Source organism: Rhineura floridana, chromosome 2 (genome assembly GCF_030035675.1).
Source record: "Rhineura floridana isolate rRhiFlo1 chromosome 2, rRhiFlo1.hap2, whole genome shotgun sequence".
Taxonomy (NCBI): Eukaryota; Metazoa; Chordata; class Lepidosauria; order Squamata; family Rhineuridae; genus Rhineura; species Rhineura floridana.
In genome coordinates, this window is record NC_084481.1 from 141,453,678 (window position 1) to 141,525,766 (window position 72,089).

The 72,089-nt window shown below is 41.5% G+C and overlaps 1 protein-coding gene across 1 annotated transcript; it reads left to right on the forward strand.

Annotated features, from left to right (window-relative positions):
* The first annotated feature begins 33,776 nt into the window (after positions 1 to 33,776).
* CCND1 (cyclin D1) lies at positions 33,777 to 59,864 on the forward strand. Its single transcript, XM_061610682.1, has 5 exons — positions 33,777 to 34,287; positions 35,838 to 36,053; positions 37,066 to 37,225; positions 43,278 to 43,426; positions 56,455 to 59,864. Exons 1-5 carry the CDS (start codon positions 34,090 to 34,092, stop codon positions 56,608 to 56,610), a joined length of 879 nt encoding a protein of 292 aa, XP_061466666.1. The 5' UTR covers positions 33,777 to 34,089; the 3' UTR covers positions 56,611 to 59,864.
* Positions 59,865 to 72,089: the final 12,225 nt, after the last annotated feature.

The window sequence follows — 72,089 nt, forward strand, 5'->3', positions numbered from 1 at the left end:
AAAAGGTGCTCCTACATGCTGTCATTGTGATGCTGGGCTTCAGGCAGCTATATGGTTCTGACAAACACACAGTGAGCAGTTGAGCCACTGTAGAAGCAGACCCACTGTGATGTATTCGGACGTACAAATTCCCCGTCCCCAGAATTCAGGTAAACCAGTTCACTATAGCATCCATGTTAAATACATTAGAATACTCTAAAAGGAAGTCACCAAAGCATGGAAGATAGTGGCAAGGCCACAACTACGGAGTGCCACAGTTGACAAATATGATGAAGTTGGTAGAAAAGAGCTCCTGGACACTACTGCCAATTCCTTAGAATCTAGCAATACAGTGGACAAGCCTGCTCTTTTTAGAAAAGCATGTGATCCTATCCAGGGCAGGCAGTCCCAATATATCCCATCCCACAATTATCATTCATCCATCCTCAGCTGCCCTAAGTCTTCCTGCTTTCTTAAATTACTCTGCCCATTCATTGTTGTTGTCCCCTGCCTGGATCTCATGGTGCCACATCTTTTTCTCTTTTCAAATCAGTCCTAAAAACCTATTTAATCCATGAAGCCAGTGCTTAATCCTCCAGTCTGCTTCCCCAACCATAACAAAGTCTAAGTATCTAAGCATTCGCTCAGATTTATTGTCTCTTCTACTCCTCCCCTTCCACAGTTCTCTCCTGACAATAACGTGTCATGTATATTGATGCTACTGTATGTATATACATAATAATGCCCAATGAATTCAGGTTTGGGGTATTAGGTGCTTTACAAAAGGAAATGAACTAGTGTAAGCACTGACCTAGGGCAGGATCTGGAAATAAACATTATGGGCACTTGCTGTTCAAAGTAAAGCAGTAGAGGCCAAAGTTTAATGGCAGAGAATATGCTTTACGTCATGTGTGCGGAATCTTTGGCCCTCTAGATGTTGCTGAACTACAACTCCCATCGTCCTTGGCCATTAGCCATGCTTGCTACGGTTGAAGGGAGTTGCAGTTCAGCAACATGTGGAGGGTCAAAGGTTCCCCACACCTGTGTTACATGCAGAAGGTCATAGGTTCAATCCTGGGCATTTCCTTTTTTTTAATTTATTTGAAATATTTGTAATGGCTCAGGGAGCAGGTGATCAGTGAAAATCTAACTGAGATTCAAGAGAACTGCTGTCAGTCAGTGTACAGAGTACTGGACTAGATGAACCAGTGGTCTGACTCGATATGACACAGATTATTGTTTACTTACATAAAATTATATATACTTTTATATACTGCATTTTAACTTAGAACATTGAAGCATGGGGCTCCCAGGCAAGTCTCCCATCCAGACCCAAACTTGCTTAGCTTCAGCAAGGTAGCTGTATCATGTGCCTAGTTTAAAATCCCATTGATTTCAATGGGAGAGATTTAAATGCAGTGGCGGCTAGTGGCTCAATGTCAGTGGGACAGTAGAATCCGCTCTGGATTTTAATCTGTACTTTCAAGGAGCTGTCCAAGGTGAAAGCAATATGAAAGCACCTTGGACAGCTGCTTGAAAGTTCAGACTAAAACCTGTAGTGGATTCCACTGCCCCACTGACATGGAGCCACCAAGTGCCACTGTTTAAAAATGTATTAACTCTGTTATTAAAATTAATGGAACCTAAATGCTTAACATTGGATGAATTGTACTTACAGGTTTAGTTTAGCTACTGTTTTAAAAAAAAAATTCAAAGCAGTTCACTAACAGAATCTTCTATTCCTTTCCATTTGTATCTCTGTGTAAAGCTCTTAAAAGCTCATGATTGAGAAATGCAGGTCACTCTTCCATTGGGACCCCTCTGACTCTTGTTATCTGTATTCCGTGTCCTCATCAAAGAAAACTTGCATTACAAACATATTTAAACAAGTCATCTGAAATCTAGATGACTGAAATTCCATTATAACTTAAAGACAGGTCCAGCGCCTACTTGAAACTATTTAAAGCCCTCATGCATTAGTTCAAGAACACACTGACCCAACAGGGCTGACCTATATCAAATCGCAGGGAAAACAGACTCACTTGTTTTGATAAATCTGATAAGGATGGAAAATATCTGACAAAATACTTCTTTACAAGATAATTTGAAAAAATTATTATAAATGGCTCATTTTTATTTAAGAAACTATTTTGAGGGGAAATTCCATCACCCCTAAATTTGCTTTGAATCAGAAAACCATCTCTCTGGCTTCCTCTTTCAATAGAATTCCAACCCTAAAGAGACAAATGGCATAAAATATGTTGCCCAGGGCCAGTTCCAAAGGGCGGCCAGGTTGGGCACTGGCCCGAGGGCCCCGCAGCTACAGGAGCCCCTGGGGGGCCCTTCGCTCCCCTTCCGTGATCCGTAGCACGAGCTGCACTGCGGATAGCAAGACAAGAGCTTCCGAGCCACTCGCCACCGCCCGCCACCATACCCCCGCTTCACCTACCTTTTTCTGCTGTCCTTTGCAGCTGCACACACTGTGCACGCAGGGTTGCCATCAACCAAGATGGCGGCAGAGGCTTCAGTCCCTTACAGAAACCTCGGCTGCCATCTTGATTGATGGCAACCCTGTGTGCGCAGTGCATGCAGCCGCAAAGAACAGCAGAGAAAGGTAGGTGAAGCGGCAGGGATAGCGGCGGGTGGCTCGGAAGCTCTTGTCTTGCGATCCGCGGCACAGCTCGTGCCACGGATCGCGGAAGGGGAGCAGAGGGGCCTGGCAGAGCTTGGAAAAGTTACTTTTTTGAACTACAACTCCCATCAGCCCCAGCCAGCATGACCACTGGATTGGGCTGATGGGAGTTGTAGTTCAAAAAAGTAACTTTTCCAAGCTCTGGGCCTGGGGCAGGCTGATGCCCAAGGGCCCCAGCATTCCTGGAGCCGGCCCTGATGTTGCCCAATGTACTTTCTAAAACAACCAGTACTAATGATATTACATATTCACAGGATAGTGTTCTTAGCATAAACATAAAATTATATTGCCAATATAAGTAAAAAATATTGCTGTTAGGTGAGCCTTAAGAGTTCACCAGAGTAGTCTCATTCATGGGCAAATTTGAAGTGAAGCGGTTGAAAATGCATGCCAAGAAAACATTTTCATATGTATGTCATCATACCTGGCTGTATAATGCTCCTATAGCTTTGCTAATATAAAGCCTATTTGCTTTGCCTTTTCCCAAAAGTTTAGTGAGACTCACATAGAAGCAGAGGTGCAAAAACACCTTCTTTTCAAATTAACACTTTCTGCGTTATTTATTCTTGCTGCTTTACTTCTGCGGTGAGCATTCTGTATAAAGCCCATTCACTTTTAGTTTAGTAAGTTTGATCCTCTCTCCCCTTTTCGGAGTGACACCAGAGTTTTGTGAATGGTATTGTCTTGATGCGATACCACACTCTTTACATTCAATAACAGAGAAAGGAAGGGCCCCAAAGATATGGTGATTCACAGTCTTTGATCCAGGTTTTGGATGTGACATCTCTGAGTGGACCGACCTCCCCCATGGTCAACACTGTCCACTCCCTCACCCACTCCCTCTGGGGCCAATTCCCCCAGAAAGAAGAGTAGGAGGCAAGTGGAGGATGCTGCTCCATCTTATCATCTTCTGTTGCTGCTTGCATGTTTGGAAAGGCCATGAAAACAGGCAAGGACAAAAAGGAGGAGAGACAGGAGGCTTTTGGGTTGAGTCTGCGGAGATCTGGGTCTTGCCCGATGCACAACACTGCCAGTCTTTGATGCTTCCCCTGGTGTTCCATGTATATCCCAGAGCAGTTGCTCTAGGATAGGGGTGGGGAACCTTTTCAGTTTGAGGGCTGAATTCCCTTTGGGACAACTTTCTGGGCGCCATTTGCCAGAAGTGGGAGGGGTCAGAGGGAAAAGTGGACAGAGCAATGAATATAAATGTTACCTATGTGCAGTAAGCTCATTTTTTACACATGCTCATATACCCCTCTCTGTCCTCCATCCAGGGAAACAAGAGTCATCATCAGAGTTCTAGGGCACATTCCAGCCAGGCAAAAACACTCAAGGGGATGTGAAGCAATGTCAGTGAGGGGTGCAGCCTGGGATGAGTCCCAAGGGCCAGATAGAGAGATCTGGAGGGCCACATTTGGTCCCCAATACTGTTTCCTACCAACAGGGTTTATTCTAATGTACAGCTAGACACATTTTGTGCAGTGTCAAAAAAACACCATGCAGGTGAAATATGTTTTTGTGCAGTTGAGCGTATGGGATTTATAATCAGCTAGGTAGTTCCTTAAAAAGAAATAGATGACAAAAGATAAAACGAAATAGAAAATGAAGATAAATACTGGTTCCTTTCAAACCTTCATAACCTTATACTACTATAAGGTACTTTTGCAGTCGTCTGGATGAGCCCTAAGATGCATCCAGTCTCAGAGGAAGGCAATGGTAAACCACCTCTGAATACCTCTTACCAAGAAAACCCTATGAACAGAGTATCCAAAATGCAACATGAGATAGTGCTGGAAGCTGAGACCCCCCAGGTCAGAAGGCACTCAACGAGCTACTGGGAAGAACAACAGACAAGTACAAGTAGCGCTGTGACTAATGATGCCACTGGGTCAAAGCTGAATGGAAGCCCAGAGGCTGATTTGCACAGACGTGACAGGAGAGTCAAGAGTTGCACGACGCACACAATAGGAACATGGAATGTGAGAAGCATGAATTAGGGAAAGGTAGAAATTTTCAAGCAAGAAATGGAATGTATTAACATTACAATACTTGGTGTGACTGAATTAAAATGGACTGGAATGGAACATATTCAATCTGACAACTACAAAATATTTTATGCAGGAAATGAGAAATTAAGAAGAAACAGGGTTGCTTTAATAGTGAGAAGTGATGTAGCAAAAGCAATTAGGAGCTATAACGCAAGGTCTGAGTGAGTGATATCAATCAGATTTAACAGGGGGGCTGGGATGCAAAAGTAGGGAACAGAGAAGAACTAGAAATTGTGGGGAAATGGGGCTTAGGAGACAGAAATGAAGCAGGAGAAAGACTTATTGAATTCTGTGAAGCCAATAATTTGTTTCTTGCAAACACATTTTTTGAGCAACCGAAAAGGCAACTGTACACATGGACATCACCACATGGTCAATATAGGAATCAGGTTGACTATACAATTGGTAGCAGAAGATGGAGAATTTCCATACTTTCTGCGAAAATAAGACCAGGAGCAGACTGCAGTACATATGATGAACTGGTAATATTGAAAATCAGAGTAAAGCTGAAGAAGAACATCAAATCAATCTTAATTCCAAAATACAATTTAAATACCATCCCAGAAGAATATAAAGATCAAATAAGGAACAGATTTGAGGCTTTAAATGTAGTTGATAGAGAACCAGAAGAACTATGGATTGAAGTGAGACACCTTATCAGGGAAGAATGCAAAAAGACAATACCTCTAAGTTAAAAAGAGAGAAAGACCTTGATGGATGACTGATGAAACTCTTAAAATGGTTAAAGAGAGAAGGAAAGCAAAAGCAAAAGGAGATATAAACACAGTCAGAACCCTAAATGCAATAATACAGCAACTAGTATGTAGGGACAAAGAGAACTGTTACAATAGTTACTGTATTATTATTATTATTATTTATTACATTTGTATACCGCCCCATAGCTGAAGCTCTCTAGGTGGTTTACAACATTAAAAACATTAAAAACAAATACACAGATATACAAATTTAAAAACACATTTAAAAAAAAACAATTTAAAAACGCGTGCTAAAATGCCTGGGAGAAGAGGAAAGTCTTGACCTGGCGCCAAACAGATAACAGTGTTGGCACCAGGCGCACCTCGTCAGAAAGATCATTCCATAGAAATAGGACAACAAAAAAGGCAGAACAAGAGCCCTATTCCAAAAGATTAGAGAAATTAAAGGGAAATTTAAACCAAAAGTAGGGATGTTGAATAATCAAAAGGGGAACACACTGACTGACCAAGATAAAATAAAAGGGAGATGGAAGCAATACATTGAATAACTACATAAAAGAGATGCAAGGATGACAGATTCATTCACAAAGGAACCATATGATGAAGAACCAGAAATTTTAGAATGTGAGATGAACGCTGCTCTTAAAAAGAAAAAAAATCAACAGGAACATTTGGCATACCGATTGAGTTGCTACAAGTTACTGAGATTGAATCCGTCCAAATTTTGACAAAAATTTGTCAACAAATATGGAAAACTGAACAGTGGCCCACAGACTGGAAGCGTTCAATATACATCCCAATTCCAAAGAAAGGGGATCCCAGGGAATGCAGTAACTGAACTCTTGACTTAATATCCTATGCAAGTAAAGTAATGTTCAAGATTCTACAGCAAAGGCTCTTACCATATACAGAGCGAGAAATGCCAGATGTCCAAGCTAGATTTAGAAAAGGAAGAGGTACCAGAGATCATATCGCAAACATATGTTGGATAATGGAATGGACCAAGGAATTTCAGAAGAAAATCACCCTGTAATTTATAGATTTCAGCAAAGCCTTTGATTATGTAGATCATGAAAAACTATGAAACGCTTTAAAAGAAATGGGGGTGCCACAGCATCTGATTGTATACTCTGGACAAGAGGCTACTGTAAGGACAGAATATGGAGAAACTGAATGGTTCCCAACTGGAAAGGGTGTGAGGCAGGGGTGTATTTTATCACCCTATTTGTTTAATCTGTACGCAGAACATATCATACAGAAAGCGGGACTGGACCAAGATGAAGGAGGTGTGAAAACTGGAGGAAGAAATATCAATAATTTAAGATATGCAGACGATACCATACTACCAGCAGAAACTAGTAATGATTTGAAATGAATGCTGATGAAAGTTAAAGAGGAAAGCACAAAAGCAGGACTACAGCTGAACATGAAGACTAAAGTAATGACAAGAAGATTTATGTAACTTTAAAGTTGACAATGAGGACTTTAATACCTATTTATCAATACCTCGGCATAGTCATTAACCAAAACGGAGACAATAATCAAGAAATCAGCAGAAGGCTAGGACTGGGGAGGGCAGCTATGACAGAACTAGCAAAGGTCCTCAAATGCAAAGATGTATCACTGAACACTAAAGTCAGGATCATTCAGACCATGGTATTCCCTGATCTCTATGTACGGATGTGAAAGTTGGACAGTGAAAAAAGTGGATAAGAGAAAAATCAATTCATTTGAAATGTGGTGTTGGAGGAGAGCTTTGCGGGTACCATGGACTGCAAAAAAGACAAATAATTGGGTGTCAGAACAAATTAAACCAGAACGATCACTAGAAGCTAAAAGGATGATACTGAGGTTAGCATACTTTGGACACATAATGAGAAGACACGATTCACTAGAAAAGACAATAATGTTGGGGGAAATGGAGAGTAGAAAAAGAGGAAGGCCAAACAAGAGATGGACTGATTCCATAAAGGAAGCCACAGATCTGGATGAAAATGGAAATGGATTGCCTTAAGGTCAATCCCGACTTATGGCGACCCTATGAATAGGGTTTTCATGGTAAGTGGTATTCAGAGGAGGTTTACCATTGCCTCCATCTGAGGCTGAGAGGCAGTGACTGGCCCAAAGTCACCCAGTGAGCTTCATGGCTGTGTGAGGATTCGAACCCTGGTCTCCTAGGTCGTAGTCCAACACTCTAACCACTACACCACACTGGCTCTCAAGATCTGAACAGGGTGGTTTATAACAGATGCAATTGGAGGTTGCTAATTCATAGGGTTGCCCTAAGTCAAAATGGACTTGAAGTCACATAACATCAAGAAATTAGTGTATCGTGGGACTAATTACTTGACTAGTTTGGGGCGGGCAGTGTCCTCGTTGCTTGTGCAGTTGTTAAAAAAGTAGTGCAGTTGGGGAAAAAGTAGCGTACCTCTGCTTTTGGATGGTACCACAACCGAATAAGGTTGCACCCTTCCTAAACAACAGCTTTAAGAGACCTGCATGCAACACAAATCATTCAGGATCGTCTTAGATGCACTCCTCCACCCTTGCCACCAATGCAGAAAGCCAAATCAAAGGTACAAGGACAGAGCCAGCTCAAGAGCCTATCATCAGTAGGCCCTTGCACCTGCTTGACATAACCACAAGGAAATGAGAGAGTTTACATTGAAAGGATCTGGGAGAGTATGGTGTGTCCTGATGCTTTGCCACTTACTCACCTCCTAACCTGCGCTTGTTCCACCACACAACGAAGCTGACAAAAAGGGATTCAGTTGCAGTACTACAAATGGAGATTACAATGAGAGCCGGATACATAGGAAGGCACTGGAGGCATTCCAGAGGCAGCTGGACAGCCATCTGTCGGGAATGCTTTAATTTGGATTCCTGCACTGAGCAGGGGGTTGGACTCGATGGCCTTGTAGGCCCCTTCCAACTCTACTATTCTATGATTCTGTGATTCTATGTACTAACTAAATCATGGATCCATTTGGCCCACATTCTCAATATGCCAGTTTGTTTGCTTAAACTTGCCCTTCATTAGGTAGTCATATATCTAGACATATTACAATATCTACTTTTCCATTTGTTCCTTCCAAACAGTTATCCCTGAAGTGAAGAAGCATGAGTAAAATATGTCACCCTCTTTTTTTTTTTAGGCAACTGGTTGATCAAATAAATAAAAGGTAATATATGAATTGCTCTGTGTATATGAGTTTCCCATTTAAACCTTATTAATGAAAATATGATTTATTATAGATGCTAATCAAAACTTGACACTCTGGTTTTCTTTTGATTTACAAAAATATTCTCACCTTTCCCATGCTTTGTCTCCCTCCCTCATTTGTTCATTAAATTCAATGAGAAGTGCTAAGCAAGCAAAGGAACAGTTTCTCAGTTTCCACCACAGGAAGAAGTATCCATAGTTTAAGAGTGCAAATTTTACAAACTGAGTAAACAAGATAATCCCAAATGAAGATTACTGAACAAAAGAAATTCAATTAGGCTAAATAGGAGGCCATTATCATACCTTACATTCCCTGCTGTCACAAACTATAGCTGCATGGACTAATGAGCAGGTAACCCCCCACCCCAGGTTGGGAAACAAGGTACATTTTCAAAGACTGCATTGAAAAGCTTGCACAACAAAAAAAAATAGTCAAAACAAACAGCAACCTGGAATGCACTCTGCATGGCTGACACACAGCTGCCAAAACCACCTTTAGTGAAAATATACTTTCAGTAAAAATGGAAAAGGCAGTAAACAAAAGGTACAATTTAGATGCAAATGGTTCTAGCCTTCACAAGGACTTTATTCTGTTTACCTGCTTTGTTTGGAAGGTTTTCCAAATTATTAATTTCATTTATATCCCACCTTCTTCAAAAGAACTCAAGGTGGCCTACATATGGAAGTGTATCTAATGTTGGCTCTGCACTAGCAGAATCGAGTTCCTGCTGTGCAAGGCATGGCACTGAATATTCCAGAGGGCTCTCCAACATGCAGGAGCAGCCTTTCAGGAGGTATGGGGGGGGGAGCTACAGTAGGTAGGAAAGATAGCAAAAATGTAGTGCATGAGTGGAAGTGCTACCTGCTAGTGCAAAGCCACCACTGAATACAACACGATTCCCAGAAGGTCTCCCATCCAGGCACTGACACACAGACCTGATGATTGTGAACCTTTTAGATTTTGCTATAGCCTTATAACATACGAGGTATTGTGTTTGTATCTGGGAGTGGGAGAAAGAAGGTGATTTTCTATTAGTACTGTATATTCAAAGTTTCATCCCCAGATATGGGCACTGCTTCTTTTATTTTCAAAAAATACAGTTAAAAAAGTATATCTTGCTTTTTTATAAAAAGCTGAAGCTCGTAGTGGGTTACAACTTTAGTAAAACAATTGTTAAAGTCATGTCATAAAATATATAAATACAAAAACAGAGGCCTATACGACGAATACAAGAGACCATTCAGAACAGGTGCTCCTTTTATTCGGTGCTGCTAATGTTGGAACTGCCATTGTTTAGTTTGTAAGGATGTCATGTGGTTTTAATTTGTTGATAATTGATTATGTTTTTACGTTATTTTGTTTTATGAAATTTGGTACATCACCTTGAAGGGGCAATTGCATCCTAAAAGGTGGTATATAAATCAGATAATAATGAGACTTTTAAAAATGATGGAAATGCTTAGCAAAACCATGTTTAACCTTCCTTTCTAACAGTCAAGGGGACATGCACTGGCAAGTCAACCTGGAAAGAGTTTCACAACTGCAAACCCAGAACAGAAAAGGCCAAGAGCAACTCTTCATTCAAATCCCTTCATTCAAATACAGGGAATGGTCATATGGGAAGATGTCTGGCTGTTCCAGACTGTCCCCAGAATAACTAGTAATTTGAATTTTTCCTGGAAACTGCCAGTTCTATTCCCCAGCCTTGATAACAGTCAAATTAGCATTCTAAACAAACTTGAATGCTTCAAGAATAGCCCCATAGAATCCACTGAAATACTCAGTCCACCAAAGATGGTACATAGGGTTGCCATATTGCCCGGTTAGCCGGGTTTTACCCGGATTCTATGCATGCCACCCAGCGCCCGGCTAGCCCTTTAGGTGGCCCGGATTCTCAGCTTTAATTTAAAAAAAAATTAAGTTTCTAGGTGGTCCAGTTCTCGAGATATACATAAAAACGTCAGCCGCCCCCCCGACTGTTAAATCTTTCTTTAAACAGTACTGTATAGCACTTCGTAGCTTTAACCCCGCCCGTTCAGGATTGCAGCCAATCAGGGATTGTGTTTCAGTTTCATTGACCTGAGGCAGTGTCTAGAAAACAAAATGGTGGTTTCACCCCCTGTTTATCTGAAAATCTCATAAATTGGGTAAGTATATACATTTCAGTTTTTTTTCCTCTTGTGTGCAGGAGTCAGATCTTGGGCAGTGTTTTGAAAACTTTCCCAATGCTTGCTTTTTGTAAAAGCAATGCTAATCCCATATGCCCAGAATAAATCCCATTGAATTCAATAGGACTTACTTTTGAGTAGACACGGTTATGAATGTGCTGAAAATCAATGGGACTTTGGAGTGAATGTAAAAAAGAATTGTGTTTGTGCCCTCCAGTCCTATTTTAAAGCAAGTAGGCAGGGCTTACTTAGGTATTACAGTTTTTATTCTGTAGGAAAGTAATACTGATTTTTTAAAAACTAATACTGATTTTTCTGCAATGACCAACTGGCTTGACAATAAACTATTATATGGTCTGTATGTATTTGTACATCTGCAGTGTGTGCGTGTGCGTGTATGGAATCTTTCCGACACCCCTGTGAGGTAGGGTTGGAAACCAAGGCAGCTCACAACAAGAAATAAAGCCATTTAAAATCCAATAACCATAAAAACAAGTATAAACAGTTGCAAAACAGCGTAAAGTGGCATGATTCGGAATTTTGGGTTGCGTGAATGAAGTTGCTTATCACTTGAAGTTGCTGTTCTGTCCCTGTTTGAGTAAGCCCCACTGAATACGCTGGGACTTGTTTCTGAATAAATAAACCTAGGATTGCACTATATCTTTACAGTTTGTGTAAATAATAAATATATTTGATAGTCATGCTTTTATATAAATATTTCTTCATTTATCATATTTTTGGTTGTGAGATGCTTAGTTTTCTGCCTTACTCATAGGAATCTTGTTGTGGTTGGTATGGTATTACATTTAGGAAAGTGTTACTGCCTTTTGTGTTGTTTTTTTCCTGTTTGCATTTCACTTATCTTTAACCTCACTGCGTTACAGCCATAGAAGCAACAGCAGCATATGCAAGATAATTAACGCCCATTAGTGATAAGAACAAGAATTTATAATTATTATTTCAATTAAAACAAGAGGCTTATCAATACTTTGAAGAGGACCAGATATTTATTTTCTTTCTGAGCCCAGGACTGGGTCTTTCATGATGCCCGGGGGTGGGGGGGAGCAGGAGAGTAGTCCATAAGACAGACATCCTGGCATTGGTAATCTAATTAGCAAGGTATGTGTGGGGTTGTTGCACACTTCCAGGCCCAGTTTCATTTTGAGTATGGAGGTGGAACCTGTGTAGATGTGGTTGATCAAAGGGAGAAGAAATTTTGAGTTAAGCAAAGCTCTGCTTTTATAAAACCTAAGAAACATACAGATACTTTGAATGTCTGAGTGCCTGCACCAGTGGAATACTGGAGGAACTTGTAAAGCTTGCTGCAACAGTATTTACAACTGAGCATGTGGTGTGAAAGACTCCTTTTCCTAACATTTTGGCTTCTTGTTTTTCTCCACCCACCACATCTTTGAAATATATCGTATATGGTTAACCGTACTGTTGCCCTGACTTACTTTATGTTTGTTGCTATTTTGTGTTTTTATTATGTTTTTATATTGATTGTGTATTTTTATTGTTTTTATTATATTTGTAAGCTGTGCTGAGCTCTGTTTTAATAGCAAAAGGGCAGGATATAAATTCTCTTAATCAATCAATAAATACTCCATAGTGTTGGAAACTAGAGTCTAGGCATTTAAGGCTAAAAATGTTGCTTTAAAAAAAAAGATTTCTCACATCTTTCCCCAGTTTTTGGTGGTAATTCCTAGGCACAAAAACAAAACAACTGGACAATCCAAATATTAATATGCAAATATTTGCATATGCAAATAATTTGCATAATATGCAAATTAACCTGCCCAGATTTGTGGAACTGGAATATGGCGACCCTAATGGTACACCACTCAGAATATAATTAAAACAAACTAATAGCATATTCCATTGCAACATGTAAAATCTTTTTCAACAGCAACTATAACACTCCAAAAAGAATCCTACTCATTGACAATTCAACTCAACACTTAAACAACAGCATTAACAGTCCCCTACTATCTGGCATTCATCCACCTTCATTATTTCAAGTCACGCTGGCAACCAATACTATGAGATTTGACCCATTCCCAGTGCCAGATTTAGGAACAAGCCAAGTAAGCCACAGCTTAGGGCCTCACATTATGAGGAGCCTCTAAATATGTTGGAGATAACTAAGAAGTTTTATTATAATTGAAATTGTTTTGGCTTAAATAACCTTCCAAATAAAATCCTCCACCAAAATTCTGAACCCTGCCCTCCACATCACAATCCACATGCAATCCCATAAACATCCTTTCCAGGGCTGTTGGACTACTTGCATCATCCACGGGTTGCCCACCCTCACCTCAGGCTTCAAGAGGAGACAATGAGAGCTAGCCTACTAACACACTCTAAAGCCCCGTTCCACACTAGGCATCATTTCCACTAATCCCCTCCTTGCCACTTTCCTTTCACTTTTTTCTCTATTTTTTATGGTATGGAGTTTATGAATCTTGACATGGTTTAGAGCCTCAGCATTGTTGGCAAAGAAAGAGTGCCTGAATGTATTTTTCCACAGCAGAGTTACAAGGCCAAGAAGCACAGAGTCCGTGCAGATCTCAAGGACAAGTATCCAAGGCAACCAGCTGGCCTTATCTATAAGACTTAGCAGATCTGGCCAGTCGGTGTGGGGGTCGAGGAGTTTGTACAGAGAGAGAGCTTGTGATATATTGTCAGTAAAGTGACTCTTAAAACTTATTGCTTGTCCGGCTCATTGCTTCAACTGGCATCTAGCCTGTCACTATATTGTTCTGCATCCTGGGCATCTGCTTGCGCCAGATACAACATCCAACAAGCATGTCTTAGGTTACGGGTACACAAGTCACTTCAAAAGCAGCTAGAATAATTTTTCTGGCTACTTTTTGAAGCAACTCTGCCCACTGCTGGCCACACTTCCCTTCCCCACTGCTGGCTTTAGCTCTTTCAGGACCACCCACAGCAAAGTGTTGGGCCAACCACTGTCTCTGCCTGAGCCTTCAGCAAAGCATTTCCATTGGCCACACCTGGAAGACAAACAATTTGATCTACCAATCAGTTATGAAATCTGCTTGAAACTGAATTTTAAAAAACACACTTTTGAGCTGATCCGAACAGAGTTTTACAGTAAAGGGGCAGAATTTGACTAGCATCATGTGCCTTCATTTTCAGAAAAGAGAGGTAGAGATGCACTGGAACAGTGAGTGTGTCTCTACCCTTAATCTTGCCCTGCCCATTCCTCTTCAATAGGCAAAACAGCAACTAGAAGGCTAGTTAAGCCAAATGTAATCTTATGGATCCGATTTGTCAACAAAAAGACCATTACTTCCTGTCCTATCCAATTGCTTTTGTCCCCCAACCACTTGCTATAAATGTCTGTCTAGGCACTTATACAGACTGCATTGCAAAACTGTATGTTCCAGAGTTTTCCCCAGCAGTTGTCCACCCTGACACCAGCACTTATCCAGGGGAATTCCTCTGAACCATCCTAATAGAACTGCTGAAGGGAAACTATTGGGTACTTTGGGTATGTCAGTTTTGTTATGGATGGTGGAAGGGAAGGCAAGATGACCTGTTTCCTCTAAGTCATAGGGGAAATCTGCCTGCATGAACACTAGAAAGGTGGGATATATATTTTATATAAAGGATCTCCAACCAGCCAAACATGTCTCTAAACAATATAAATCATGCTCATTAACCCACATCACAACTTTATTATCACAACTAGGTGCTGGTTGTGACTCTCAGCACCGCTTCTGGATCAAATGTTAATGAAAAATAGAATTCAGTGTGCATCATTGGCAGTGTACTCACAAGCATCTGACAATCTTTCCAAGTAGTGTCAGATATATGTCATGCAGAATACGTCAGAGTCTTAGGGAGTGGAGTCCTATAGGTCACATCTCAGGAAGAAGGAACACAAAAAGAGCCCTGCTGCATCAGACTAAAGGTCCGTCTAGTCTAATGTACTGCTTCCCATAATCAGATACCTATGGGAAGGCTACAAGCAGACCTGATAACAATAGCCTTTTCCCATTCTAATAGAACTCAAGCCAATGGACCACTGTGACCAGAATTTACTTTGAGTCCTGTAAGCTGTCCAGAAGGTTCTCATGACAAACATCAACAAAAGTGACTGCAAAGTCCAGTAAAATCAAGTCAGAATCTCCATATGTGGAAAGCCAAGAATAATTAAAGCTGTGAAGCTAACTACGTGCTCAGTTACCTTACCCAAGGGCTATGACCTAAAGATACATGATGCTGAAGCTAAGCAACCTTGCTAAGGCTAAGCAGGTTTGGATCTGGTCAGTGCCTGGATCAGAGATCTCTTACGCACCCTACATACGGCCTTAAAGAAAGGAAGAATACAAGATTGGAGACCAACTCAGCTAGTCTTCAATGATATCATGGACTCTTTCACAGATGAAGGAAAAACATCTTCAGAAAGTATTGATGTGCCATGGAATAAAAAGTCCTTGTAGGACTGGAACTTGGCAAATTATCAGACACAGGATTCTATCCACATCCTCTCAATGAACTGAAAAAAAAACCTGGAACTGACTCAAAACAATTATGGAAAACAGGAGCTATCAGAAGCCCCTGGCCCAGGCTTTGCAACAATGATGAAGATGAAGCCATATCACAACAAATCCAGTTTCTTAATTGCTTTCAGATTAGGCACAGTCAACTACTGAAAATATGCAATTGACAACAGTAGTACCAGCTTGTAAAAACACCCAGGGGAAAACGAGCTGCAGTATAGAAAAAGATAGACTACACCTTTTATTCCCAACTTATTTTGAAAATAATTTTTTTCTCAGATACGAGACTTACAGATCTGAAATTAACTATGCATTATTAAGTTTATACAAATAAAGTTTGTAAAGTACCGTTTTATTACAGCTGTTTGATCTTTCTAATTGTCCAGGCCATTACACATAATTACTGTATTACATTTTTATTCCACTCTTTCTCCAAGGAACTGAGGGCACCATATATGGTTCTCCATCTACCCATTTTATTATCTCAAGAAGATTGTGAAGTAACCCTGTGATTGAGAGACTGCAACTGGTCTATAGTCACCCAGTGAGTTTCATAGCTGAAAGGTTATTTGGACCTTTGTAGCTGGTCTCTGTGTACCACATTTGGTTGGACCTGGTCCATATTTTCTGCTGCTTGTACTCTGGTGGTGATCCCAAGAGATTCACAGAGCAGAGCTTCTCAGCAAGCAGAGAAAATCCTACTGTTAAAGTTGTGCGAAAGGGTACATAAAAGCAAAGCTGTTGATGATATAGGAAAGCTTCTCACTCTAAGACTCAATCACATTGAATTGGTAGCTATTCACTTTCATTTCCCAGAAAGTCCTGAAAACCAGTTAGAGCTTAAGCATTTTCTCAGTGCAACAGGTTGACGCAGAAGGTGGTTAGAGGTTTTTCAGCAGATGGCCACCTAACAGCAATGCTGTAGTAGTTGGCAGGGGAATTAGACTAGATGATCTTTGGGGTTACTTCCAACAGAACAAGGTATCGATGACAAGGTAAAATGGGAATTACTTACCACAGGGTTCTGTCCTGGGGCCGATACTCTTCAACATTTTTATCAATGACTTAGATGATGGGGTGGAGGGAAGCCTTATGAAGTTTGCGGATGATACGAAACTGGGAGGGATAGCTAACACAATGGAAGACAGGAATAAAATCCAAAGGGACCTGGATAGACTAGAAAATTGGGCTGAAATTAATAAAATGACATTCAATAAAGACAAATGCAGGATTCTTCATTTAGGCCACAAAAACAAAATGCACGGGTACAGGATGGGAAATACCTGGCTTAGCAGCAGTGCGTGTGAGAAGGACCTTGGAATTGTAGTGGATCGCAAGTTGAACATGACCCAGCAGTGTGATGCTGTGGCAAAAAAGGCAAACGTGGTTTTGGGCTGCATAAACAGAGCTATAGTTTCCAGGTCAAGGGAAATAATAGTCCCACTATATTCTGCATTAGTCAGGCCTCATCTGGAATACTGCGTTCAGTTCTGGGCGCCTCATTTTAAGAAAGATATAGACAAGTTAGAGCGGGTTCAGGGCAACAAGGATGATAGCCGGTATGGAGAACAAGTCTTATGAGGAAAGGTTGAAGGAACTTGGCATGTTCAGTCTGGTGAAGAGGAGGCTGAGGGGCGACATGATTACACTCTTTAAGTACCTGAAGGGCTGTCACATAGAGGAGGGTACAGATTTGTTCACTGCTGCCCCAGAGGGTAGGACGAGGTCTAATGGTTTGAAGTTGCAGGAGCGTAGATTCAGATTGGACATTAGAAGGAACTTCTTGACAGTAAGGGCAGTTCGGCAATGGGACCGACTGCCTAGGGAGGTGGTGGGATCCCCTTCGCTGGATGTCTTCAAGCAGAGGCTGGACAGCTATCTGCGGGAGATGCTCTAGCTGTGGATTTCCTGCTGTGAGCAGGGGGTTGGACTCGATGGCCTACAAGGCCCCTTCTAACTCTATGATTCTATGATTCTATTATTCTACCAGCCCAGCATATAGAATAATAGCATCACAGAATAGTAGAGTTGGAAGGGGCCTATAAGGCTGCGACCTTATACAGATTTACCTAGGAACGAATCCTACTGAACTTAAGTAGACATGTACAGAATTGCACTGTTAAGTCAAAGAATGTTCAAATGCACAGAAGGCGTGCGTGCAATGCCTCATTCAAATCAAACAGCCACAGGCTAGGAAATGTAATTCGAATTAAAAATAGAGGCTGCCCATGGTACATACAGTCAATCAATCATATTCAAATGTAGATTTTTGTTTTAATTATTTAGGACAAATTTTCATTCTTCATATCACATGTCAAAGCATCCCATAGTCTAAATAAGACCTTATCAACAAAGATGAAGCCAAAACTTTCCTTTCTTCATTCAAATAAAAGTGAGTTTTAAGTGCTGTTCAGAAGATAACAAAACCCAAGGTACTCTCCACTGCAGTGTCCTTGAATATGAGTGTTGAGTCACTTTAACTATTAACATCCTGGCCCACATTTGTTATGTACATCCTGCCTAGAATCACAATGCAATTAATGACTCTGCAGAGATGTCCAAGTGCCCTCCTCCTACACTGCATGTCTGTCGTTTGAAGAATTCATATGCTAAAGTCCTTCACAGAAAGTGACTATTGTTCCTCTTTGGCCTTCCTTCATCTCCACTCAGGCCGCTAGTCTATTTAAATGACAACTTTCAAAAGGTTAACCAAGCCACCCAAGTGCCTTTAAAAAACAACAAGGAAATGCAAGTCTAGTAAAAGCAATAGAAAAGCAGCATAAATTGTAGCTGGCTAAATGCCAGAAGAAAATTAGGAGGAAAATTTTGAAAACTAATATGCAGCAAAGGCGACTCCCCACCCGCACCCCCAAAAATGGAAATGCAAGAGAAGGAAAGAAAGACGTTTTGATTAGACTTGTAATCTTCTGGTGAAAATGACACTTTTGTATCATTTCTCCACAATAGGAGGATAAAAAATGCCACCTGATCATAAAGATGAGATTGTGGGGACTACATATGGAGGAAGGGGGCAAGTGAACCAATAAAGGAGATGCTATTAAAAAATAACTGAGATCTTGGGGCCAATCTGGAAAATGTTAAAAAAAATCTAAATCCCACTGAAATCAATGGAATTTACATAGATATTTAAGTTGAGAGATGCTTCCCTAAGACTTGCTCTCCCCTGATCATAGCTTTGGTAAATTTTAAGAATAATTGGGCCATGCTTAATAACTGGGCCAGCTTTGTTTCAGTTTGAAAAAGCCCTAATATCATAATATAATAGGTTGCGCATATTGAAAGGCTTCAGTTCTGCTTGCATTGATACTGATGTCAAAACTTCCATTACCACAAACTAAAATAGGATCTAAACCAAGGACATGAAAATTATTTTGTTATAGTTTAAAAAAAACAGTTAAACAATTGCCATCTTCCAGATATCCTCTTTTAAGTAGATAAGAGCCAGTGTGGTGCAATAGTTTGAGTGTGAGAATATTGGGGATTGTTAGGTCCAAATCTTCATTTAGCCATGAAACTCACAAAGATCTTGCAAAAATAAAAAGGGATGGGACAGTAATTATGCTAGATGCTGTAACTGATTTCTTTCACATAGAGGTTAGGACCCAAACAACAGATTCAAGTAACAGGAAAGATATTGACTAAACCCAGTGGTCCAAGCTGTTTGACAGGGGAACAGACAACCTCAGAAAGTGGTGGCATCTCTTTGCTAGAGGTTTTTAAGCAGAGTGCAGATGGCCACCTCTTAGATATGTTACAGTTGATTTCCTGCCCTGAACTATGGTTGGATTATTTCCCTTCAAGCTCTATGGTTCTATGAAATTGGTCAATTCAGTAATATTTCAAACATCATATATTTTTGATAGCCTTCTTTCTAATTTGCATGTACTATTGCAGTGTGATTGAAAAGGAATGTTACTTGCCCTGTTTTCTGCTCCAGGTTTGATTTTTAGGAGGTGACTCTGTGATTCAGGCCAGATATTTGCTTGCACATTTGTTATGCATAGATTTTATCCAAAGTGACCTCACCACTTCATTGCTTCTTTGAGCTGCATCTTGTGATGTTCCTATATTAATGTATATATGGTAAGTGTTGTTGTTTTAGAAGATACATGGTAAGTGGAGTGAAAGAGGGGGAGTGAATGGGCAGTAGAATGCGAGATGATTGGCTGAGTGTTTAAAATGGGTGAATGTGAGGTGGTGAATTGTGGAATCTGGGGGGGAGAAGAGAAAGAGTGGATTGCTTGGTGGGGTTTGAGAGAGTTTTTTGCCAGGAGAGAGTGAAGAAGGAGGGAGGTGGAGTTCGGATTAGTATTGAGTAAAACCATATGCTTATGTGCCTTAAGAAGAAATCTTGTTAATCTTGTTAGCTTTGTTATCTGTAATAAATACTTAATTTGGTTTACCAAAGGCCTGATCCTTGGCTGGGGTTTCACAGACCAGAAGGGAGGGTAAGGTAATGACCAAGGCTGAAGGGGAACTGTAACAAATGGTGGCAGCGGTGAAGAGAATAACAATACCAGTATTCAGAGTCTCTGGGAATACTAGTATTGGGACGTTACTGGTGGTTGCCTAGCAGGGGGATCTGTTGAGATCTGTGCTAGAGTGGGGAGAGAAATCATAAGAGAGAGCGGTCCGGACTGGTGGAGTCCCTGGTGGTGCCTAGAGACAGGCAGTAACCACGAGCAGGTAGGAACCTGACAGGGAGAGCCAGGGAAGGACGCATCACACATCTCACTTCGGAAACATTCATAAATCCACTTAACATTGACTAATGACCCCTTATTGTTCTTTTGTTCACAAAGAACTGTTAGGATTCTTTGAAAAGTCTTAAAAACTGTCACCTATTCTTTTTTTAAAAAAGGCAGGACACAGTCTTCAACTATGTTAGTGATTGAGAGGATAATCCTATATTCACTAATAAGCAAAAAACCTCGTAGTTTAAGAACGTACCTATAGTCAACAGATATTTCTAGCAAACTTTAAAAAGCAGGGAAATTGAGCAGCTATAGTGAATGCACCAGGGGAGCAGGAGACCTGACTTCCTCTCTGAGATATTATACTGCCCTACACATTTGTCAAAATGCGAACACAATTTGGGTTGGTCTTTCACAGTCCAATCCACTTCCTCTGTAGCTTGGAAGAATTTGGTAACATACGCCTCTGAGCATATGGTGAGTGGTGGCAACACCTGCAATCTCCAAAGATGGAGAATTACATCTTTGTATGTTTGTTGGGGTTCTTACTTTGCTTTTTTTCTGTGTTACTATTGTTTCTACAGACAATCTAACCTAGCAAATTATATTTCTTTCACTATTCATCCTAGAAATCTTAGTCAAATTTATTTTTATTAATTTCAAAGCCTTTTTATTGATTGATATCATATGATGGTGAAGATAGCCTTTTTTCTTTCAAACTGGAGGTTATGCTCTATTTCTATTTGGGGCGCATTAATAATTGAATCTGAAACGGCAGTTTGATGTACAGTCAGACAGATTACAATATGTTGTTACATAAGCAATGACTCTAGCTGTTGGAAAAACCAAACTTGGCCGGCCCGAGATGCATGTTTTCAGCCTGCTATGCTTAAATATTCCACTTCAGAAAAGGTAGGCATGGTCAATTAAAAACAGGAGCACACCTAGAATTTTGCTAGAATATATTTCACCTCACACTGTTTTATCTTGTGCAAACTGAGACACTCCTCATGTCCATTGTTTTTGGAGCTATTTTTAGTGTTGCAAAGTGTTGTTGTACTTCACATATTCACAGAAACAGAAGCAAAAGAGAATGATTGACTATAGGAAACTTCACTAAAATTGCAAAGTAAATCAAACATATTTAAAGTGACTATCTGAACTATAGAGAGCCAGTGTGGTGTAGTGGTTTGAGTGTTGGTCCACGATGTGGGAGACCAGGGTTCAAATCCCCACACAGCCATGAAGCTCACTGGGTGACCTTGGGCCATCACTGCCTCTCAGCCTCACAGGAAGGCAATGGTAAACCACCTCTGATGGATCAACTTGAAGGCAGTCCATTTCATGGGATGTTAAGCAGGCGTTTCTGAGTTCTGGACTATAAGGTTTTGTTTTGAAATGAGCTTATGAGAAGGATCAGAATGGCATGGTGGTATTTTCAATTTAACATTGCATAATGCGAAAAATCCATTCTCTCGTGGCTCTATAATTAAACATGCTGTAAGAGACTGAGGGGGAAAAAACCCTACCCAGAATGTGTTTACCATTTCCTAGAGAGAACCCCCCTCTAGGATGCACACCTTAATGTGCGAGGGGGTTTGAGAGTGTCGAAGAAACTGAGAGCAATGCCGTCAGGAGTTTAGACCAAGAGGCTAGACGCCTAGCAGGGGCACCCAAGGCAGAATGATCAAAGCTGAGACACCAGACTAAGATACATCCAGATTCAGAGAAAGGTAAACCACCTCTGAATACCTCTTACCATGAAAACCCTATGAACAGAGTATCCAAAATGCAACACGAGATAGTGCTAGAAGATGAGACCTCCAGGTCAGAAGGCACTCACCAAGCTACTGGGGAAGAACAACAGACAAGTACAAGTAGCGCTGTGACTAATGAAGCCACTGGGGCAAAGCCAAATGGAAGCCCAGACGCTGATGCATACAGATGCCAAAGGAGAGTCCAGAGTTGTATGATGTACACAACAGGAACATGGAATGTGAGAAGCATGAACTAGGGAAAGTTAGAAATTGTCAAGCAAGAAATGGAACACATTAACATTAGAATACTTGGCGTGCGTGAATTAAAATGGATGGGAATTGGACATTTTCAATCAGGCAACTACAAAATATTTTATGCAGGAAACGAGAAATTAAGAAGAAACGGAGTTGCTTTACTAGTGAAAAGTGATGTAGCAAAAGCAATTAAGAGCTATAACTCAACGTCTGAGTGAGTTATATCAATGACATTAATGGGAAACCTATTAACATAACCATCATCCAAGTCTACCCTCAAATGGCAAACACAGAAGAAGAGGAATTGGAAACATTTTACACGGAAGTACAGGAAGAAATTGATCACACACCAAGATGTTTTGATAATCATGGGAGGCTGGAATACAAAAGTATGGAACAGAGAAGAACTAGAAATTGTGGGGAAATGGGGCTTAGGAGACAGAAATGAAGCAGGAGAAAGACTTATTGAATTCTGTGAAGCCAATAATTTGTTTCTCATAAACTCATTCTTTGAGCTACTGAACAGACAATTGTACACGTGGACATCACCAATGGTCAATATAGGAATCAAATTTATTATATAATTGGTAGCAGAAGATGGAGAAATTCCATACTTTCTGCGAAAACAAGACCAGGAGCAGACTGCAGTACATATTGAAAATCAGAGTAAAGCTAAAGAAGAACATCAAAGCAATCATAATTCCAAAATACAATTTAAATACCATCCCAGAAGAATATAAAGATCAAATAAGGAACAGATTTGAGGCTTTAAATGTAGTTGATAGAGAACCAGAAGAACTATGGATTGAAGTGAGACACCTTATCAGGGAAGAATGCAAAAAGACAATACCTCTAAGTTAAAAAGAGAGAAAGCCCTCAATGGATGACTGATGAAACTCTTAAAATGGTTAAAGAAAGAAGGAAAGCAAAAGGAGACAGAAACATAGTCAGAACCCTAAATGCAATAATACTGCAACTAGTACATAGGGACAAAGAGAACTATTACAATAGAAGAGGACAACAAAAAGGGAAGAACAAGAGCCCTATTCGAAAAGATGAGAGAAATGAAAGGGAAATTTAAACAAAGAGTAGAGATATTGAATAATCAACAGGGAAACACACTGACTGACCGAGATGAAATAAAAGGAAGATGGAAGGAATACACTGAAGTGTACTTATAAAAGAGATGCCAGGATGACAGACTCATTCATGAAGGAACTGTATGATGAAGAACCAGAGGCAAAAGCTGCTCTTAAAATACTTAGAAGAAACAAAGCACCAGGAACAGATGGCATACCAATAGAGTTGCTACAAGTTAGTGAGACTGAATCTGTCCAAGCTTGGCATAGATCTGTCAACAAAATGGAAAACTAAATAATGTCCCACAGACTGGAAGTGTTCAATATATATCCCTATTCCAAAGAAAGAGGATCCCAGGGAATGCAGTAATTATCAAAATATTGCCTTAATATCCCATGCAAGTAAAGTATTGCTCAAGATTCTACAAAGTCTCGTACCATATATGGAGCGACAAATACCAGATGTCCAAGCTAGATTTAGAAAGGGAAGAGATCCCAGAGATCATGTTGCCATAAGTTGTAATCAACTTGAAGGCACAAAACAAAAAACAACAACACAGAGATCATATCTCAAACATATGTTGCATAATGGAATGGACCATGGAATTTGAGAAGAAAATCACCCTGTGATTACAGCAAAGCCTTTGATTGTGTAGATCCTGAAAAATTATGGAATGTTTTAAAAGAAATGGGGGTGCCACAGCATCTGATTGTCCTGATGCGCAACCTATACTCTGGACAAGAGGCTACTGTAAAGACAGAATATGGAGAAACCGAATGGTTCCCTACTGGAAAAGGTGTGAGACAGGGTTGTATTTTATCACCCTATTTGTTTAATCTATATGCAGAACATATAAGGAAAGCGGGTTTGGACCAAGATGAAGGAGGTGTGAAAACTGGAGGGAGAAATATCAATAATTTAAGATATGCTGATGATACCATATTACTAGCAGAAACCAGTAATGATTTGAAACGAATGCTGATGAAAGTTAAAGAGGAAAGCACAAAAACAGGACTACAGCTAAACATCAAGAAGATTAAAATAATGACAACAGAACATCTATGTAACTTTAAAGTTGACAATGAGGACATTGAACTTGTCAAGGATTATCAATACCTTGGCACAGGCACCAAAATGGAGACAATAGTCAAGAAATCAGAAGAAGGCTAGGACTGGGGAGGGCAGCTATGAGAGAACTAGAAAAGGTCCTCAAATGCAAAGATGTATCACTGAACACTAAAGTCAGGATCATTCAGACCATGGTATTCCCGATCTCTATGTAAGTATGTGACAGTTGGACAGTGAAAAAAGCGGATAAGAGAAAAATCAACTCTTTTCAAATGTGGTGTTGGAGGAAAGCTTTGCGCATGCCATGGACCATGAAAAAGACAAATAATTGGGTGTCAGAACAAATTAAACCAGAACTATCATTAGAAGCTAAAAGGATGAAACTAAGGTTATCATACTTTGGACACATAAGGAGAAGACATGATTCACTAGAAAAGACAATAATGCTGGGGTAAACAGAAGGGAGTAGAAACAGAGGAAGACCAAAGAAGGGATGGATTGATTCCACAAAGGAAGCCACAGACCTGAATTCACAAGATTGGAACAGGGTGGTTTATAACAAATGCTATTCGAGGCCACTGATTCATAGGGTCGCCATAAGTCATAATAGACGTGAAGGCACGTAACAAGAGGGAATAATTTGCAACATGGGTCATAATTTTGGGAAATTGTCACAGAAGTTTGAATATTTAATCTAGTCCATATTAGGAACTCAAAAGACACGTGACATAGTTACCTACAACAAAAGAACACAGTCCTATTTGACCTGCAAGGGAGCAGAAGGGGTGGTGGCTCTTTTTCACACTCTGCATTCATGTCCATGGTGCCTGTGTAAACTTCCCAATGAATTGTGCTCTGTAACTCCAATGATGAAAGGTGACAGTTGCACTGATAGAAGTTATGAGACAGTCTGTGCCCCTGTTGTATTCCAGGATACTTGAAGAGCCCTGGGATCTGAGGTCACATAATCCTTCACATTTTTTATCTGAGGCTGGAAGCATGAATGCCCACATGCATGCTTATCCCTTGACAATGGCATCATCAAAGAACACTAACAAACTTTTACTTTGGCTCCAGCATTTTTCAATGACAGGAATTCACACATTCAGCTATGAGTCACTGGCCTCTTTTGCACATCACAGTGAGCCAAACATTGGCTTAGTGAGATCATGTGAGTGCATGGGCTCCCAGAGAGGTCCTTGCACCCTCTACCTCAGTCCTTTGAGTTCAGCACAACAGCTAAACCAAGGTTTGATTTAGCAAGTCATTCAAACCCAGGATCATACTTAAGCTTCCTCCTCCTTAAATATGATCTGTAACCAAGAACAAACCTTGGGTAAAGATCATGGTTGAGGAGAAGAGAGCTTAACCATGAATTTGGGTTTGGACAACATTATTATTGTTGTTATTACTTACTGATTATAACAACAACAACAATATTCATTACACACCCTTCATCAGAAGATCCCAGGGCAGGTGACAACAATGTAACGTACATCATTAAAAACAGTTTTTTAAAAATATGCTCTGCCAAACTTCGGCTTCACTATCATGCCATACTGAACTAAAAGGAAAGGAGCAAAGCGGGTACGATCTCCTCTCCGGACTAAGACATGGTTTGGTTTAGAGCTACGTGCGCATGCAGGAATTGAATAATATGAAACAAATGCTTGTGCCTTATTTAAGGTATTATGTAAGGCTTTGAGGTCACATTGTGATGAAAAGCAGTCTATAAATATGATAAACAAAATTGTCTGCACCGTGCTTCCTTCAAGCTGCTCAGGATGGCACGCATGCAGCTCTCCCACTTTCTCTTCACAGCCACCCTGTGATGTACATTAGGTTGAGGTGGTGATGCAAGATGTTTTTGGTGCATTTTGCTGTACATTTGTGGGGTTATTTGTGTTTGTGATAGCACTGAGGATGTATCCTCCAGTTCCAGGCAATGAGTGAAGGCTCGACCTCTACATCTCACCTCGCACACTGATGTACCTGTCATACAGTTCCTGTGTGCTAAGCAAATTTCAAATAATAGTAACTACTATTACTAAAGTAAAGCTGGCATCTCCTGGTAATACATTAACAGACTTGCACTTTTAGATGTATGCATCCATACAATTTACCTAGACACTGCAAACTAGAAAGAATCACCAACCTTTCTCAACTACTGATGTTATTTTATTTATTTATTTATTTATTAAATTTATATACCGCCCGACTAGCAATAGCTCTCTGGGCGGTGAACATAAAATAGCATAAAAATACATTGAATAACAAAATAATACTAAAGTCCTGGAACAGCTGAGTCACAACCTGGTGCTTGACTGATCAACTCTTCTCAGCTATCTGAAGTATTTACAATACGTCATCAAGCTGGTTTTCTCTTTCACTCTTAATGTCAATTATTTGGTGGGTTCCTGTTATTCCTCTCTCTGTTGGAGTATCTTACTGCTGAAGTGCTTACTTACAGCCTGTTTCATGGTCTTCTTATATTTGCCATCTGTAATATAGATGAGTTCAAATCTCCCACCTGACCATGAAGTGGGTTATTATTCTAAAGGGAGTTTCTGAATGTCTTATCTTTCATTTGGAGGACAGACAGACGAGCGAGGGACAACTATGGAGCTTGTGTGGCCTATGTCTGATAGGATTCTGAATGCATTGAGGCTGCAGTCCCATGCACACTTCCTAGAAAGAAAGCAGTACTGAACTCAGTGGGACTTCTGAGTAAATATGCTTAGAAGTGCACTGTTATCATTTTAAGGATCTAACTCCAGAAGAGTGTGTTGGCAGCAGTACTTTTCCCAGAATACCAGGGAAGAGAACCATTTTTAACCGAATGATCAAGTATCACTTGCAAAAATGGCCTTATGGACATGAATGTAGGCGAATGCACCACCAGAAGTTAAGAAGAATAATGCCTGAATCAAGAAGATTCAGTACTACAACTTTTCCTCTATGACATCACTCATCACAGAGGCTGAGCCACCTGGCATCAGGGGAAGGCATGCCCCAAGGGAGAACATTGCCCTTAGAGGAATAAATGGGAGCCATTCACTTTTGTGGGAAAAGAAAAAGATCTGCTCAGGGATCCTATAAAAGCATAGGAAGCTGACCACAGAAGATCAAACTGTTAGCCAGCTGGCAAAGTATTGCCTACTCGGACTGGCAGCAGCTCTGCAGGATCTTTGGCAGAGATATTTCACATACCTTACCTCCTGCTTGTCTGAAGATGTCAAGGATTCAACTGGGGCCCTTTGGTATGCAAAGTATGTGCTCTCCCACTGAACTATGGCCCCTCCCACCGGAGTGTCTAAAGATGTAACTCTACCACAGAGGTGGGGGAGAGAAATGTATTTGTTATTTATACCTCACTTTTCAATGCAAAAAGCCTTTGCAAAGCACCTTACAATATAGCTATACTAGTATAAGTTTTCATCAGAGTCCATTTCTGTGACTAAGGATTCCCTTCCCCCAGTAGTCTTGCCAATTGCAATCAGTTTTACTTTGTACCATAGAACTTAATGGGAGCCACTGAAGAACTGAAGCTACTTCAACTTGATTACTTCAGAACACGGGTGGGGAACCTGTGGCCTTCCAGATGTTATTGGATGCCAGCTCCCATCAGCCCTAGCCAGCATAGCCAATGGTGGGATAATGGGCACTGGAGTCCAACAACATCTGGATTGGAAGGCACCAGGCTCCATAACCCTGTATCACAAGAACACAGTCCAGTAACTTGTATACAAAGCATATGAGACTGATAAACTGGCAGACATTTACTCCAGTTCATATCCACAAACTCACTGTAACTATAATGCACAGTTAAGTATAACACTTAACAAATTGATTAAGGAGAGAGCCAGCACAATCCTATGTACATTAATGTGCACAGGACTACAGTTGCATTTGCCAGGGAGGGTGACAGAAAGACTCACAGACAAGTTGGTCTAGTTACTCATTTTGTGTCAGTTGACATTATTATATTCTCCTCTTCCATGTCCCCGCACCTATGTTGTTCTGTTTCTTTTCAATCCAACTCCTAAAACAATATTTTAAAAATAATAAATGAAGTGCACTACTCATATGCAAAGCACTGGCTTCATTACAGCAAGAGCAACAACAAAAAGTTGCCCTGCCCTTTATTTTAACCAACTATTGTTGGAAACAGCAAGTTTTCTAAGGCTCTCAAACAACAGATCCTTCGGTGAAACCAGAAAGCTAATGTATCCTTTTCACAATTTAGATGGGTCCTCCTCTTAGAGACATTACGGTGCGCGGCGATGATAAGAGAAACCATGTGGGCTTGTTAACTTAGGCACAGGCAGGAATGATAGGAATTTGCAGCGCTTCCATTTAATGATCAGAACACAGAAGCCTCAATTAAAGCGATATCGTCCTATATTTCTTTCAGCTTCGGGTTCTATACAAAGCCTACGAACCTTGCCCACCTTCGAGCCTTGGCATTCACTTTTAACGTGCTTAGGATCCCCCCCCACCCGTTTAGCGTGGGAAAATATGGAGAACCGGACCATTAAAATGAACAGTGTCTTATTAAAATACAGATGCTATTCAGCCCCCGCCCCTTAAAGCACACACAAAAGGAACAAACTACAGACAGATCGACTATTAAACATCTCAAAATGGACTTTGAAACTAGCAACACCCTCCTCCTCCTCGTAGTTCGGGAAATTATCGAAAGATCTCGGATTCCCCCTCCAAAATCATGTGCATTATCCACTTGCATTTTGATCCACCTCTTTTATTCAAGTACAATGTACTCAATGGCCCTTACGTAAGGGCGACCCTTTGAGATTTTGCCTTTAAAACAAGAATGTGCATAATAAAGCCCAAGATTATTTAGCTTCGTTCACCAGACAAGAAGACTGAGAGCGGAACTCGTCTTAACCGCAACTCTCTAGCGCAGCAACGGATAACTTCGACTTTTTTACATACACACACGCCCGGGTTGGAAGATGGTGGCATGTACTTTTTTTAATGGAAAGCGGGGAAGGGGGGGCGGATAGTGGAAGACAGAGGGAGGAAAAATGTTGATTACATCATGAGAAAGTGACTGCAAGATTCCTCTTCTTCTCCACTCTCTCACACACACACCAGTTTCAACTTCCTGATGTTGCCATATCCAATCCCAGCAAGATCGGATAGAATTTCTCATAGTGAGAGGGGAGAGAGCAAAGCGCCATACGCCGAGGACTGGGGGAGGGGGGGGTAGAGAGTAAGGATTTCACACATTAAATAGACGAGGAGACGAGGTTTGAGTCAATGCTTGAGAGAAACGCGGCCGGTTAGGAACTCCATGCTTTCAAACAATTGAAGGCAAGCAAGACACAGCAAGTCCCTGGCAAACATGCGCGCCGCGGTGTGGTAGGTCACCTCAGAAACATACACACTCACGCAGCCCGTTCAAGGTACCACAACCCACGCTAAGCTGTAAGCCGACAGACACGGGTCTAACCACTTTCCACACGTGTCCGCTTTCTTATACCAAATATCTTTTCTCACAAAGAGGAGGGCGGGTACATTTTCCGCCGCACGATTGGTTACTTATGTAATCTGCTGAGACGGCGATCCTGTAAGCCCTTACCTAGGAGCAAGCCCACTTAATATTTTGGAGACCTTACTTCCGAGTAAACATGCATAGGGTCGCGCTGTACCTATGCCCTTAAGGGCGCCTCCTCGAAGAGGGGAGCGGAACCCATGTTGAACCCGATGCAGGCTGGTGAAGGGAGGAAGATTGCTTGCAGCTCCCGAGCAAGCACACAATGTGGAGCTCTCTTTGACTGAAATCACACAACCTCTTCTTCCTAGGCTCTCAGTAGGGGCCCCCCTTCCTTCTCATTGTAAGTTTTATTCTAAATGCAATCCAGCGATTACAACTAATATTTCAATGTAAAAGCGGAAAGGTGGGGGAAGGGGCATACCGAAAAGGCTCGCTGCCACCTCCTGAGTTATAACCACGAGGTGTGCGTTTTCTAAAAACGTCGGTAAACCTGTTAGAACAAACCTAAAGCTTACGTATCATATATCTTCAAGGTTTGATTCTTTTCTTAAAAAAATAAATGTTAAAAATCGAGGGTGAAAAATGAAATAGGTGCGTGCTTTAGAAACCATACGTGAAAACGGGACGTGAGACTTAGAAGAGCTGCATATTTTTAATGAGCCTTGGAAAGATTTAACAATGGAAAACATTGACAGAGCGGAGCGGGAGGGGGAAAGAGAACGCCTTTAAAGTTGCCGATCAGGTATCTAGCTCAAGGTGAGATTCCACCTACACATGTGGGAAGTGGTTTGTTTAATTTATGGCATTCTTACAAACAAAAGACGCTGGGGATCGAGGGAAAAGTGTGCACTTTTTAAGTGGCGGAAATGCCTGAACGAGTATGTGAAACTGGTCTATGTGGTGGTCGCTTTTCCAGCGGAAATGGAAATATCCTCAAACGTGGTGGGGAGAGCAAGATATTCCCCAACTGAGCCAAATCCATTCGGTAAATGGATATTTGGGCACGGCCGAATACGAATTTTTACTTCATTTCTCAAATATACGCGTACCGCAAGCTGCGGTTTAGACAGATCAAATCTCCACTTCACCCCCTTTGAAATATCTCAAACCAGATACGTACACTACGAAGGACTCTTGGCGTCGACGCCTGTAAAATGGCAACTATTTCCCAATTATTAGTTGCAGTTAAATAGAGAGCATTTCATTTGTCCGTTTTTCTTTTGATCTTTGACAAAGCGGACGAGATGGAGAACGTGCAACAGTGAATGTGTGTGGGGGGGTGAAAGTTTCCCATCCCTGGTTGCAAGTCAAGCCTTTACGTTTTTCTTCGGCTCATGCACTTTTGACCAAACCCCTTTGGTCTTGTCAGAGAGAAATCAAACAAGTTCCTAGTTCAGATCTGCCTGATCCGCCTGGTAACAGATCTATTCCCCTATTGGCTTATGCTAATTCCAGTTTCCTCTTGTATTGGAGCCCAGTTGGGGAGGGCGGGGGGTTCCCTCCAGGAATTAGAGCCAATTTTGTTTTAAGTGGGCGATCTCGCTCATGCAATATTGCCACACGCAGCAGAAGCCGGTCTTTCTGTGCAGCCGTCTCAGCTGGAGGGTAGTGGTACAAGGGGGGCTCCGGAAAAGCTGTAGCTGATACCACTCAGTCTCATAAATCAAGGGCTCCTGCCACACCGACGGTGATTTTTATGAATGAAAAACAACAACATTGCTCCCATCGCGCCCCCCCTTTTTTCATTAAAGTACTGGAAAGGGGAATCGACTTCACAAAGGAAATATTGTTTGGGAGAAAGTGAGCGCAGCTGGCTACTGACTCGAGTTTTAGTTACCAAACGCAAATTAAGAAATAAAATTTGAGTCGCAGATAATGGGACGATGAGCTCTTGAAATGAGGATAGAGACACTCTTTTCCTTATAACGTTAGTGTCCTTTAGAAAAATGAAAAGAGAAGAGACGGGGTATTCCAAAAAACTTGGGAGAGTCAGGAATTATGCGAAAATATATTATCCTTTAAGTTTGCATATCAAGGCGTGCCTGGAATTTGCGGGGAGTTTACTTAACGTTCCACAATGGCAGGCTGGGCTTCAATTGGAACGCACCCTGGAGACACACACTCACACTCACTCTTGCTCTCCACGTTTTTCTGAAACTTTGGTCATGCGCAGGAAGCTTAGGTTGCACATTGTACGTATTTACGTGGAGCAGAACGGTATGAGACTTACTTTCGAGTAGAGTGGGCTGTCGGCCTTCAATAGTATTTTCCGAGTTCCTCGAGCCTACAGAACCGTACCCGACGGCCGTATTTTGGGAGTGAGCCCCATTGAACTCCATGGGACTTAATTTCGAGGAAGGTTGGGTTGGATCCGGATCCAAGGAGGGAATAGTCTCTTATGCAAGGCAAACAGCAACACATCCCCATCCCGCTAAACATACGCTGGCTTTGGAAGCTGACCCATTGGTGAATTGAAATGAAAACTAGACAGCCAGTTTTTAAAGGCAGTTTTGATAGAACCATTTAGCAATATTGTGTAATATTTATGGCTGTCCTGTACAATCCTATACATGTCTACTCAGAAGTAAGTTCCATTGACTTCAATAAGGCTTACTCTCAAGTAAGGGTGTACCGGACTGCGGCCTTAAATTACCTTCGACCTCTTCCAAAAAGTAGTTGATACACTTTTAAATTTCCCTCTTCGGTGTGGAAGATTTGATAGTGTTCGCCAGTGAATAATAATAAAGTCTTGTCTGGAGATGATCTTTGGAGGTGGTGAGAAAATTTCAAATGAGAACAATTAAACAGAGTCCACAACTGGTTGGCAATCCACATATACTTAACCACGTGCTTTTTGATGGCTGAGGGATTTCTGCACCGTACAATGAGATAAAATGATTCCGAATCTTTCGCTGGATTTCAGCAACAAAATCTAAATTGACCCTGAAAAGGTGCACTTTATATTCTTCCTCCTCCGAGTTCTGGCTAAACACACTAGAGAGAATGATGGCCGCCATCTTTGCTTACGCCATGCTTGGCCTTTCTCTGAATGGCTAGTACATGATCTACTAGATCTCTCGCCTTATTGGCTCGCCCGGATCTAAAATTCATTAACTTTGAAAACCCATCGATGCCAAGGACCATGCTTCTAAGCGAACCCGTGCCGTTAGGCTAGATGCAATGCTGAATTTCTGCGATTTAGGTAGAATAAGTCCCTGGAGCCAGAACACTCGTCATGGGAAGTTGGAGGGTGCAGTTCTGCATACGCACTTACCTGGGACTGAGCTCTGTAGAAAGTAATGGGACTTAGTTCTAAGTAGACGGCGTGTAGGGTTGTACTGTAAAAGCCCCTTGAAATCGTGGAGGATTTGTTGCACGTCATGCGTTCAAGCTCAGGCTGGTGGTCTTCAAAATGTAAAGAAAAATCCACAAATAATGTGAATTTTCTTTATTATATCTCTCCGGGTCTAAATCGACAGTAAGAGAAGGCTCAGGGACAATAACTACGGACTTCAGTGCAATTCTAAGTACAATGGACCGTCCTCTATAATATGTTTAGAATGGCTGCGAACTTATACTGAAAATGGGGAGGTTGCCTTCCATAATAATAACAATAATCATAAAATAATGCCGGTTTCCTAGATGGTTGGCCAATACATATGATTCCTGGCAAGCAACAGTGGCGGCGATGTCCCTTCCTGCGAAAATGAACCCGAAGCCCGTCTCTCAGCCCATTCCGCCCATATGTGTCTGTGTGTGGCCTAGTCTCATTCATCATTCGGCTCCCGGAGCCCTCTGCATTTTTTTAAAATTCTGCTTGATCCAGTGGAAAGACAATTTGGGCTTCTCCCACCCCTACCCCCACCCCTCTCTCCCCGCTTCAATTTGGGCTTCTCTCACCCCCACCCCTCCCTCCCCCCTCCCTCCCTCCCTGCTTCCCCCGACAAGCACAAGAAAGCGAGCCCTTGTCCTCATTTGCATTTGCATGAAAAGCTCTGCTTCTGTCTCCGCTGCGGCAAAGGGGAAGGACTTGAAGCCTATGGGATGGCTTTAGGGCTCTGCCCCCTGCTTTAGGCTTCTCTCTCTCGCTTTCGCATTCTCTTCGCGCTTTGATCTCTGCTTAACAACAGTCACGTCACGGGGGGACTCATACAGGAGAGTTTTGTTGGAAGTTAGAAAGTTTTGCAGCCTCCAGAGGGCTGTAGCGGCAGTAGCAGCAAGCAGCATCTGAGGGACTCCTGGAAGGGGAAGAGCCAGCGAATCTGACTCGGTGCGTCCTTTGAGCAAAGCTGCCCGCACGAGAAGGAGAAAGGCGGCGGCGGGCGGCGGCAGCAGACATGGAACATCAGCTGCTCTGCTGTGAAGTCGAGACCATCAGGAGAGCCTATCAAGATACCAACCTCCTCAATGACAGGGTCTTGCAGACTATGCTGAAAGCCGAGGAGACCTGCTCGCCCTCGGTCTCCTACTTCAAGTGCGTACAGAAGGAGATCTTGCCATATATGAGGAAAATAGTGGCCACTTGGATGTTGGAGGTTGGTGAACGTGCTTTGCAAAAGCCTGGGCTTTCTGTCAATAAAACCATTCCTGAGCCCCCGTGCCTCTCTTTCCCTCTTTCCCCCTCTCTGTCTCCCCCCATTTCCTGCACCCTAAAACATATTGTGAAGCATAGACCTTTCTCCTCCTCTCCTCCACGGCTTTCTCTAGTTCCTTCAGACTTTGGCTGGATCAGCCAGCATGCATCCCTCACACTGTCACAAATCATCGGGGACTTTTTGAGTCAGGATAGAGGAAATTCGAGCGAGGAAAAAAAGAGGGGAAACTTTGAAAGTTTCCAAAGGCGACCCCTTTCCTCGTCCCTGTGCAGGATCCTAAAGGTGGGACCAGTAGATCCCACGAGCCCAGAATGCCCTCCTCCGGATTCTTTGGCAACCCTTGAAGCTTGCCATGCATCGGATTGGGATTTTATTTTAAATTAATATCCATGGACACGTATGCAAGGGCTCCCCGTGCCAGTATTCCGCGCCATCTTTGTTCTGTTATTGCAAAGGCCAAGTGTTTATTAATCATTAGAAAGGCAGGAGCCCGCCGGAGGGAAGGGAAGAAAGTGGGGATCCCCGCGGGGGCCACTGGGAGAGGGGATCGGGCTCCTGGCCTGCAGATCTTGGGGAGTTGCTGCTTGAAACACTCTTTTGTTCGGAGAGCCGGAGAGTGCCTCTGCGCCTTTCCCCCGCTGGAAGACGAGCTTCTGCTGCAGAAACTTGTCGGCAAGATCGCCCGGCAAAAACTAGTGTGGATTTCGCCCTCCCCACGCGAGAGATGTTCCAGGGGGGTCCCAGCCGGACCAGGGGAGTCTGGGCGACATTTTCGGCTTTTTTCCGAAGCCCTGCGTGCTCGCCGTCTATTTTTAATTAATTTTTGAAAGCCTGGGCGCTGGCAAATGTCGCACGTTGCTTCTCCGGGGGAAAGAGAGAGGAGGAATGGGGAGCCTCAGCGTTTGACTTCGGGGTGTCCCCCTGGAAGGCCCCCCGCCCCTCATCCCGAGGGGGATCGATCAAAGATCCCCAGGGCGGTGTTTTCAGGCTGTTTTGGGGGCGCTGCTGATTTTTTAAATATTTTTAAATATTTTTTGAAAAGATGACGTCTGGGAAAAAAGCTTGCAGCTGCCTCTCTGGACGCCACCTTTGTGTCTCGACGAAAGCGGGGGTCGGCAGCACCCACGCCAATGGCAGCCAAGAGGGGGCCCTTGGGCCGTACCCCCCAACGTTTTGAAGAACCATTTCCCTGTTTGGGGGCGTCCTGCTCAGTCCGGGGGAGCTCAAGAGCTCCATCTTTTTATGGTTTTTTTTTTTTTGCCCGAACGCCGACCACGTTTTTGAAAGCCACATTTCCCTCTTATTGCGACTTTCTCTTTCAGTTCTTCCACACCGCTCTTTCGTCGGTTTTTTTTTTTTAAGGAAATTCATTTCATTTGTTGTTTTCTCCACCAAACCTATTGGTTGCCAGGAGCCTAGGAGAACACCTTGATTTACAGAGAAAGAAAGAATAAATGCTGATCTCAACAGGCCTCTCTCTTTTCCTGCAGGTTTGTGAGGAGCAGAAATGTGAAGAGGAGGTTTTCCCCTTGGCTATGAACTATTTGGACAGATATCTATCCTTCGAACCTCTCAAGAAAAGCCGCTTGCAATTGCTGGGAGCTACCTGTATGTTTGTGGCTTCAAAAATGAAGGAAACCATTCCTCTAACGGCAGAAAAACTGTGTATTTACACTGATAACTCCATTAGACCCAACGAATTGCTGGTAATTTTCAATTTAATCTCATCTGGGAAACAAAACATTAAATCAAACAAAGGAAAATATAGATTTGAGTCCTTGTGCTCTGCCCAGCATATCCCATGCCTCACATTTGAGTTCGAGAACAGTGTGGGGCTTGCCTTTTCAGTTATTCTCCCATTATATATGTAAGCTTCTAGACTGCTTGAATGGAAAGAACAGATATAATTGAATATGACCAATAGGATTCTTGGTATTTCTAAATGAGAAAGGTGAGCTGCCCAATCTGTTGCACATTACTTGGGGAGTTAGTCCCACTGAACACCCTCAGATTAATTTCCAAGTAGATCTGCATCAATTAGTTTTTTAAGCTGCAATATCCAGACACACTTTCTTTGGGGGTGGGGGGGAGGAGTAAATAAATATTTTTAGCATTGGGGTATAAATCAACCTCTGGACAGCTGCAGCCCATATTGTGCAGTAGAGGAACTGAATGAAAATTCCCTAATGTGTTAAATCCTTATTATTAACTCACAACAAGGAGAAATAAGAGTAACAAGATGGGGGAGACAAAAAAAATGGGTGGCTGGCGCCCTCTTGTGTTGGAAGCTCCACCGGCAACCTGCCTAGTTAATTGAACACTTGGGTTCAGAGCAGCTGGGTGATGATGGTACTGGGGGGGGGGGAAACAGAATTATGTAATTTTCATGTGGATAGGCACCTTTCCCGCCTGTGTCTGTTACTGTATTTTATCCTATGCTGTACACCACCCTGAGAGCCTTCGGTCTGTGGGCGGTATATAAATTGAACAAAAAAAAATAAAAAAATTCTCTGGTGGCGTTATGGCCGCTGCTGTGTTTGGCAAGAGCACGTTTTCTGTTGGCAAGACTCACCACCATGCACAAATAAAGGCACCTAAACTAAAGCTGCCATAGGAATATAGTGCTAGGATAGCTGCTGCATCAACAAATGCTGCATTTCTAGCTGCTTATAAAGGGAACTTCATAACACATTTTTCTCTCCCCCCTCCCCCTTGTAGCAAATGGAACTGCTTCTGGTGAATAAGCTGAAATGGAATCTGGCTGCCATGACCCCTCATGATTTTATTGAACATTTTCTAAGTAAAATGCCTGTGGCTGAGGACAGCAAGCAGATCATCCGTAAACACGCCCAGACTTTTGTGGCTCTATGTGCTACAGGTATGAATGAGCCTTGCATCCTCCAGAAGGTGTGTTGTATGTCTGTGTACCCCAGCAAAACACCCTCTTCCCTTACCCACTGCCCAGAATCCCATAGGTGCACTAAACTGTAAACTTTAAAACTGGGCACTAAAATTTCAGCATCGCTCATGCTTGTGCTAAGCGGTGTCTCATTTTCCAGAACCTGGATTACTTTTGCCAAAGGTGAGTTTGCCAGAAAGAGGCATTTCCTATTGGTTTCAAAGTTGAAATAAACTGCTTTGTGGAGTGTGGCCACATAAATGTAGGGGTTCATAATTCAGCCTGGAAAGAGCAGCTAGAATAGTTGTCCATTGTAGGTCATCATGGTCTCAGAAGTCTGCAAAAGAGCTGGGCTGGAAGGCCTTTGGAAACTTTTTTTGTTGTTTACATTTTAAACTCTTTGGGGTACAGGATTTGTGTCTGCTTTCTCTGGAACATTTAAAACTGAACCCCTTCCCAGTCCTTCGAGTTACTGGCAAAGGGCAGAAGAAGAGGCATGAAGTGGGCACAGCTTTAGAAGGTCTTTGCCCAAGAGCCGAGTCTCTGCTGTCCACACCCAGCTGACCACGTGCTGTGCTAAAGCCATGTGCGCTTGAAACCTCGAGAGCAGTCAGAGGTGCTGACAAAGCTCCAGGATTTCACAGAGAGGCCTCGGTTTTTGTTTCAAGGGCAGTCTGTGTGTGTATGTGCACATGCCTGCCCTCTTAAGTCTTCCAACCCCCCATCATTTCTTTGCTGCCATTTTTTATTTTCTTGATTCATTCTTCCGGTCTCCAGTCTTCAAACAACAGAGTGTGGGATCAGAGATGTGTTACTGCATTCCTGATGCTCAGGTAGCACAGCTGTTGCTTTCTGTTGGAGCAGGGTAGTGGGCCAAATAGGATAAAATATAGAGAAAAAAATGTTTTTCTCCAGCGTGGCAAGAAAGATCTAGAATGGCTAAAGAACAAGGAAGCAAAGGTTGCCAATGCTCATGTTCCTTTGAACAGAAAAATCTGTGGTGTTGACTCTTGAGGATCTCCCATGCTTTTTAAAGAGCTGTACGTGCCAGGATTGTGAATTTGGTGAAATGGGATTTGTCAGAGGTGGGCATGGGAACAAGTTTGGCTTAAACAGACTTTTCCAATCCTGGAAACTTGAATTGCATTTAAAATCCAAAGGGTCAAAATGGTGCTTAAGGGAAAGCTCAGCAGAGCTTGTGATGTTACACCTGAGATGAATTTGGTAGAAAGATCCAAGAAAAATAACAAGCGGGGGTGGTGTATGTGTGTGTGTGTTGGTTTTAAACGGGCCCTCCTGCTGCAAGGTCTGGTTTGGAGAGGTAGCCGCAGACTCTCCAAAGAAAAATAAGTAAATATTGGCAGTTTTCAGGCTTGCCATTCATTCTAACCCTAACTGTAGGATAGTAGGTGGCTTAGCGTTTTCTAGAAAATGCATTTCTTGCCAAGCCCTTTAAAATCATTAGGATTTTTTTTTTAAAATAGCTTTTAACTGAGATTGGAATAAACCCCTCTTGCTGAGTGGACATGAATAGGATTGCTCTGTAAAAAGCATCAACAAATTTAGGATATAAATGGGGTTTGCGACAGGCTAGCAAATCCCTATGATGGGACAAGCCTAGCTTGTAGCCACAGAGTTCGTTTTATAGGTTGGTTGGTTGGTTATCCCTGTCCAGCCCCCTCTTTGGGATATGGGGATGTTTAACCTGGGTTGTTGCGCTGGCAGGAACAGTTCCACAATGATGAAAACAAGCATAGTTCAAAGGTTGGAGACTTGCAAAGAGCCAAGTTCTTTGATCTGCTGTCAGTGCTGTTACGTTTCTTTTTGGGAGGCACATCTAGAGGCCTATCTTAAACATTGTTCTAAATGCCATACGTAGAATTGGAAAATGAATTGGCAAATGCAAACCTTGTCCAGAAATGTTCTTTAAAGGAAGTGTGGAGGTCACCAAAGGAGCCCCCAATCCCAACAAAGTCAGTGGGAATTTTGCCTAAGTAAACGGTGCTTAATAGTGTTTTATGTTGGTGAATTTCTCCTTAAAAGCCACATTTTACAGAAAAGAAAAGCAATTAATTGACTAGGGCTGCCTAGATCTTGGGATGGATGAGTAGCTCTGCTGCAGACAGGGTTGTGTTCTGCTGTTTCCGTGTTGTACTGTCCTCATTTGCCAACCTCTACCTGGATCAGTTACAAACTTGGTTTTAAACAGTGAAAGAAACCTGTTTGAACAAGAGGAAGCCACAGGACAGAAATGGCAGATTTCTGTGAGTGTAGTTTTGTTCTAGATAGAGAGAAGATTACAAGCAAAGGTGATGCTGACAGGAATTTGTTTTTCTGCTCCTCCTTCAGCTCCCCGTCTAAACAGACTGGATTTGCTTTGTAATTTTTTTCCTGTGTGTGTTTTGTTTTGTTTTGAATATGTTTTCTTCAAAGTCCTTTTGTGTTGTGGGAGGCTTGGGACGGGAAGAAGAAGAAAATTGCCACTAGTTGTTTAGCCTAATAAAGAGGCCTTGGCATGGTGAAGGAAGGGACAGACAGATCGCACAAATGAAGCGGGTTTCATTGATCCACATTGAGACCAGCGCAAAGGGAAAGGCCCTGCTCTAGACAAGCAGAAAGATTAATAGGGCCAAATATTGGGAGATTCAGGGTTTCATTCTTTTCCTCTGGTTGTCTAAACATAATTGGGTCCACCGCTGCTGCCCCCACCCCCTTTTCTTTTGGAGGATGATGATCATTATTTAATGTGATTTTGCTGAAGAAAAGCCCTTTCTCTGAAATGCGTCTGCCACAATTCACCTATTCTCTGAGCCTTTCTAAAATTGGAAGTCTCAAGGTATGTGACCAGTTGAAACCTGTTGCATCTTGCAGCCAGTGATTTATGTTCAGAGTTTTGATTTGCCTCAATGAAAAGATTTTCATTCATAGCCCCCAGCTCTCCAGACGGATGGAATTGCTGCTTCATTTAAAAAGGAAAAGCGGTGACTTGCCTTGTTAGGAATTTTTTTTTTAAGCGCTACAGCGTCGAGCTGCCTGCTTTGTCCTCCCTTCAGGGTGGCTGGCATTCTTTCTCTCCTCTTCCCTCCTCCCCCCTCCCTCCTCTCCTTTTAACAACACTGAAGTTGTTTATTCTTTTTGGATGAAGTCTCAGATAGGCTACTGGGGATGTGTGCTTCAATTGAGGGGGCCCCTTCCTCATTGTAGCTGTGTCAGGTCTAATTCATCTCACCGAAGCCCCCTTGTTCCTGAGCGCTCAATAGCGCAAGATGAGGCAATGGAGGCTGACAATGATGCCACACTCTTCACTTGGGGGCATCCAATTACAGCCGAGAGGGGCCCCCTGATTAATATTCTGAAATTAGTGGTCTCTGCCACAAATAATTCCTTGTGTCGCAACAAAAAGTCCATCCATACCGCTTGTCTGGAGTGGTTATGGGGACAGACACAAACCGGTCATTTAAACTTCATTATTGCTTTTCCACCTTGGAAAGAAAAAGGGTGTGACTATGAACTCCACTTCCTTGCTTCTTGCCACTTTAAAAGGAAGTACTTTATGGATTCCCAAACTTGCTCCTCTTTGAATGATCTCATGAACCCATTTTTTGGACTTGGTGGGGCCCTCATTACAGTCTGAAAAATACTTAAGCAAAGTGGCCAAGATTGGGAAAAATCAAATCTGGATGATGTAAAAAGTCAAAATGCCAGATAAGGATGATCTTCTCTGTGCTTCTTCAAAATATTTTAGAAGCTATACAGCAGTAAAGTTGTTTGATCTGGTGTGTTCATCAAGAGAGACTGATATTGAAAAATAATTGAAGCCTCCTATGTACATAGACATACTTCCAGCCAATTCTGTAGGTCTTTATAAAAAGAAAATTAGTAATCTCAGACATGGTATAGTAGCAAAATAACAATGCTGTAGTCCATGTTTTGGGAGTCATTTAAGAGTTGATTCATTGATCATATGTGTAGCTCTGCACTGCAATCTGCAGATGCTCTGAATTGTGATTTGGCTCATCTCCCAATACAAGTGCTCCATTTGAAAAGGGCAAATTGCCCCATTGTCAACAATTTAATTTAGAACAAATTGCCAATATTGCGTTTCACAGGGAAAGAGAAATAAGGGATTTTTGCATAGTCCTGATTGCAATTTTGTTGATAAAATATTTTCCCACTGTTTTTTCTAACCATCCATTATTTTATTTTTTGTTTAGAAAATCATTTCTAGCCCATCTCTTCAGCCCAATTAGAGGGCTGAAGAGCAGCTTCGAATTCCAATTTTAAAATGTCGGCAATTTTAAGAACATTTTTAATATAGTGACTTATTAGAAGGAAAATTGATTGTTTTGAGATTGTAGGTGAGAAAACCGATTGGCTGCGGGCTGCTGGGGGGGCGTTTCCTAAGTTGATGTACATAGGTTGGCATTTTCTGCTTTCATCCTAACAGATACTGAGGCATGTTCCCCCTCTCTTCATTCCTGGTCATGGTCAAATGTAGGCATGAATCAAACATGTTTGCTTAGAAAAAGGAGTGTTAGCCTCAAAACGTAAATGATTACTTTTTATTGTTATAAGAAAGAATAACATTCTCTATGGCAGCTATAGGCCAAGCAGTCATAGGAGTGGCTTTGCAGCTAGACCTACAGCAGTGCAGTCTGGAAGTGGGCCCAGGCTCTTGTCAGCATGGTGTCACATCAGAATGTAACTGATTGTCTGCCAATTCTTGGGACCCCCTTCCCTTAGATATGCCACATTTACATTAAAAGCCCTGTTGGAAGGATGGAAGGCAGTCAGTGATGATGGAAAGACTGAGGCAAAACATTTATAAGAGGAAGGGTCCATTTACATCTAGTTTGTCTATTTCACTGTGAGGGTGAGGATCTGATGATATTTTTTTTCAGCAGCCAGAGACTGAACCATCATAAGATCAGTAGACTGCAAGATTGTGGTCCAATTTCAAAGGGATCACTACAGTTTTGGGAGCAATAAAGCTTAGCCATTGCACAATAAAGCCTTTAATGTATGCACCTGCATAAGACCGTAAGAAGAGCCCTGCGAGATCAGACCAAAGACATACCTAGTTCAGCAACCTGTTCTCGCAGTAGCTAACGTGATTTCTATGGGAAGCCTGCAAACAGAACATGAATGTAGTACCTGCACATCAAGACTGAAGGAAACAATTGTGTGGCCAAATGTACTTACGTGTGCAAGTTAGTTTATGTAGGATAGGCTTTATTCCAGACCTACTAAAAACATTCAAAGATGTTCAAAGAAAAACAGTAGGCAGTGACAGCTGGTGGCCAGGGGTGTAGTTGTCCAATGTCTCGGTGGGTCTTAGACCCCTTACGTTTTTGGGACCAGGGTCCCAGTCAGGTCCTTATGTCTGCAGCATTCTATGAGCCAATCAGCATGAAAGGGGAGTGTGTTAGCCACTAAGAAGAGTCTTCTAATATGCTTCCTTGCCCTTTCCTGCTGATTGGAGCCAATCAGAGTGAAAGGAGGTGAGTTAACCACTGAGAAGACTTAACTACTCTCCCCTTTCATGCTTATTGGGTGCTAGGGATGTCTGTTGTTGTGGGAGAAGACTAACATGGATCTCCTCAACCCAGCAGGAAAGGGGGGGGATGTGACTGTGACTATCGTGAAGGGCCCTGCACTTCTAAATTTGCCACGCTTGCCGTGGGTGCCTCCATGTCAGTAGGGCAGTGGAATCTGCTCCAGGTTTTAGTCTAGAGTTTCAAGGAGCTATCCAAAATGCTGAGAACCTTGGACAGCTCCTTGAAAGTTTGGACTTAGACCCAGAGTCAATTCCACTGCCCCATTAACATGGAGCCACTACTTAGCAGTAGGCTTAGATACACATGTTTGCAGAAATATGCTCTGCTAAGCCACCTTAGGCAGCACCTTTCTGTTGCTATGCACCCCCAGTGTACTTTTGTGCATTGGGTAAGCCTCTTTAACTTGCATTCATGAGAGTAGGGTGGTGTGTATATGCAAACTAATTTCTATTTCTTTGTTTCTTTCTCAACAGACGTTAAGTTCATTTCAAATCCACCTTCCATGATTGCAGCTGGTAGTGTGGTAGCAGCTGTGCAAGGCCTTCACCTTGGAAACACTAACACTTTTCTCTCTTATCAATATCTCACGTATTTCCTATCGAAAGTTATTAAATGTGATCCGGTAAGTGCATCTTGATTCGCAAGTCAGCTTTTTGCCATGATGTAATAGAGTGACATAACGTATCTCTGTGCCTCCTGGATGTGTCACCTATTCTGCTTGTGAACGCTCATCAAAGCAAGGCTGTAAATGTTGCTTAACTTTGTCTTTTACAGTTAGTTAGCATGTACTTTAGTAACCAAAAGTCTGTCTGGTATTGTGTGGGTTGAATGCTACCATTTGTTCCAAGCCTTCTAATGAAGAAATGCTAAGAAAGGAAAGGAGGAAACGTGTACATTGATTTAAGAGGTTACCACCACCTTGCTGAAGCTAAGCTGGTCTGGGTCTGCTCCGTTCCTGGATGAGAGACCACCTGGGAACCACATGTATCCCCCCTTGGGTTCCTTGATGAAAGAAAAGTGGGATGTAAACGTGATTAAATAAATAAATACAATAAAATTTAGGACAAGTTCAGAAGCTCTGTTGATTTGCTGTTTATAATTAAATTGTATAGAGGAGAACCCTTTAAAATAAGTCAAGGAAATAATGATTGTAATGAAGAGACTTAATGGTATGTTCTTCATCCTCATCCTCCTTCACCACTCCTGAGACTCTTTATAACGTTAAACGGTGTAAAAATCCATTCTGAACAGGAGTCTAATTATCTAATTGGTTTACAATAAGGTTGACCCACACAGTAGATCATACTGAATTCCAACTCCTCCAACTTTATGTTTTAATATGTTTGTCCCATGATTTGGTGAAAAGGTAGATGATCCTCATAGGACTCTTTTTTTGCCCTGCAGCTTCCTGGAGATGCTCATTAGTAACTAGTGAGCAATAAACCTTTCATGAATGAATGGGCAGGAAGGGAGTCTACAAGGAAGACCTAAAGTCAATGATCCATGCCCTAATGGTGTGTGAAGTTGGGGCAGAGTTTAGCTTTGTGTTGGAACAATGTGATAGCCCAATAAAAAGATGCTTAAAAAAGGTTCTTGTGAGGTCTCCAAGTGCCAACAATGAGACAAATAAAGTCAGCCCTGAGGCTTGCAGCCACATCTTTGAGGCACGACTAAAGCCCTCATTCCATATGCCCATAAATATATAGAAAACATAAACACACTGAAACAAGAGCTGTAGCAAATACTATTAGGTTCCTTCACATACCAGGACTTCATAATGAATGGAATATTGTGATTATACAGCCACGAGAGTGGCTGTATACTATAGTCAGCATGGATTTTTCACATTCTGTAATGTTAAATTCAGAACACCCCCTATGCAATTCTGATGCTACGCATAAGCTCATTTCAAAACAAAACCTTACAAAACTTACAGTCCTGAATTTAGAAACATTTGCTTAACAACCCCCTAAATTTTCATGGCGATACACAAAACAGTCAGAGAAAATCAAAACTTCAAAGTGTAAAAAGAGAGAGAAAAAACAAACCCCTTTTGGACTTTTTTCTGTCAGAGTTATTATTGAAATTTATTAAAAATCAGCCATGTTCACAGAGTACCTATTACTGACCTTGCCACTCTGACCTTCATCTACTGCAGTTTAAAAGTTAAAAAAAGTGCCTGGCTGATTTTTAATTAATTTAAGAAATTTAGCATTGACCTCAGTGATAAGGCCAGACATGCTCAATAAGAACCAAGTGTCAGTGTTCTAAAAGTCAGACTCCCAGCTGCTGGGCTTGCTAATTGGGCCACACCCACACCAGACCTTGATTTCACTTGAGACAGTCATGGCTTCCCCCAAAGAATCCTAGGAAGTGTAGTTTGTGAAGGGTGCTGAGAGGAGACTCACAGAGCTCCAGTGGCCAGAGTAGTTTTAACAGTGAGCTGCTCTCAATGAAGCTCTGTGAGGGGAACAGGACATCTCCTATCAACTCTCAGCACCCTTCACTAACTATACTTCCCAGGATTCTTTGGGAGAAGCCATGACTGTCTAAAATGAAATAAAGGTCTCATGTGGATGTGGCCAGGGACAGCTTTAGTTTAAATTTGGGTGGGAGGCTTCATGTGCCTGCTGTAGAATAAAACAATTGGGGAAACCCTTAAAAAGAATTATACTGTTCACAATGTTTTTCTTTTGGAAAGGAAAGGGTTTTCCCCTCTGCCCAGTGCCCACCCATCCAATCACCTCCCCTCCCTCTCCCATTCCTGGCCTCCTCCTCCCTCCCTGCCTCTCCCCCAGGTCAGTTTCACTTACCCTAAGCATGATTGCACAGGAGTAAATCCCACTGAATTCAAAAAAGCATGCAAATGATCAAACCTGCGCTCCCCTCTTCTTCACTCCTTTCTCCTCCCTCTTGACCCTCCCCACCCCTCTCTTCCCCTCCTTTCTCCTTCGCCCTCCCCCATGGTCAGTTTTACCTATCCTAAGCATGATTGCACGGGAGTAAATCCCATTGAACTCAATAAGCATGCAAATGATCAAACGTGCCCTCCCTTCCTCCTCCCTCTCATCACCTCCCTTTTGCCCCTTCCTTCACCCCTCCTCCCTTCCCTTCCAATACCCTCCTTCTCCCTCCCCCTCATTCTGTTCCCCTTCCCTCTACTGTCCCCTCCTCCTCCATGGTCAGTTTTACCTATCGTAGCCATGATTGCATGGGAGTAAATCCCAGTGAACTCAAGCATGCAAATGATCAAACCTGCTTTTCCCCTCCTTCCCCTCTTCTCTCCCTTCCTTCTTACTCCCCTCTCCCTTTTTCCTCATCCCCTGCCCACTCCAGGCCTCCCTCTCAATGGTCAGTTTTACCTATGCTAAGCATGATTGCAAGGGAGTAAATCCCACTGAACTCAATAAACATGTAAATGATGAAACCTCTCCCCCTCCTGCCAGCTCCCTCCTCATCCCTTGTGGTAACTTTAACCTATCCTAAGCATGATTGCAGGGAAGTAAATCCCGCTGAATTCATTAAGCATGATCAATCCATTCTCAGCAAACTTGCACAGGATCTCATTTCTTACCTCCCAGATTAAAAAGCAGATAAATTCACTAATAGGCAAAAAACCTTGCAGTTTAAGAAATGTATCTATAGCCAACAGATATTTCTAGCAAAGTTTAAAATGCAGGGAAATTGGGTACCTATAACAAATGTACCAGGGGAGCAGGAGACCTGACCTCTCTGAGATACTGTACTGCCCTACAAATTTCTCAAAATGCAAACACAATTTGGGTTGCTCTTTCACAGTAAAACCCACTTCCTCTAGCTTGGAAGAATTTGGTAACATGTGCCTCTGAGCATATGGTGAGTGGTGGCAACACCTGAAATCAGCCCAAATAACAGAAAGAAGACATGTGCTGTGCTGATCTTGTTTTAGCAGGGAGGAAGCAACAATACTAAAACAGTTGATACAGTTTAGTCACTTTAATTATGTTTAATTTACTTTGCAATTTTAATGAAGTTTCCTATAGTAAATCGTTCTTGTTTGCTTCTGTTTCTGTGAATATGTGAAGTACAGCAACACTTTGCAACACTAAAAAAACGCTCCAAAAACAATTGTGGAATAATAGCACTGAGTGTTCTGCAGAATAGTCTCCAATGGACATGAGGGGTGTTTCAGTTTGCACCAGATAAACAGTGGGTGGTGAAATTTGTTAACAGCAAAATTTATTTATTTATTATTTGATTTAGATCCCGCCCTTCCTCTCAGCAGGAGCCCAGGGCGGCAAACAAAAGCACTAAAAACACTTTGAACATAATAAAAACAGACTTTAAAATACATTAAAACAAAACATCTTTAAAAACATTTTTTAAAAGCTTTCAAGACTTTTTTTTTTTAAAAAAAGGTTAAAAACGGGTTTTAAAAAAAAAGATTTAAAAACATTAAAAACCAATTCCAACACAGATGCAGACTGGGTTAAGGTCTCAACTTAAAAGGCTTGTTGAAAGAGGAAGGACCAAATTCTGTGTGTGCTCTGTTTTTAATTGACCATGCCCACCTTTCCTTAAGTGGAGTAGTTTAAGCATAGCAGGCTGAACACATGCATCTTCGGCAGGCCAACTTAGTTTTTTCCAACAGCTAGAGTCATTGCTTAAGAAGCAACATAATATAATCAGTTTGATTTTACATCAACCTGCAGTTTCACATTCAACTGTGAATGCGCCCCATATAGAAATAGAGCATAACCTCCAGTTTTAAACACAAAAGGCTGTCTTCACCATCATATGACATTGACCAATCAAAAGGCTTTGAAATTAATAAAAATAAATTTGACACAGATTTCTAAGACGAATAATGAGAGAAATAAAATTTTCTAGATTAGATTCTATGTAGAAACAGTAGTAACACAGAAAAGTAGCAAAGTAAGAACACCAACAAACATACAAAAATGTAATTCTCCATCTTTGGAGATGGTAGATGTTGCCACCACTCACCATATGCTCAGAGGCACATGTTACCAAATTCTTGCAAGCTGCAGAGGAAGTGGATTGGACTGTGAAAGACCAACCCAAATTGTGCTTGTATTTTGACAAATTTGTAGGGCAGTACAGTATCTCAGAGAGGAGGTCAGGTCTTCTGCTCCCCTGGTGCATTCACTAGAGCTGCCCAATTTCCCTGCTTTCTAAAGTTTGATAGAAATGTCTGTTGGCTATAAAATGGAAATGGACTGCCTTCAAGTCAATTCCAACTTATGGCGACAGTATGAATAGGGTTTTCATGGTAAGCGGTATTCAGAGGGGGTTTACCATTGCCTCCCTCTGAGGCTGAGAGGCAGTGACTGGCCCAAGGTCACCCAGTGAGCCTCATGGCTGTGTGGGGGTTTGAACCCTGGTCTCCCAGGATGTAGTCCAACACTGTACCCACTACGCCACACTGGCTCTCCTCTGTTGGCTACAGGTATGTTCTTAAACTGCAAGGTTTTTTGCCTATTAGTGAATATTCAGATTGCTAATGCTTGCTTCACTGTTGCATTATGCATGAGATCATTGTGAGATTTTGTTTTTATTTTATGTTGTTTTTGGTCCTTCATAGTATTATGGATGTGGTTAAGGGCAGTGGTTTTTCAGGATTAGATGTGCTCACTCAGTGCAAGCAATATATATGCCTGTTCTGGTCCATCACCTGCTCGCATATATTTCTTTAAACAGTCATAGCTTCGCCCAAAGTATCTTGGGAACTGATGTTTGTTAAGGATGCTGAGAGTTGTTAGTAGACCCCTCCTTTGCTCACAGAACAATAATTTACAGAGTGGTGTAAGAATTAATTCCTCTTTCCCAGGAACTCTGGGAACTGTAGCTCTGTGAGGGGAATAGGGGTCTCCTAACAACTCTTAGAGCACTTAACAGACTGCAGTTTTCAGGATTCTTTAGGGAAAGCCATGACTGTTTAAAGTGATACGATACTCCTTTAAATGTATTGTCCAGGTAACTTGAGGCAAGCAAGTCTGCATAAGCCAGGATGCCACATTGGCACAATGTTCTGTTAAATCGCATCATTTTGAATTGATGCCACATTGGGAGCAAGAGAAGGCACTGCAGAGCTGTGGTTTGTTTTGTGGAAATAACATTTCATTGAAAGCACTGCCAGCTCACTTCTGTATCACATGTCTAGTGTCAGGATATAGTACACTTTGCTCGTTTTTAGTGACGCCTCTGCGAGGCTTGTAAATGAGCCCCCATTGCCTTGGACAGTGGATGTGTAGGGGAGAATGCTAGGTGGATTGAGTTATCTTGTCATTCTCAATACTGGTTAGTTTCAGTGGCATCACTTCCGTCTGAAGGTTATGCCTTAAAGTGCCTCAGTGGCAGCAGCTTACATTGACTGCGGATGTCTTAGCTATTTCAAATGTTGACATAAAATAATGGAAGCCTTCCTGAGACAGTAAGCTTGCAAATAAGTAGATGTGAATGAGGAGAGCAGGGACGTGCACGCTTGCTCTACCCTTTTCTGGTTGCCCTTCACAAGTTTGACGGAGACTGCCTGTTGTGCAGGGAGTGTCCTGTTGCCAAGGTTCCCTCAGCAATGCAGAACTCTGGGTTTCAAGGTTCTGCATTGTGTGGGGAGCCTACACAAGAAGAATAGGTTCTCTGCCGCAGGTGGTTGTCCTCCAATTTGTGGAGGGCAGTGGGGGGTGGAGCTAATGCTCTTGCCCCTCCTCTCTCTGCTTGAGTGTTTGACTTATTGTGGCCATAATGCTTGAATAGGATTGCAGATATTCCAGTCTCTCTGTGAACAAAATAGGTTCTCCACTAAATATAACTTGACTCTGTAGCCGTTACACAAACTGACATCTTTTGCTGATCATGATTGTCTGATTTGAAAGGAATTGGAGTCTTATCACATTAACAGACCTCTAAGCCAATGCGTTCCAGCAGCATCTGGTAATGTCTGAACTCTTTTTTTCAAAGAGGGTTGTGGTTGAAAACAAAGGGTTAGATCCAATGGTCTCCTATTTGGGCTGTTTTCCACAGTACAATAGAGTGTTACACCAGAAAAGTAAAAATAAAACCAAAGATATTCAGTGACTTGCCTAAACTCTTGCAGCAGCATGAGAAATGCTGTGGAACCTAGTTCTGACAGGATTGTGCAGGTTTTTTTGCTAGCCCTGGTATAAGCTTTTGGGAACAGCATTCATAATCACCTTCCTAATATTTAGTATACTTTTGAATACTGTTAGCTGCCTCTTGACAAGCAGTATGGCATTCTCAAAATGCATTTGACAAAACAAGGGTTATTCTGTAAATAGAATATTTTTAGCAGCTTTTGAAGTTTGCCACCTCTTGTTGTGGGGGTGAATATTAATACTACCCTCACTTTTTTCTGCTCACTTTTTATCCAGTAGGAGCTTTGGAACTGTAGAAAACTGCCTTATACCAAGTCAGACCACTGCTCCATTGTCTACACAAGGAGTGGCTAAGCTGTGGCCTTCCAGATGTTACTGGACTCCATCTCCCATCATTCCTGACTATTGGTCATGCTGACTGAGGCTTATGATCCATAACCATGATGAAGGGAGTTGTAGTCCAAAAATCTGGAGGGCACTAGACCTTGGGGGAGGTTGGGCTAGACCCTGAGTTTTCATGGATTGCTTAACATAAGACTTGCTTGCCATTTATCTTCTACAAGTACATGGATTTTCTTGATGTGTCATACAGTTGTCAACTCCGAAGTTCAAAAACTACAGACCAGTTTTTCATTTCATTTGAACATAGCAAAATATATGTGCAATTCTTGGTTGAAACAGAAGTCCTAGAGGATTTGAGTTTTTTTTTATTAAAAATTTACCTTTAACTGTGAGAAAGTAAAAGGTAAAATTAATAGCACCTTTATGGTTCATATTTATGGTAGTAAGACTCCCAAGTTCCCATTTTGCTTTTAAATCAGTGGAAACTAGAAGTCAGATAACTACCATTAGTCTCTTGGGCTGTTTTCTTTCCGTTCTTTTTACAGATTGAATTTTGCCTGACATTCATTTCAAGGCCAGAAAATTATTACATTCGATTTGGTTTTAATGTTATCTGTTAATACATTGGAATTTGTTTGGCTTCACACTAGGAGCATCTTGCCTGTAACCACAGTGGACAAGGCAATAAACATCACAGGATTCTTAAATTGTCTCTCTTCATTACTTTTCCTTGGTATCCAAGGTTTGACAACGCTATCTCAGTTGTTAATTCTGTTTTTATGTCTTTATCTTAAATGTTGTAAGTGAGCCTTCCTCAGCTTGGTGCCCTCCAGACGTTTTGGATCATTATTATAATTATTATTTATATTTATATGTTGCTTTTCTCACCACATGACCCAAAGCAACTTACATAACCAATTAAAAACAGCAGAATCAAAAAAACCTAAAAGCACCTCTGACACTTAAAAACCAGGTTAAAACAAACACAGTCAATACAAATAAATGGCAGGTATACAAGACCCGCCCCACTAAAAGAGGTCATCAAAGGCCAAAGGTTTGGGAAAGAGGAAGGTCTTTGCCTGGCACCTAAAGATGGTTCCAGGCATATCTCCCTGGGGAGAGCATTCCACAGCCAAGGGGCCACCACTGAAAACCTCCCATGGAGGGCACCCACAAAGAAGAGCTTCCAGTGATGATTTCAGGATCCGGGTTGGTTCATATGGGGAGAGGCGGTCCTTGAGTTATTGGGGTCCTGCGCCCCATAAGGCTTTATAGGTCAGAACCAGTCCTTTGAGCCTGGAAACTAATTGGTGACCAGTGCAATTGTGTTCAAAACAACTGGAGCACACCAGGTTGGGAAAGGCTGTTAAAGGTAAAATTAGTTCAGCAGTTCTGTTTCAGTGATAAAACGTTTCACAGGAAGATAGATACAACTGGAACAAAGAGGAAAATATTAATCACTTTCTTTCAGTATGTAGTTGTTGAATGTTGTTGAATGTACTGCACAGTTATGGCTGAATCAACCTCAAAACGTTCGCAAACTTTCTGAAAGTGAAAGAAGATTTTTAAAAACCTATGAAAAATCTACTTTTTATTTCTTTTGAGGAAATTTAAATAATGTGTGGGATCAAAATAGGTATTTCATACTGTGGAGACACCATATTGGTGTCTTTATTATGAAAAGCCAGCAGTATGTAGGGTGCCTACTGCATAATGACTTTAGGATATAGGGTGTTTCTTTTTGCTATTTAAAATACTGTCTCTCTGTCAAGAGGAAATATTACACTAGAGTTTAAACCAGTAAAGGTCAAAGGTTATTTGTTTTCAGTGAGCTGTAACTGATGGTCTGATCTGCTTAGAGGCAGGATTAACCTCCCTCTCTCAGAAGAGGCTTGCAGAGAATTGTTTGCTTGGGTTTTTAATCTTATTTTACCCCCAAATGCCATGTGGAAGGGAAGGTTCTTGTGGCATTGGAATCGGTGAAAAGCTGGTTGATCACACAAGAAGCTTCTGAACGAAGGCAGAATTGAAGCAGGAAAATAAAGAAAACAGCAGGCAGGTCACCATCTCAGGAAAGCAACATTCATTCTCAGTCAGACTGGGTTCACCGCAAGGGCTAGCACATGTCATAGGTTAAATCAGAAAAGGCAATCCCAAAAAGAAACTTCAAAAGTTCTTAATACACAGAGTTAAACATGTTGAGAAAAGCTTTTACGATGTTTGTTAGAAAGACAGGAGTAAACAGTGAGCCACAGGAATTTCTGCAAACTACTGCTGGATTGTTTGTTTTGCCTACTTAGGCGGCTATTGCCACAATGGTTGCGCACTTGGCACTGAAGAAAGTGTTACACCAATATACAGGAATTCATGTGCTGGTGACTACCAGGTTTCTCCATTCTTGATTCCAAACTGGCATATCTGTTCCTATTGGGATTCATTCCAGAAGAGTAGCCATGGTAGTTGGTGGCAGAAACAAGCAAAATTTCTTGCCACAATTGTTTTGTTACTCTTTAAGATGTCAGACTTTTTCTTCTTTTTGCTGTCCTTTTTGGTGTTTAATCACCAAGCATTTTCAAATCTCCTATCTCAAGGCATTTTTCCTGCAGACAGTGTGGAAGAGTTCTGAGTGGTCTCACAATAAAATACAGTACAGTGCTCTATTTTCAAAATTAGAAAAGTTTGCCATATTTTCAGAGTAACCTAAATTTGTTGAGTTATGTTTAGATCACCTGTGTTCAACAAAATAGCTTTGTCCATCAGCTATGACTTTCAGATTCCTGTAGTTTTCCTGTAGTTAGAAATCAGTGTAAAATAATAGTTGGGGATGAAATAAGAAACCCTTGTCATTTAACTACTGGCATATAAAATCTATATGTTTGTAGCTTTTTTTCCTATACATTCTATCCTCAGATTATATATATATAAGACAGAGAGAGAGATGCATGAAATAGCCTATATATAGCGGCTGTTGAACTGGAAACTGAAGAAGAACTGGAGTTCCTGCAGAATTCTTAAAAGTGTTCAATGCTCCATTAAGATTTTACTTCAGGATACATTCACTGATTTAGCCTACATCTAAACAAGCACATAAGGCTCACATGTAGACAGCAGTTCAAAGTTTGGACCCTCTCTTACATTTGCTCATTCTCTGGGTTATGCTCTACAGCATGGGTGAAGAAGCTGTGGCCCTCCAGATGTTGCTGGACTACAGTTCCCATTCTCTGTAAGCAGCTGGCTGGGGCTGATGGGAGTTGGAGTTCAACACCACCTGGAGGGTCACAAGTTCCCCACCCCTACTGTGCAGGAAGGCCACATGTGAATAGGTTTAATCATTCAAAGGTGAGACAGTTTCCAGTGTGCAAAGGAACTGCTTCCTTTGAAGTTAATGGAGAAGCCCTTGCATGTGCAGGAGCTCCATCAGGAAAAAGGAGATGAAACCTCGGAGCAACACTAGTAAATATTCAGCTTGCTGTGACTACTGATGGGTGGAGTATGATGACACACCCTGTGTTGATTTCCAGTGGTCTAACTGCACTCAGCCTTTTAGACATAATTTCAAAACTGTTGCACAGAAATTAATGATCATGAAGAGTTCAAATTGACAACAACCAACATGCAAATTGCTGAACCAGTAGTAACTTCACAGTTGTTGATGATGTTTCTGTCCTGTAAGGAGTCTTAGAGGAGACTTGCTCAGATGGTCTACTCGCTTACTTGTTTTCCTGCTGAGAATGATAGCAATGGACCTTCTAGAGTCTTTTGTGATGACATTTTATTGAAGCAGACATTGACCCTTCTTTTTTGGGTGAATTGATCAAATATCTAGAAGTTCTATGTGCAGAAGGTCTCTCTGTAGTATCAGATATCCCTACATGTTTATTTTGTGTACCATCCTTCAGCCAATGATTCTGAGGAAGGCTTAGAAAGAAAAAACACAATAAAGTCAGTATAATGTAACCTCAAGCCATCAATCAAGTTACAATAAAGCCTCAGGTGATGGTCTGTACATGGGAAGGCCAATGCAGGGTACCCAGACATGCATACAGTTGTGTGCATGTAGGCACTGTTTACAGATGTCCATGAAAGCAACTTCCATTACTGTACAAACTAAGTATGGAGACATAACTCTACTTCTGTTAATGCAGCCTAAAATAGCATTTGCCTTTTTTGCAGCCACATCAAACTGTAGGCTCATATTCAGCTTGGGATCAACAACAGTTCCAAGATCCTTCTCACATGTAGTACTGCTGAGCAAAGTATCCCTATCTTACAACGGTGCATTTGGTTTCTTGTTCCTAGGTGTAGAACCTTGCACTTAACCCTGTTAAATTTCATTCTGTTGTTTTTAGTCCAGTGCTCCAGACTATCAAGATCCCTTTGAATTTTGTTTGTCTTCCAAGGTATTACTATCCCTCCCAATTTTATATCATTGCAAATTTGATAAGCATTCCCTGCACCTACTTATCCAAGTCATTAAAAAAATGTTGAAGAGTGCTGGGCCCAGGACCAAGCCCTGCCATACCCCAATCATTACCTCCCCCCAGTTTGAGAAGGAACCATTGATAAGCACTCTTTGAGTACGATCTTGCAGCCAACTGTGGATCCACCTGATAGTTGTTCCATTCAGCCCACATCTAGCTAGTTTGCTAATCAGAATATTATGGGGCACTTTGTCAAAAGCTTTGCTGAAGTCAAGATATATTATGTCCACAGCATTCCCACAGTCTACCAGGGAGGTTACCCAATCAAAAAATGACATAAGATTAGTCTGGCAGGATTTATTCTTGATAAATCCATGTTGGCTCCTAATAATCATTGCATTGTTTTCAAGGTGCATACAAATTGACCACTTTATAATCTGCTCCAGAATTTTCCCAGGGATTGATGTCAGGCTGACTGGTCTGTAGTTCCCAGGTTCTTCCTTTTTGAAGTTAGGGACAACATTAGCTGTTCTCCAGTCATAAAAGCACTTACCCATCCTCCACAATTTCACAAAGATAATAGACAGCGGTTCCAAGAGTTCTTCAGCGAGTTCCTTCAATACTCTAGGATGCAGTTCATTGGGCCCTGCAAATGTGAACTTGTTCAAAGTGATTAGGTATTCCTTGACCATTTGTCTATCAATCTAGAGCTGCAATCCTGCCCATTTAACTTTACTTTTCCCGGTAGGGTCATAGACCCTCATTTGGGAGAAGACTGAGCCAGCGTAGAAATTGAGCAGTTCTGCCTTTTCTTTGATGTCTGTGATCATTTTGCCATCCTCATTGAGTAGTTGTACCACCATTTCTTTTTTCTGTCTTGTACTATGGATGTGCTTGAAGAAGGCCTTTTTGTTGCTTTTGGCATCTCTCGCTAACCTCAGCTCATTCTCAGCTTTAGCCTTCCTGATGCCATCCCTGCAATTCCGTGCCACCTGTCTGTACACTTCCTTTGTGGTCTGGCCTTCCTTCCACTTCCTGTATGTCCTTCCACTTCCTTTTTTGTTTTCAGGTCATCTCTAAGCTTTCTGTGAAGCCATGTTGGCTGCTTCTGCTGTCTTCCCCCTTTTTTCCTTGACGGATTATTTGCCACTGTGCCTTTAGAATTTTCTTTTTTAGAAAGGATTTGTTTTCCTGCCATGGAACCTCACTTACCATGGTTCTGAGTTTATTAAAATAGACTTTCCTGAAGTCCAGGGTACGCGTATGGCTACCTTCAGCTTTTGCTTCCTTTAAAATCAAGAACTCAAGTACAGTGTGGTTGCTTTCCCCCAGAGTTCCTGTAACTGCCACTTTAATAGATTTATTCTTGCTTTGATACCATTGTGGTTTTGACTTGTTTTATATTATGATGCATGCTATGTTATGTTACATTTGTTATTTTTATATTGTGTGGTAACTGAGTTGTGTGCTGTTAGCTGCTTTGTTTCTTAGGAAGGAAAACCAGGATACAAGTTATAAATGAAATGAAAAAAGTGTGGATGTCAGGGCCAGCAGACACAATCCTGTTTCTCTCAACCTACAAATTCATATCTTTGTATCTGTCACATGAATTGGGCTTTTGAGTTGGAGAACACAATGGTGACCTCTTGGGTCTCATGACCTGCTTATGATTTTGCTTTATTTGTTTATTGACTTTCTAGGGATAAGGTATTTAGCCATACACTTCTCTGTGTTTTTCTAAAGCATTTTCTCCTTCTCTTCAACTTTCTCAGGATTGTTTACGAGCCTGCCAAGAACAGATTGAATCCCTCCTTGAATCTAGTCTACGCCAGGCACAACAACACAACATATCTTCAGAAACAAAGACTGTTGAAGATGAAGCTGATCTTTCCTGCACACCCACTGATGTTAGAGATGTGAATATTTAAGGAGGACTTCCGCAATTGGGTTTGCTTGGCAGTACCAGCAAACAATGAAAGGGCATCTGACAAGGAAGTGGAATCAGGATCTTCTCCCCCACCACACCCTTCCCCACCCAAGAAAATCTTTTCTCCAGGACTTTTTGTACCAGAAGGGAAAATGTCATTCATTCTTTTCTTCGCTATTCCTTCCTACCCTTTGTGACTCTAACAGACTACCCCCTCCCACTCCCCTACTGTCTTAAAAAGAAAAAAATAGTATTTGCATGATCTCCAGGGGTTTGAGCTACAAAAATAGAAGATTTTATACAATAATCAGTTTTTTTTATATTAAAGTGTTTTTGTCTGTATGTTGTAAAAATAGGCATTAACACACACACACACACTGTCTCTCCAGGGGAGGTATTAGGTTTGATTCTTGCATATTAAAAAGCCAACCATTTTTAAAGTAGAAGAGGGTTTTTTTTTCCTTAGATAGATTATATGTGTTTTGGGTGTGTGTTTTTTCCTTTAAAAAGCATAGCTTTAATGCAGTCCTAGGCTTTTCTGTATCTTGCTTGCTTATGCATTTAGTCACTTTATAATTCATCTGTAAATGTTTATTTTATTCCCTTAGGTTTTTATCCTCTTCACCTTATAAATGGTTAATGTAACCTTTACGTTAGTATATGTTAGCATACAGCATTATTATATGTTAATCTTCTGTGCCTGTGGATTACCTGTGCATAAGGCTTCTAGGGGTTCCAGCTTAGCATGACCAGTAAAAGATCCAACATTCTGTTCCAACGATAAAGAGAAATTCCAATAGTGACATAATATATTTTTGTAACCCTCCTATTTTTGTAGTTATCTGCGTATATAAAAACATGCTAGTTTTTACCCAAAAGATACACAGCCTAATTATATCCAGGTTGAATCCACAGTTTTATCTTTTTATTATTATTGTTTTAAAACCATTCCATTTCAAAGCACTTTCAGTTCATTAGGTATAGGAAATACTTTCTTTTTTGTGTGTGGGAATTTTTTTTTCAAATGGAATGGTTTGGAAATTATATATATAAATATATAAATATATATATAAAGTGCTTGTGTGCAAACTTTGAATTGCAAAGCAAGTGCATTTAACTATGGTGTTGAGGAAAGGTGGTTTTCTTTCTGAAGGGTTGTGTTCCAGTCAGAGAAATTGCATTCACAAAATTGCCAGGATATCTTCCTAACCTTTTCAATAGAAGAGATGTTTAGCAATCTTTTGGTGCCAATTCATTTTTTTTATATAAATTTAGGGGCCTGAGAGGTTTACCTATAGGACACATGTTTTGAGAATTGTCTCTCGATGTTGTACAACTGAAGGCTATTAAACACTAAAATATATAATTTATAGTTAAGGCTAAAAAGAATATTTATTGCAGAGGATGTTCAGAAGGCCAGTATAATTTGTAAAATAAATCATCCCCTTGATTCTGAGAAAACAAAAAGATCTTTCTGCCCTTGATGTTGCAGTTTTAACTCCTCTTACTAAGAAACTAGGACATTTCAAGATAGTACCACATTCGGCCCAGATATTTCCAAAATAACCATGAGAAAGCACCATAGTTAAAAATGTAGAATTGGTGTACTTGAAAAAAAAGTTCTTAATCCAGTGTATTTCCCCTATTTTTTTAAAAAAATTTAGCTACAAATAGAAAATTTGCACATCTTGGCTATGTATCTTTTTATTATTGTAGAAAGTAGCTGAAGGGACGTGGACATAGCTGTTGAAGTTGATGCTTGAGGAGAATGTGATGGCAAAATGTATGTGAGAAACTGCCGCTAAGGTGTTGATTGTAAAAAAAAAAAAAGTTTTAAAAAGGAAAAAAAAAGGAGTGGATGCTCCCATTTTTTATTGAGCTGCTATGGATAAATTCCCAGCATGAATTGAAAAAAAAGTTAACATTGCTTTTCTGTATCTTTGTCATTGTGTTTTGCTGCTATTTTGTGGTCATTTTTTTGTTTATACAATGTCATATACTGCCATGTTATAGGTTTTAAATTTTCTCATAGAAAATTATATTATTGACATTTTTTGGTAGATTTTTTTTTATGTGATCAATTTTACTTAATGTGATTACTGCTCTATTCCAAAAAAAGGTTCCTGCTTCACAATACCTCATACTTCAGTTAACCGTGTTTAGATCAGGTTTTAATGTTTGTTCACAATGCCTCATAGTTCTACTGCAAGCTGAAATGCATTGGACATTATTCTGAATGGGTCTCGCGATTTGCAACTAGTTTGTGCTAACGTTAAAACAGCAGACATTTCAGAAGACTGAGTAATGTCAGGTTCTTTTGTTACGTGTTTTTGTTTTGTTTTTATAAAGTGGATTCTTTTTTTTTCTGATCTGGGGTTTATTATCATAGTAGTTTTTAAGCTGTGTTATTAGCCACATTTGATATATGAAAGGTGCATTATAATATAACTCTTATATGTGTGATGTTTTCCATCACTGGGGAATCATCATGCGGTATGATAGGTTATCTTCTGGAATTTAAGTATTTTGTGTGTTTAATCTGTTATGATATATTAGGGTTTTTGTTGATGATGTTAATTATAGCATAATGCTAATTTAAAAAAATACAAACAACAACCTGTAAATCTCATAAGTAAGCCAGCTAACAGAGTGGTATGGTGAAGAATAATCTAGTTGCCTGTATGCTGCTAAACCAAAACAGAATTAGAACTTCATTTTTGAGGGCAAATGCAGTTAAGATCCTACCTAAGCTTACTGAAATGGAAAAAGACAACAGGCTTGTAAGTCTACTAGCAGTCGCAGGACCCAGGAGGACTCGATACATTCTGTCCAAATTTCAGGAACATTTCTTACTGCTTACCTCATAAGACATTTCTGTTTGTGGCATCTCTGTGTCTCTGAACCAAACAAGATTCTTGAGTTAGTGGTTGTTGGTTATATTATGTGTTGCTCACTAAGAAGCGGCAGCGTGTACTGCAACATTTTAAGTATTGTATGTACTAAAAGGCCAAATGCTGAGAAGCGGGTTCACGTGCCAACAGAGATGCTTTATTTGTCACATTGTTATAACGGTCTATAGACAGCAAAGCAATTCGGATTTGTACCTTTTTTAAAAAATAATAATATTGTACTTATTGGCATCACTGGTCTGAAATGCACATTTTCACCAACAGACCTGTAACAGATAAGTTTCCAGCAAAAGAAAGAAGAAAAAGACCTCCCCTAAAAGTCTAGAAATAAATTTGTAAAACCCAATGCTTGTGTGCTATGGTGTTTTTATTTGGTGGTAAGAACTCAGTGAGCCACCAGTCTGGCACTCTGCAGCACTTAACTGATTATCCGTTATTTCTGGGAGTGTTCAGGGTTAGTTATAATTCAGTTTGGTATTTCTCTGTAAAGAGAAAAATAATTTTGAGATGCTGAGTAATGCTTCTACATGTTACCAGAATAAAGGAACATTCAGAATACATTTTTCTAGCACAATCCTTTCCAAACCATTAATACAAATGGGATTTATGCAATGCTCCTATATAACCATCTTTCTTTTCCTTTTTAAAATAAGCCTTTATTTCACAAACGTGATATATTTACAAAGCCATGGAAAAATATATTTTACAACATTCCCAGTGAAATATATTTGGTCAGCATTTTCTTGCTGTTTGCTATACCAATATCGATATGACAAAGGCTTCATTTTCCAATGAAAATTTTATGTTAGATTGTCTACCTTCTTTGACAAACTATTAGTTTTACCGTGTGGACCACCTCACATACCTTTAAAATTTAGTCATCAAATGTCAGAGTCCTTAACCTTGGTAGCAGTGGCTGTTAACAAATGTATTACCGTTGCTCTGTGTAACACAACTGAGTCTCATTTAACCAAATAAAATAACCACTGGGTCTACCTGTTAGCCTAGTAACAATCTCAGTTTTCTTATAGCTATCAAAAAATCCTACTTCAGAGCAAGACCAGAATATATGATGCATACTGACATTGCCTTGCGTCTCTGAGTTTTGTCCCCTCATAAAGACAGTTAAGCCTTGAAGGTGTTACATACCATTGAAAAAAAATTACACTAATTGTTCATTGTGGAAGATTTTGCCAAAGCCGTTTCCAAATGTCTGATAGTATCACACTCCAGATCCCCCATTTAGATTGGTACGTATTTATTACCAATCTAAATTTTATTGAAAATCTATACTAATAAAAATTTGGTATCATTTACTTAACAATTTGTCTGCATTAGCTTTTCAAACTCTCCTATCTTGGAGAAAATCATATTTTGCTACTAAGCTGTGGGGTATATTTCTTAGTTGTAAACAATGGAAAAAATGGATGAGTTGGTTCCATTTCATTATAAATCTTAAAAAATCATCTTTAAATAATTTCAACCACATTTTACCACGTGTCATGTAGCACATGTTCCCAAGTGGTTGATCTGACTTGTATGTATTGCTCCTTGCAGATAGGAACAAAACATTTTGCTAACTATACAGTAGCAAAGAACTTAATAAATTGAGAAATATACAGGGACTGAGCTTATAGGAATTTAGGAAACAATGTGCCTGCCATCCCTGAATTGCATATATGTTCAGGCTTCATTTTTTAATTATCAGGATAGAGCAACAGGTGGGATGACAAGAGTGACAGTTGTGAAGCTACAGGGTCACTAATATGCTAGAGGTATGAGTGGACCCACCTCCCCATGGTTATCACTGCCCAGTCATCTTTGCCTAATCCATGCAACTGCCCAGAAAGATATCAATCTATTTGACAGCAAGGAAGAGGAAGAGCATAATAGGAGATGGGGCAGTGGGCTCCCTGCAGTAGCTGAGACCTGGAAGGTGTCCAGCAATGCTACCTGATGCTGGTCTAGTATTTGCCTTCAAAACAACTTTGCAAGATGGTAATTTGGTCAAAGTCACCCAGTCAACAAAATAGTTGAGCAGGGATTTGAACTTAGGTTTCCTTTGTCCAAACCCAGAACGTCCTTGATTCCATCCAAACCCAACAAAATTCATCCTTGAGTTTTGACCCATTGCTGTGGTAAACCACCCTCTAATAAGTTGTGATGTAAACACAGAAAGTACCCTGAATTAAAGAAATGATGACACAAGAATTAATTTTAAAATGCTCAACCAATTGCTTTAGAAGGTGGTGGCAACTTCCTTCACCAGAGGTTTTTACACAGAGGCTGTATGACTATCTTGTCAAGGTTGCTCTAATTGTGTCTTGTGTTGCCAGTCCTGCATTGGGCAGCAAGATGGACTTGATGACCTCCAAAGGTCCTTCCAACTCTACAGCTCTATCATTACAGCTTTGAAGCCATGCAACATGGGTAATGTAGAGATCCAGCCAAAGTTAAGCACTTTTAAAGCCCTTATTATTTCAATACGAGTAGAGTATGAGTTTAACACTTGCACTGAAGAAAATGGAACTTGAAAGAGCCTATCTTTGGCCATCAAGTTTAGGATTTTTGTAGAAGGCAGTTGATGTAATGCAAGTGGCAGGATGTTCAGTGTTTGAATGGTATTAGAAATTACACTTACAACAAGTAAAACATTCTTTGTGGTCTCCATGCACTCCCATATTTGAAAATTCAATGGGGCTTTCTCCCACATATGTACATAGGAGTGCAGCGTAAACCTTCTAAAAATATTGTAGCAGATAAACCAATATCAGCTGTATAACCAGGAGCAGGCATCACTGTTGACCTAATTTGCTAGCCAAACTTAACAGAAACAGTTACCCCCACGTTTGAAGTCATAATCTAGGCCAGTAATGAACAGGTCTGAAAGGCTGAGACAGCAATGGTGACTGTGTGAGGAATCTTGACTTCTCAAGCATTTCAACACCTCACTGTACATTGCAATTCAATTGATAAGCCATTTAACAAAGACTCTTAACACTAGATCCTGACTTAAGTCAACCAAGTCCTTTATTAGCTTGTTCCATTCTATCATGAAAAAGAGATGACTACACCTGGCAATGATGGTCATTGGCGTTGCTTTTATTACTGTTAATTCCTTTGCTAATTTGCTTATGTTAAGTCTAAAGCTAGTGCAAGGATTCCCACTAGCAGCATGGGACTTTCACTCCCTCTAGTTCTCCCACACCCTCCCCAAATCTGCTCTGGAGGGTCAGGAGAACCCGCAGGACATTGCGTGGGGTAAGAAGAGAGGTGATCATTCTGTTGGGTAAGCAGAAATGCTTGCACTGATGGAATAATCTCAGCGCTACATTGAATAGAACCCTAAATCTATGGTATGTGTTCATCCAACTTCAAATCATCATAATTCATGGAAAACAAAGGTTGGTCAATCCACAGCTGAGCAATGCTTTATTGGGACCAACCAAAATATCACAAAAGTGTGGCAAGCTTTTAAGGTCTCCCAGGACTCTTCAATAGGCAACATTTTACATTTTTATTTTATTTTATTTTATTTTAAAGCATTTCTAAGCAGTGCTAATAATACAACTTTAATCATAATGAACTTGTCCCTTTGGTGCAAAGACTTCTGCTTGTGTCATATAACTTCTCCACCCTCTCCTCTCCCCACCCACCCAGCCCAATCAGCTCTGGGGAGGTTGGGACATCAGATTTAGGAGTCACACAGGGAGAGGAGAGGGAGAGGAAGTTCCATTGAGTATGAGGAAATCCTTGTACCAATGGGACAACTTTGTTGGATACAACTCTTAGGTGTTCCGCTATTTACTACTATTGCTGCTCCAACAATATGTGTGATTTTATTGCTCTGTTTCTCAGTTTCTGTTGTTTTCCTCAAGCTGGCTGATGTTTTGACTGTCTCTGATTAATTTTTGTCATGTATCTTTTTGTGTTTTTATTGTGTAACTTATTTTATTTTATTTTATTGTTATCCAGCTTGGGCATGGCAGGGTTTAAATGTTATAATAAATAAATGAATAAAGTTTTATTATCAGCAGCAGCAGCAGCAGCAGCAGCATTATTATTTTACCCCATTCTTCCTCCTTACTCTGATGCTGTCAAAGCACTCTGTTGCTTTTTTTAAACCTTGGTTGTCTGAATGTTTCTGAAAATTTAGTATTGGACTGAGGCAGTCCTATATTTAATGGAATATAGTTGATACTCAGTTCTTGCCATCACTATTTGATAATATACATATATTTAGTACTGATATTTTATATATGTTTTAGGAAAATAGGGCTGGTTGAAATCAAGATTTGTATCTCAACATTAGTATTAATATTCATTATCAACGAATCAATGTGTGTATCCTGTAATCCTGATTTCACCCTCCCTTTGGGCGGCTCCAGAGAATCCCATTCCTTTTCAACCAGTAAAGGGATCCCATTTTATTCAGAAACCAGAAATGAAGACTTGTGGGGTTTTTTATTATTTATTACAGATACTTTTGCATCCTATTCCCTTTCACATAGTCTTCCAGTCATGTACGCTGAATTCAAGGAGCAGAAAGTGAGGTTGCATCAGTGTCCATGCTCCTGACCTTAACACATCTATGGCTCTCTATTCTCAGAGCCTATGCAGGCCCAATGGTGAACTCCAACACCTACAGTGGGGAACCCTGAAAAAAATTGAGTTTCTGATCTTACCGAGTGCCTGTGCATGTATAACCTTTAGTCATGTAGCCTCTGTGCACACCCCACAATCACTGTGAGTGTGGACAGTAGTGCAATCCTGTTCCCTCTGCATAAATTCAAGCCTGCACAGCTAGAACACCAATGGAAAAAAGTTAACGAACTACTGTTAATGCCTCAAATAACAGACCCTTGTCAGGCCAAAGCAGTCAAATGCTGACTTTTTTTTTAAGTACATAAAAAACTGAACAAAGAAATGTTCCATGAAGCAGCCGGCAATAAACACCTACTTGGAGTGTGCCACTCCAACCTTAAATGCAGCTTGAGTTTGCAGGGGAAGGGCTGTTGTTCAGTGGAAGATGGCATACTCTGCATGCAAAAAGTCCCAGGTTCAATCCCTAGTGTCTCCAGGTAGGGCTGAGAAAGACTCCTGTCTGAAACCCTGGAGACCCACTGCCAGTTGGCATCCACAAAACAGAGCTAGATGAACCTATGGTCTGACTTGGTATGAGGCCGCTTCCTCTGATCCTGTGCATTAACATTTCAATCTCCAAGTTTAAGGTAAAAAAAGTGATGGAATGTTACACTGCTGGAATTCAGGTTTCATCTGTAGCATAAACTGTGCTTGTTAGCATTTGATTATGATATAAAGAATAATATAATTCCCAAGAATTTCTATGGCAGGACATACTCAAATATATACTACGAATTGCTTAGTTATATAAGCTTCCCCATACCTCGTCTTTCTCAACCAGGTCCCATTGCTGGTGCTAAGCATATACAAATACTGGCTTTGGTGCTTGTAGGAAACAGCATACCCTTGAATTAGCCCAGTATGTTCTTCCTTTGACTGCCCTTGTCTTGAATGGACTGATACCACAACACCAGTGCAGCTAGTCATGACAGTGTACTAGTGAAAAAGCATGAAATACCATTTGTCCTCTCTCTGCCCTATCTCATTCTTATTCATTGCCTTCCCCATCTGGTTTCATTCTGTTACCTCTGGAGTTGCTGGAATTGTGCTGAATCCAGATCAGGTCAAGGCAGCTACAAATTGCTACAGAGCAGGTTGGGTGGACCCAAATAAGTATGTGTTGATCTGGAGTCCAAAACGGTGTCTCCAAACTGTTGCAATTATTAATTACAACACCAAAAAATGAGAACGCCAGGGTGGGAAGAGGGGAAAAGGGAGGAAGAGAACTGGACTTTGCTCAATGAGAGCTTTAGCTTCCAATCCAGGGCTAGAATCTCACCCAGCAGTCTCCAATCACAGCGTTGGTGAACTGCTGAAGGATGGTGAAGTCTTAAAATCCAGCAAGCTCACACTGCCTTCACTCTCTTGTATGTTTTGCCTCTCAAGAGTTTGGTGGGTTTTGTTCAGCTTGTGTTTTGTTTCCTTCAGACTACCCTACCCAGCCTTATCCTTTCCATCCTTTTCCAAACAATGCCAGTTCCATGCTTATACAAACAAATAAAATTAAAATGGTTTGCTGTCCCAGTCTTAGTTATTTAGCCAGTGTCACTTTCCTTATTTCCTGCCCCTCATTTTGGCCCTAGTTTTTTATGTTAGCTTTGCAGATGTGTCCTGATTTCTGTTTCTGTGAAGGGGTTGTAGCCTGCTCTTGATGGGGTTACACTCCTTCTGAAGGAGCAGGGACGTAACTTGGGATACTTCTGGATCCACTACTGTCGCTTGAGGTTCACGTGGCCTCAGTAGTGAGGAGTGCCTTCTATCAACTTCACCTGGTGGCCCAGTTACAACCCTATCTGGACAGGGATAGCCTGACTTCTGTCGTCTATGCTCTGGTAACCTCTAAGTTAGACTACTGCAATGCATTATATGTGGGGCTGCCTTTGAAGGCAGTTTGGAAACTGCAGCTGGTGCAGAATTCAGCAGCCAGACTGCTCACCAGAACAAGACAGTTTGAGCACGTAACACCAATTCTGATGCAACTGCACTGGCTACCGATTAGTTTCCAGGCCCAACTCAAAGTGCTGGTGTTGACCTATCAAGCCTTATACAGCTCAGGACCCCAATACCTTACAATTAAAGAGGTGGCAGAGCAGCTTTTAAACTGACTGAGGAGGGAAACCTGACAGGAGCTGAAGAAGGTCCGGTTCAGAATAAACCTCCCCCCTGGGATAAAGACCAAAAAAATGATGAAATTTTAAAAGGGGTAGGCCTAGAAGTAGGCATTGTGAGAGCAGGGGCACAGGATATCAATTCAGAAGGGCAAAATTACCACAGGCCAAATCAAAAGTGCCAAAGACACTTGAAGAGAGACACTGCTTACAAGTGCCTGTACGCTAATGCTAGAAGCCTGCGAACCAAGATGGGAGAACTGGAGTGCTTGGTCTTAGAGGAGAGCATTGATATAGTGAGCATAATGGAGACCTGGTGGAATGGAGAAAACCAGTGAGATACGGTTATCCCTGGATATAAACTATATCAGAAGGACAAGGAAGGACGTATTGGTGGCGGTGGCACTCTATACATGAAAGAAAGCATTGAATCCAGCAAGCTTGAAACCCCCAAAGAGGCGGACTCCTCCACAGAATCATTGTGGGTGGTGATACCATGCCCCAGGATGATTTAATTCTGGGAACTATCTATCGTCCCCCTGATCAAAATGCTCAGGGAGACCTGAAGATGAGATATGAAATTGAGGAAGCATCCAAACTAGGAAATGTGATAGTAATGGGTGACTTCAACTACCCGGACATAGACTGGCCACATATGTGTTCCAGTCACGACAAAGAAGCAAAATTTCTAGATAGTCTGTCATGGAACCGACCAGAGGGACAGCAACCCTGGACTTAATCCTCAGTGGGGACCGGGACCTGGTGCAAGATGTAAGTGTTGTCGAACCGATTGGGAGCAGTGACCATAGTGCTATTAAATTAAACATACATGTAACTGGCCAATTGCCAAGAAAATCCAACACAGTCACATTTGACTTCAAAGGAGGAAACTTCACAAAAATGAGGGGATTGGTAAAAAGAAAGCTGAAAAACAAAGTCCAGAGGGTCACATCACTCGAAAATGCTTGGAAGTTGTTTAAAAACACTATATTAGAAGCTCAGCTGGAGTGCATATCGCAGATCAGAAAAGGTACCGCTAGGGCCAAGAAGATGCCAGCATGGTTAACGAGCAAAATCAAGGAAGCTCTTAGAGGCAAAAAGTCTTCCTTCAGAAAGTGGAAGTCTTGTCCGAATGAAGAAAATAAAAAGGAACACAAACTCTGGCAAAAGAAATGCAAGAAGACAATAAGACCCGTTCGCTGCTCTCGAGGTCGAAGGCCCTTCTCCGGGTTCCAACTCACAAGGAGGCCCGGAGAGTAACAACGAGATCTAGGGCCTTCTCGGTGGTGGCCCCCGAATTATGGAATGCCCTCCCTGACGAGATACGCCTGGCGCCTTCTTTGATATCTTTTTGGCTCCAGGTTAAGACTTACCTCTTTGCCCAGGCATTTTAGTTTTAGTTTTGTTTTTTAATTTTAATGTTATTGTTAATTAGTTGTAAGTTCTATTTTTGTCTTAATCTGTTTTAATGTGTTTTTATACTTACATGTTTTATCCACATTCGTTGGTTCTAAATGTGGTTTTATCATATTGTACACCGCCCTGAGAGCATGTTGCTATAGGGCGGTTTAAATGTGTAATTAAATAAATAAATAAATAAAATAAAATAAGGGATGCTAAAAAATAATTTGAGGAGCACATTGCTAAGAACATAAAAACCAACAACAAAAAATTCTATAAATACATTCAAAGCAGGAGACCATCTAGGGAGGCGATTGGACCCTTGGGTGATAAGGGAGTCAAAGGTGTACTAAAGAACGATAAGGAGATTGCAGAGAACCTAAATGAATTTTTTGCATCTGTCTTCACAGTGGAAGATATAGGGCAGATCCCTGAACCTGAACTAACATTTGCAGGAAGGGATTCTGAGGAACTGTGACAAATAGTGATAACAAGATAGGAAGTTCTAGGCTTAATAGACAATATAAAAACTGACAAATCACCGGGCCCGGATGGCATCCACCCGAGAGTTCTCAAAGAACTCAAATGTGAAATTGCTGATCTGCTAACTAAAATATGTAACTTGTGCCTCAGGTCCTCCTCCGTGCCTGAGGACTGGAAAGTGGCAAATGTAACGGCAATCTTCAAAAAGGGATCCAGGGGGATCCCGGAAATTATTTATTTTATTTATTTATTTATTAAATTTATTAGTCGCCCATCTGGTTGGTTGTCCAGCCACTCTGGGCGACGTACAAGATAAAAAACAATACATTAAAACATTAAAATTTAAAACCTCAACAGTAAAAACCTAACCCACCCCAAAAGCCTGCCTGAAGAGCCAGGTCTTCAAGGCCCGGCGGAAGCTCATCATAGAATGGGCATGGCGGAGATCATTTGGGAGAGAGTTCCACAGGGTGGGGGCCACTATTGAAAAAGCCCTCTCTCTAGTCCTCACCAGTCTAGCTGTTTTAACCGGTGGGATCGAGAGAAGGTCTTCTGAGGCTGATCTTGTTGAGCGGCATCCCTGACGATGCTGGAGGCGCTCCTTCAGATAGACTGGGCTAAAACCGTATAGGGTTTTAAAGGTCAAACCAACACCTTGAATTGGGCCCGGTAAACAACCGGTAGCCAGTGCAACTCCTTCAGCACTGGAGTGATGTGATCTTGCCAGCGGCTGCCTTTAATCAGACGAGCCGCCGCATTCTGTACCAGTTGCAGCTTCCGGACCATTTTCAAGGGTAACCCCACGTAGAGCGCATTACAGTAGTCTAGGCGAGAGGTGACCAGGGCATGTACCACCGGTGGGAGCAGATGATTGGGAAGGTAGGGGCGCAGCCTCCGTATCAGATGGAGTTGATACAGCACCGCCCGGCTCACAGCTGAGACTTGAGCCTCCATGGACAGCTGGGAGTCAAGAATGACCCCCAGGCTGCGGACCTGGTCTTTCAGGGGCAATCGTACCCCATTGAGTACCAGGTCCACATCCCCCAGCCTTCCCTTGTCTCCCACAAACAGTACCTCGGTTTTGTCAGGGTTTAGCTTCAGCTTATTCCTTCCCATCCAGCCACTCACCGACTCTAGGCACTTGGACAGGGTTTCTACAGCCAACCTCGGTGAAGATTTAAATGAGAGATAGAGCTGCGTGTCATCCGCATACTGATGACATTGCAGCCCAAATCTCCTGATGATTGCCCCCAGCGGCTTTATATAGATGTTGAACAGCATCGGGGAGAGGATGGAACCCTGTGGCACCCCACAAGTGAGAGGCCAAGGATCCGAGACCTCATCCTCCAATGCCACTCTTTGGTACCTACCAGAGAGGAAGGAATGGAACCACTGCAATACAGTGCCCCCCATGCCTAACCTCTTCAGGCGGTCCAGGAGGATAACGTGGTCAACGGTATCGAAAGCCGCTGAGAGATCAAGGAGGAAAAGGAAGGTGCATTTGCCCCTATCCCACGCCCTCCTCATATCATCTACCAAGGCGACCAAGGCTGTTTCAGTCCCATGTCCAGGCCTGAAGCCCGATTGAAATGGATCCAGATAATCCGCTTCCTCCAAGTGCGCTTGCAACTGCTTTGCCACCACCCGCTTAACCGCCTCGCCTAAGAATGGCAAATCTGAGACTGGGCGAAAATTGTTCAGACCTTGGGGATCCAAGGAGGGCTTCTTTAAGATTGGTTTTATTACTGCCTCCTTGAGCGCTGATGGCATTACTCCCTCTTCGAGAGATGTATTTACCACCATCTTGATCCCCTCACCCAGTCTATCTTTGCAGCTCATAATGAGCCACGATGGGCAACGATCGAGTAAGCAAGTGGTTGGCTTTAAGGTTGAAAGCACCTTGTCCACTTCATCAGATGGAAGAAGCTGGAACCGATCCCACACCACCAGAGCACCACTGGTCACCTCTGGCTCGCTCACTGTGTCCACAGCGCACGGAATAGCACTCTTAATATGATCGATTTTCTCCGCAAAGTGTTTAGCAAACTCGTCACAGGAGGCCTTAGCATGTTCCATTGGTTCCGGAGCAACTGGACCAGGCCAGTTACAGGCCAGTTACAGGCCAGTTAGCTTAACTTCTGTCCCTGGAAAACTGGTAGAAAGTATGATTAAAGCTAAATTAACTAAGCACATAGAAGAACAAGCCTTGCTGAAGCAGAGCCAACATGGCTTCTGCAAGGGAAAGTCCTGTCTCAGTAACGTATTAGAATTCTTTGAGAGTGTCAACAAGCATATAGATAGAGGTGATCCAGAGGACATAGTGTACTTAGACTTTCAAAAAGCTTTTGACAAGGTACCTCACCAAAGGCTTCTGAGGAAGCTTAGCAGTCATGGAATAAGAGGAGAGATCCTCTTGTGGATAAGGAATTGGTTAAGAAGCAGAAAGCAGAGAGTAGGAATAAATGGACAGTTCTCCCAATGGAGGGCTGTAGAAAGTGGAGTCCCTCAAGGATCGGTATTGGGACCTGTACTTTTCAACTTGTTCATTAATGACCTAGAATTAGGAGTGAGCAGTGAAGTGGCCAAGTTTGCTGACGACACTAAATTGTTCAGGGTTGTTAAAACAAAAAGGGGTTGCGAAGAGCTCCAAAAAGACCTCTCCAAACTGAGTGAATGGGCAGGAAAATGGCAAATGCAATTCAATATAAACAAATGTAAAATTATGCATATTGGAGCAAAAAATCTGAATTTCACATATACACTCATGGGGTCTGAACTGGCGGTGACCAACCAGGAGAGAGACCTCAGCGTTGTAGTGGACAGCACGATGAAAATGTCGACCCAGTGTGCGGCAGCTGTGAAAAAGGTAAATTCCATGCTAGGGATAATTAGGAAAGGTATTGAAAATAAAACAGCTGATATCATAATGCCGTTGTATAAATCTATGGTGCGGCTGCATTTGGAATACTGTGTACAGTTCTGGTCGCCTCATCTCAAAAAGGATATTATAGAGTTGGAAAAGGTTCAGAAGAGGGCAACCAGAATGATCAGGGGGATGGAGCGACTCCCTTACGAGGAAAGGTTGCAGCATTTAGGGCTTTTTAGTTTAGAGAAAAGGTGGGTCAGAGGAGACATGATAGAAGTGTATAAAGTTATGCATGGCATTGAGAAAGTGGATAGAGAAAAGTTTATCTCCCTCTCTCATAATACTAGAATTCATGGACATTCAAAGAAGCTGAATGTTGGAAGATTCAGGACAGACAAAAGGAAGTACTTCTTTACTCAGCGTATAGTTAAACTATGGAATTTGCTCCCACAAGATGCAGTAATGGCCACCAGCTTGGATGGCTTTAAAAGAAGATTAGACAAATTCATGGAGGACAGGGCTATCAATGGCTACTAGCCATGATGGCTGTGCTCTGCCACCCTAGTCAGAGGCAGCATGCTTCTGAAAGAAGCCTCAGGAGAGGAGAGTGTTCTTGCACCCAGGTCCTGCTTGCGGGCTTCCCCCAGGCACCTGGTTGGCCACTGTGAGAACAGGATGCTGGACTAGATGGGCCAGTGGCCTGATCCAGCAGGCTGTTCTTATGTTCTTATACCTCAAAGACTGCCTCTCCCTATATGTACCAACCCAGACTCTGTGCTCGGCATTGGAGGCCTTTTTCATGTGCCCCTTCCAAAGGAAGTGCAGAGAGTGGCAAAACAAGAACAGGCCTCCTCAGTCGTGACCCCCTATTTGTGGAACACTCTCTCCACGGAGGTACGCCTGGCGCCATTATTATCCATCTTTAGGCACTAAACAAAAACATTTCTTTTCTCCCACGCATTTGGTTGGCTTCTGGAGGGCTTCTGTTGTCTAGCCTTCCTAAGGAAGGCTGCTCTCTCTCTCTCCCTCTCCTGTATGCGTGTGTGTATAATGTCTTTTATGTGTTACT

What these genes read in the sequence shown, in the direction of transcription:
- CCND1 (XM_061610682.1), top strand. Translation starts at nt 34,090, where the DNA reads ATGGAACATCAGCTGCTCTGCTGTGAAGTCGAGACCATCAGGAGAGCC. An exon ending in TGGCCACTTGGATGTTGGAG is followed by an intron (nt 34,288 to 35,837) that starts GTTGGTGAACGT and finishes CTTTTCCTGCAG; the next exon opens with GTTTGTGAGGAGCAGAAATG. An exon ending in TTAGACCCAACGAATTGCTG is followed by an intron (nt 36,054 to 37,065) that starts GTAATTTTCAAT and finishes TCCCCCTTGTAG; the next exon opens with CAAATGGAACTGCTTCTGGT.